We start from the raw sequence: 61,572 nt of genomic DNA, 5'->3' as shown, positions 1-61,572 counted from the left end.
AATAACATTAAATTGAATGGTGGAAGAAAGGGCACTCCCAAAAACTTACAAACCAGCTTGGAACAAATGGAAGACAATGACATGGTGTAACACGAACCTAATGGATCATAATAGTCCTCAACCAATGGAATTGGCCAGATACCTAGGCTACTTGCACAACACGGAGGGTTTGTCGTACAACACCATCCTCGTGCATAAGTCAGCCATAGCCACATTTTGCATACCGATGATCATTGGAGATATCAGCATCAACGTGGTAGTACAACACAATAATATGTTAAAGGCAATTTCGGTACACAAAACCAAGCCCGTCAAACCACCGATTTGGGATCCAGGACGAGTGATACCTAGATCTTCTTAGGAAAACAACACCGGTGGAATACAACCTATACGAAACGTCTCGCAGGACAGCCACTCGCCTGCTTCTCGCATAGAGACGAAAGGTTCACGACCTCACACTACTCAGTAATAGTAGACAATGGATTAGTGGATACAGGTGACCACATAATTGTATGGCCAATGTTTTGGCGCAAAGACAGATACCGCCAAGCATCGTCAATCGGAATGGAAGCTAAGCGCTTCCACGTATCAGAACATCAACCCAGTATTCAAGTTACGGAAACTCGTCTACATGTCAAACCCAAGGAGAGAGGAAGGTGGGGATATTTCGGAATTATTTATATCTTCAAGAGGACCACCAAAACCAGCCAGCAGGACAGTTATAGGGAATTGGATAAGGTCAGTACTGTTGGAAGAAGGGGTACAAGAATCACCAGGCAGTGGCTGCTCAGTGGTGGCTTCCTTAAACTGTAAATATATCCAATAGATGATATCTTAAAGACAGGTAACTGGCGTAGTGAGTCGACATTTCTCGACAACTACCAGAGAACGATGGACACACCACTATCAGAAGGGGAAAATAACCAATTAACTTCTCTATTTAACCCTATACATTGAACGTCACGATGGTCTATACCTCGTCAATGAATCATTGTCATATACAGGAATTTGGCATAGGTACCCAACACCAGGTGATAACAAACAGATATCTCAAGGACTTCAAAGTCAAATTCGAATAATGAAAGGAGTATTACCTACCAATAAAACTCTTATTATTCATGTTGACTTTGAAGTCCAGGTAACTTCTACCTGGTTCCTTGAGCCATATCATAATGCAGACAAAGGAGTCCCAAACTCCCTACATAAAAAGGGACCCGCGGGTATGACCAGTAATTAAAAAGGAAGGAATGACCAACGACAAGAAAAAGGAAATTAAAGTAGTAGAAGCCTACGCGAAGAAGAAAGAGCAAACCCTATCTCAAGGACTTCAAAGTCAATATGAATAATGAAAGGAGTTTTACCTACCAATAAAACTCTTATTATTCATGTTGACTTTGAAGTCCTTGAGATAGGGTTTGCTCTTTCTTCTTCGCGTGAGGATATATTCTACTAATTTATTTTCCCTTTTCTTGTCGTTGGTCGTTCCTGTTTTTATTTACTGGTCATACCCGCGCGTAAATTTTTTATGTATGTAATTTGGGATTCTTTTGTCTTCATTATGATATGACTCAAGGAACCAGGTAGAAGTTACCTGGACTTCAAAGTCAACATGAATAATAAGAGTTTTATTGGTAGGTAAAACTCCTTTCATTATTCGAATTTGACTTTGAAGTCCTTGAGATATCTGTTTGTTATCACCTGGTGTTGGGTATGCCAAATTCCTGTATGTGACAATGATTCATTGACGAGGTAAAAGACCATCGTGACTTTCCATGTATATGGTTGAATAGAGAAGTTAATGGGTTCTTTTCCCCTTCTGATGGTGGTGTATCCATCGTTCTCTGGTAGTTGTCGTGAAATGTTGACTCACTACGCCAGATACCTCTCTTTAAGATTATCATTGGGTATATGTACAGTTTAAGGAAGTCACCACTGAGCGGACACTGCCTGGTGGTTCTTGTACCCCTGCTTCCAACAGTACTGACCTTATCCAATTCCCTATAACTGTCCTGGTGGCTGGTTTTGGTGATCCTCTTGAAGATATAAATAATTCCAAAATATCCCTACCTTCCCCTCTCCTAGGGTTTGACATGCAGACGAGTTTCCGTAACCAGAATAATACTGGGTCGATGTTTTGACACGTGGAAGCGCTTAGCTTCCATTCCGATTGACGATGCTTGGCGGTATTTGTATTTGCGCCAAACATTGGCCATACAATTATGTAGTCACGTTTTTCCACCAATCCATTGTCTACTATTAGTAGTGTGAGGCCATGAACCCTTCGTCCCGATGCGAGAAGCAGCCGAGTAGGTAGCTGTCCTGCGAGAGGTTTCGAATAGGTTGTACTCCACCGGTGTTGTTTTCCTAAGATGATCTACCACTCGTCCTGGATCCCAAACCGGTGGTTTGACGGGTTTCGTTTTATGTACCGAAATTGCCTGTAACATATTGTGTTGTACTACCACGTTGATGCTGATATCTACAATGATAATCGGTTTGCAAAAAGTGGTTATGGCTGACTTATGCACCAGGATGGTGTTGTACGACAAACCCTCTTTGTTGTGCATGTTGCCTAGGTATCTGGCCAATTCCATTCGTTGAGAGCTATTATGATCCATTAGGTTCTTGTTACTCATGTCATTGTCTTCCATTTGTTCCAAGCTGGTTTGTAAGTTTTTAGAGTCGAAGGCCGCCATCTGAAAGTAAGGAGTGCCCTTTCTTCCACCATTCAATTTGATGTTATTTCCACCCCACCCGAAATTAGCCATAGTTGAAGGAACAGGTCCTGGGTCCTTGGAGGTGGACGGTTGGTCTCCATACCTACTAGTGTCGTATGTAGGTGCGGCATTGTATAAGGAGGTACTATCGCCCTTTTTCGTAAGTCCACTCCCCAAAAGCATTATTTCCAGCTCGGTGCCACTAGTAAGTACTTCCCTTTTTCTGAGTTCAGGTGCGCTAGGACTCGTGAAATTAAGTTTGGTGGGGGAAATATTCACGCCAATCTGAAGTCATACACTCGGCTGAAGGCGTCGTGAAACAGCGCGCCACTGTCTGTAACGTCTCGTGACACATACGTTGCAATGACATGTGCTGTTTCGCTTGCGAATAAATCCACCTCGGGAACAGAAACAGGGGGGTGGTTGCGGTGTTGATGAGGTGCCATTCGGGAATGAGTTGTCTGCGGGAGAGATGATCTGCCACGCAGTTGTGTATAATGTAGTAAACATGATGTTGGCTAGACTGGTAAATACTAGTGTCTGTCGGCATAGGTTTAGGAGGGTGACAGATTTTGTGCCGCCCTCGTTGTTGATGTATGGCACCACTGTTTTGTTGTCTGTCTGCAGAAGCAGATCTGATCCTATGATTGATTGTACCTGAGATTGAATTGCAAACATTTCCTTCCTGTTGGAATGCCATGCCATGGTAACTGGTCTTGTTCCCACGTACCTGATAGGTGGTGTTCATTCAGTTGGGCTCCCTAGCCTGTGTCAGCTGCGTCTGTCATCAGGAAGTGATTGATGTGTGTCAACTCTGAGGAGCCTATCACCTAGAGCCACCACATGATGTCCTGTTAGGCCTGTGGTGGGATTGTTGTCTATTGGCGAGAATGGGACCTCGACAATATTAATGACTGGAGCTTTGTAGCCGTCGGCAATGCAACCTTCCTCGTAGAGGTAGGATGCGAAGTTAAGTCGCCCCAGAAGGGATTGAACATGTGTCTGCCTGAGGGACCAACTGCCTTTTTGTACCCGCGTTGTGTCAAATCTGAGGATCCTTTCGCTTAGGGCCACCACATGATGTCCTGTTGGGCCTGTGGTGGGATTGTCATCAATTAGCGAGGATGGGACCTCGGCCATATTGATGACTGGAGCGTTGTAGCCGTCGGCAATACAACCTTCCTCGTGGAGGTAGGATGTGAAGTTGAGTCGCCCCAGAAGGGATTGGATATGTGCCTGTCTGAGGGACCAACTGCCTTTTTGTACCTGCGTTATGTCAACTCTGAGGAACCTATCGCCTAGAGCCACCACGTGATGTCCCGTTGGGCCTGTGGTGGGATTGTCATCAATTGGCGAGGATGGGACCTCGGCCATATTGATGACTGGAGCGTTGTAGCCGTCGGCAATGCAACCTTCCTCGTGGAGGTAGGATGTGAAGTTGAGTCGCCCCAGAAGGGATTGGATATGTGCCTGTCTGAGGGACCAACTGCCTTTTTGTACCTGCATTAGCAGATGGTGACGGAGTGCTACACAATTCTCCGGCGACAGGAACCTCCGCTTGGTGTGTGTGTCCTACGTGATGTCCAGGGACCCTCATTGTTGGCTTGGGTTCAGACAGGATCTTTTAATATTTATTAACCACCCTAAAGACTGTAGGAAGGTTATCCTGTATTCCACCTGAACCGAGACTGTTTCTCGTATTGGTTGGCTACTAAGAAGTCGTCTAGGTTAGTGAATATTCTCAGCCATTCTTTCGTAGGCGTTCGGCGACACAATTGGTCAGGGATGCCAACATAATCGGAGCGGTTGGCAGCACGAACGGGAGTCACGTGAATTGTAGGAGCTCCCCTTGATAGGCTAGTCGAACAAATCGACGATGTTGAGAAGCCATTGGTACCTGGAGGGACGCCTGGCTTAGATCTATTATTACTAGCCAGTCTTCTGTTTGTAAGACGGCTGCAACCTCGTAATGGTGAATTAGTTTGAATGGTTTTGGCTGTAGGAACGCATTCAAACGCTTTCGGTTGAAAACAGGGCATAGAGCCCCGTCTTTTTTCTTGATCAGAAACAGGGTTGAGAGAAAAACTGGGGGTTTGACCCGCTTCTTCTAGAACCCCTGAGTTCTTTAAGTCCTCGATCTCGAGAGTGACCTCTGCTGATTGTTGCGTTTTAAAATCTTTCCGTAAAAGTAAAGAAGGACTTACCAATAGTGGTATCCGCACAAAAGGTATGCGGGCTACGGCTATTATTTTTTACCAATGTTGGGGGGGGGGGGTACACTACGCCATCCAGACTCCACGAAAGTCTCTTAGGCGGTCCCCAATGTTATTGGTCGTCCAGATGCGGTCACCTTCGCTTAGAGTACGGATCCCTGGTGGAGCCCGTACCTCCGATGGAGAACTCCCTTCCCACAGGACGTCGCCCCTTGGGAGTACCCCGGCCATAATTTGAGTTCGAGGGCCTTCCGGGCTTTAAGCTCGGAGGAATCCTTGATAGTGCCTCCCGAGTGAAGGTATCCTTCCGGTAAAGATCTGAGTCATGTTCTCGCAAATTTTATTATGTGTTGTCCCCAAAACCCCCTTCGATTTTTTGGTACAGGCTCATCGCTGTTATGATTTTTTGAGGATTGGTTGCCCAATCCACTAACCCTTGCATACGCTTTCAGAAGCTGTCCCGATGGGAAAACATCGCATTCTGGAGGGCCGCGATGGTCCTCTTCGTCAGATGGTTAGCTGATGACGAGTGGTCGCACCGACGCAACTTGTCATTTAGATCTAACTCTACGACCATAGGGGTAAGAATTGTTTTTTGGGCGTTGTGGCACTCCTTGCTGGTCCCCCTGCTGAAATAAGGTACGTAACGAGGATACCTCAAACATTAGCATCTTAATCGACGCTCGTACCTACGTTGAACTTTTCCTCCTGTAGCAGTTCTGCTTCGCCGTCTGTTGTCCATTGCTTTTAGAATATCCTCCTCACGGTAATTCAGATGTTGCGCCATAATCACTGATCACTTAACGTTCACTTAACTATCACTTAACGTTCGTCCAAGATAATTTTTTTGATAATTAGAAACGTCAAATCATAGGCTACATCTGAAACTGTCAAAAGGCAAATCCATAATGAAGACAAAAGAATCCCAAATTACATACATAAAAAATTTACGCGCGGGTATGACCAGTAAATAAAAACAGGAACGACCAACGACAAGAAAAGGGAAAATAAATTAGTAGAATATATCCTCACGCGAAGAAGAAAGAGCAAACCCTATCTCAAGGACTTCAAAGTCAAATTCGAATAATAAGAGTTTTATTGGTAGGTAAAACTCCTTTCATTATTTTATTTTTATTCCACGATACGTACGAGATTTCTTTATGTCTGATGAAGTTTTTAATTTTGTAAATGGATGGATATTATTATGCTGCGAAAATTATAACAACATTTTTTGCGTCCGTGGTATAATTGACGTACTCCAATGTTGGGTATTACAATGCTTTTATTTTGTCACGGAAAACAATTATTACAAGTGTTTGAATATTGTTTCACGCATAAATATGTGATTATTAATATACTTAGGTACTTATATGTATATATCAGTGTCACTTGAAGTCGTTTTATTATAAATAAATATTTTTACACGAAATAATAAATTTCCGAATTGGCTGCATGGTAATGTGTTAGTGTTACCAGCACTCATCTAAACATTATATTATTTTTGATCTGGCAACATTGATTCGCATCCATCTTTTCCGGTCTGACATTCTGCCACACGGTACGATCATTTATTTTTCGTTGTGAATCGTTTGAAATCATTGTTTATATAGTACTTTTTTGGTGTTTTATTAGAAAGAAAGACCTATAAAGTGTTGCGTATTTAATATATATTTATATTTTACAGGTCAGGATGGGACGTCGACCCGCGAGATGGTAAGATCAAGTTGTCAAAAATATTTACTTGAAGTTTGTTCTATAAAATTTCATCGGTATTTAATTAATTATTTCTATTTTATTTTTAGCTATCGCTATTGCAAAAATAAGCCGTATCCAAAATCACGGTTCTGTCGTGGTGTCCCCGACGCCAAGATCCGTATTTTCGACTTGGGAAAGAAGAAGGCCTCCGTCGAAGACTTCCCGCTATGTGTACACCTGGTCTCCGATGAATACGAGCAGCTCAGCTCCGAAGCCCTGGAGGCTGGACGTATTTGCTGCAATAAATATTTGGTGAAGAATTGTGGTAAAGATCAGTTCCACATTCGCATGAGACTTCACCCCTTCCATGTCATCCGGATAAACAAAATGTTATCGTGCGCTGGAGCTGATAGGTAAGCCTGAATATTATTTGTATTGATTGATAAGTGTTTACCCGTACTGGTCGAATAATAATTCTTTATTGTATGACAACTAAGCAGGTGTCAAATCTAGGTTAGGTGAAACATTCAGGGCCAAGATGAGGGCATGAAATACGCTTGGTACATCCCTTATTTAGTTGTCATACATAAGTGTTGTGTTTGATAGACTTAATTTCGAGAAGGTGATAGAACAGTGATTGTTTTTAAATTTCGAGAAGGTGATGGAACAGTGGTTGTTTTTAAATTAATGTAATCCAGTGAATATGTAGTGAAATTTATCTTAGTTGTCTGTATCATTAACTCACCGCTTTGCAGCTATTACTATAGATGAACATCTATTACAAATTTATTTTGTGATGTCTGAAATCTGAATCAACCAATGACAATATTGTGAGTCACTCAATGATATGATTAAAGACAAAATATAATAAGAATGATTGCAATGAAAGACATTTCATGGAATACATACTCTTATTTTTAATAAAAGACTTGGAACACAATTTATGAACAGGTAACTCAAGTTATCCTGCCTAGGGCCTTGGGAGTAAATATTAGAAACTTACACTGCTGCTGTTTGAACCATCGTTTAAGTTTAATCCAATTCTGGAAGAAAGTGTCTCGATAGCCTCTTTCCATTTTTTCCAGTCCCAAGCTCTTCACTGCCACATACAGTAGACGCTCGGTTATCCGGCACCCATATTTTTTTTACCTGTGTCGGAAATGCCGGATTATTAGATTTCTGTAGGAAATAATTCTATCACAGATTTGCACAGTAAAAATCGGGTACCGAACTGATGAGCGAATGGCTCTCCGCTCTGTAATCCGGCAGTTTAATGTGAAACCTGCCGGATTATAGAGGAGAGCTTAGTTTCAAAATGCCAGACTATTGGACGTGATTGGTAACGCCAGATTACTGAGCGCCTACTGTATATGTCAAACTTGATTAGTTCGTCCAGCTTTCTTTAGGGTGGCTCTGCGTTCGCTTCACCATTACACTGCCTGTCAATTATTAAGAAGTGATTATTTTGTGACGGCTCTGCGTTCGCTTCATCATTGCACTGCCTGTCATAATTATTAAGAAGTGTTTATTTTTGTATGGGTCTTTTATATATATTTTTTAAAATTAATATTTCAGGCTCCAGACTGGAATGAGAGGTGCCTTTGGCAAACCTCAGGGTACTGTGGCCCGAGTCCACATTGGGCAGCCAATTATGTCGGTGCGATCCAGCGACAGGTACAAGCCCGCCGTCATCGAAGCTCTCAGGCGTGCGAAGTTCAAGTTCCCTGGACGCCAAAAGGTACTTAATTTCATTTACTTATTTCTATAACAATGGGCATTTATTGGTGGATTCTCATAAAATCTACTTAACGCAGGCCATTTTATTTACTGATCTGGTTATTCAATGACATTTGCTATCAATTTATTATCAATAAATATGGTTTAATAAGTGGTAAAATTAATTTTGAAACATCACAGTTAATGCATTACATCACTATGTCCGATCCAAATGCAGGCGCTCCATTGGTGAGCCAAAAGTCAGAGGACAATAAATCGTCCGATTCGTCTATGCTCTGCTATCAATCAACGAACGAATAAAAAGTTGAGCTGTCAAAAGTAATGGGTTGCGATTATTGCAATGTCTTCCGATAATCCTAAAACTTTGTTATTTATATGTAGCCTTGCATAAAATAATATAACAAATTTTACATTTTCTTTTATGGATAAGTACAAATAAAAAAATGATTCTCTCATTTTCTAATGTGTAAATTAACAAATTAATCAATATAAAACAATTACAGATTTATTTCGGTCCTAATAATTACGTATTAATTTCAAATCGAATTTACGTAGTGATTGACAGATGAATTCTTGCAACTCGGGGAGTAAATTATTAAACATGTTTGAAATCCAACGAGCCTGGTCTGCGGATTTAAAAGTCTGCAGATCCGGAGTGCTTCATGCGAAAAAAAAGTCTGAAGACTAAATCGTCCGACTTACGTGCCAATGGAGCACAGGCATGAGGATCATATTGTTATGAGCCTCCCTAGATTAGGAGGTATTAACAGTTTTTTGTTTTTACGAAAAATGGATGTTAGCCACTTCGTTGACCTATTAGGTCAATACATACATTGAAAAACAACATTGTGAATTTGGGATCTATAACATTATTAGTTGACATGTTACTGGTCAGCCATCCTGTGCAGTCAATCTCCGGGCATTGAAATGTAATTTGCCAAAGTTTTAATAACCTGTCACTGACTTCTAGTTGAACCGTAGTAAATTGAAGGTGTGCAAATACCGTATCTTCCCGTGTCCAAGAAATAGGCGAGGTTAACTAACCCGTACATTATGTACATATCAATTTTTATTTTCAATGTGCAGTAGTGTAGTGGAAACAGTGATCTCTAATGCAATGAAAACATTTAATTTCAGATCTACATCTCGAAGAAGTGGGGATTCACAAAATATGAGCGTGAAGTGTATGAACAGCTGCGTGATGACAATCGTTTGGCGCAAGATGGATGCAACGTCAAGTACCGTCCTGAACATGGCCCGTTGACCAATTGGAAGAAGTGGCAACACGAACTTCTTGATGTCGTGTAAAAATGATTTTTATTGAATAAAATTGGTATATTTCAGACCTGAAATGTTTTTTTTTTAATCTTCATCCAACTACCAACACCAACCTATGGGCTTGAAAATTGAAGAGGCAAGTTACAATGTATTTTTTTTTTTATTCAGTGAGGACCAAATATTTGTTCAACACTTGCGTGTTACCTGTGGTCGTGTATGGCTGTGGGATGTGGCATCTTAGCAAGCTTCAAAGGTCTTGGCTTTTGAGCTTTGAGAATCGATGTCTCAACCGAATCTTAGGTGTACATTGGTATAAACCGTATCACAAACACTCAATTTCGTGAGGGACATGGCAACTTTGGTGATTGAAGTAATCATGAAGACGCGATGCGCTTCACGTGGCTGGGACATCTGTTTCTGACGCCGCCGGAGAGTGTTACACTCTATACTCTTCAAGGGTTCTGTTGGCCGGTAGTTCCAAGTGCCGGCCCTCCCCCTCTGTAACGACACTACAAAAATGATCTATGCAATATAGGTCTGGCATGGTGGGAGGCGCGAGAGCCGGTGATGGACCGAAAGAAGTGGCACGAACTTGTGCTTGACCTATGCCCCAATGCTGGGGTGTGAGAGTGAAATAGTATGCAATGCAGAGGGGTTGAGGTGAAGATATATATGCACCTGAAAGTGCAGGGACGGAGAGACCTGTAAATTCCACAGGTTATTACTGTTTAAATGTTTGCAGCCATCATAAAGTAATACCACATTGACGTGTGGTTCGATAGTGTTGGGAGAAAACAAGGCATGCAGAGGGACACTGAGTGAGAGAGGAAGCGATATAATATTGTTAATAAAAGTGCAGTCAACGGTAGCAACAGTAAATCACATTGGGCCTACCTAATAGAAGAAATCTCATCTGCATATTTATGTTTACAGTTTAACTGTTTCATTAAAATAAATGGTGTATCTGGCTGCTTAGAATATTTTATTTTTATTCATTACTCAGTTTAAGTCCAATAAATCTTCTAATGACAAAAAATTATAGTAGTTTTCTACTTGGTGTAAGATTATAATAGATATCTAATTATTGGCATCAGAAAAAAAATTCCGCATGACTGGCTATCTATCTATCTACCTTTCAAAATCGACCTTGTTGCTGTCACTTTTGAAGGTTTAGTGTTAATCAAGGTCGTCGCGGCACCAAATTGCAAGTTCTGTTGGCAGTACTAGTGCAACCTCGAATACAATGGGTTAGATTATTTTAAGCATTTTCTTTTATCTTTTTTTTTTTGATATGAAACTTCCAAGTGAAAAGTTCAATCAATTTTTATTTGAAAGACCAATACAATGTGGCATTTGAAAATGATTTTGGGCCACCTTTTCAAGCACTGTTGGCCGCATATGTGTCGCTGAGTTTCAAAACCCACTATAACACTTGAAATAATTAAGATATATATATCGTTGTATTCGTTATTAAAATTTTATCGTCTCTTTCAAAATCCGCTACGATTAACTGTCATTTATGAAACAAAATCAATGTGTCTATCAAATCCCACTATAACACTACTGAAACATTCAAAAACCTTTTTAGTTCAAAACGTTTTTATTAATTTTCTCAACATAATGAAAAAGTGTTATAGCGGGTTTTGAAACTCAGCGACACATATGAACAATGTTGGCATCAAGCTGTCAATTGTTACTCGTTTGTCAGCATAAACCAGTGACTTAACTTAACCCACAGAAATAAATAAAATAAAACCCAGAGATTTGGCCTATCGTCTGGTTTTCTGCCATGGCCATTTCTCGAAATTAATAATCAAATTTTGAATTCAATAAGTTCACGGTTGCGGTCACCGTATGGCGTGTAGCGCCATCTTGTTGAAACCACACCTCATCCATATTTTCAATAAAATAAATCATTGATCATGGTCCGGTAACGATTTCCACTGACTAACATGAGCTACGGCCTCAGTTTTGAAGAAATGAGGTCCGATGATGCCAGCAGCCTGTAAACCGCATCAACCGTTGCATTTGCATTGCACACTATATGTGGCAATTTTGCTTATTACCAAACCCGTTAAGCCAAAAATGAGCCTTATCGCTGAACGTAATTTTGCAGTAAAACAACCTCTAAGTTGGGTGAATTGATGACTGATTTCCAAAGTAAATTTGGTATCATAAATCTCAAAAAGTGAGCCCAGCGCTGTAGCAAGGGGTAGATTTTGCTCCACAACTCAACCAAAACAATAAAAACGTAATTATTCTTGAAAAGAACAATTAACCAAAAGACTTAAGACAGGAGTGATGAACCTGCGGCCTTTTGACTGAATCCAAATTTTACAAAATAAATAAGAGAATTTGTTTCATATTGGAAGCTCGCTATTTCTCTTGCAAATTCAGTTTTATCTGAATCATGTTGGTATACGTTGATGCTCCACGGTGAAAAGGTTAATACAGACTTCATTCAGCTTTCGAATCTAGATTTCATTTGTGATAAAATGCTGTCAGAACAACAATCTTTACTGAAGCTGTTTTCTGGTGTTATGAATGGTCTATGGATAGGAAATTCTACCTGAATACCAATACTGCGTTGCAACTTTCTTGGCATATTCAATATTGTCTGACACACCTTTATCTCTCAAATTTTGAATGGATTTACTCGATCAATCAATTGCAATATTTGATTCCACATATCAAGTAAGCACAACAAATTGAAAATCAATTATTTTTATGAAACTTTGTGCTCCAGAAATGTCAAAGTTTCGTTTTTATAAGTTAAGTAACGTTAATATTTTTAATTCATCATTTATAACAATTTAGTGACCGAGTTTTCTTAAAATTCCTAGCATCATTTAGCTATCATCATCAAGATCATTTATCGTTCCTGCAGCGCCTTGGCGCCCAGGGCAATCGGCCTATTCGCCGGCCCTGAGTGAGCGCGCATATCACAGCTCGGTTTGACAGTAAGTGCCGTTTTTTGTATGCTGGCTAACCGCATATCGCACTTTGCATACAAAAAACGATAGGCGGCAGGCCGCCGTGGCTAGCCGCGAGGCGGCCTGCCCCAAGTGCGTATGGGCACTAAACCCTTTCATAGGTTTTATTTAGACAAAAAAACCTTGTTATAACCATAACCAATAACTAGCAATACGATCATATTTCACAATTTCGTGCTGCAGCTCGACTCTGGAGGGCCTTGGATGTTTATATTATGTTGAATAGTGTTCTGCCATTTTTCTTCTACAATAAGTTTGTGAGAGGATATATAAATAATAATATAAAAATTGACATGATTGAAATGCATTTAAAATATATTTATAAAAAAAAATATTTCATACACTTTTTATGAGTGAATCTTCACAGATAAACAATCATAATTTACTTCAGAATTGACATACGTGTCTGCTATATTTATCTTTTTTTTTTAAAACGGAATATACAATATATAACATCTCTTAATAAAATAAATAATTGTCTTATACAGTTTAGTACATATTATGCACATATGTGGACAATTTATTGTTCTATATGAACATAAAAAAAATTAGTAAATTTATAAATAGGTGCCTTTTATTATGGATATTATAACTCGAGTGCGAGACCATGTCTTTTGAATCCAGCAAACTATCATGGAATAGTGATAGAAAAATAATGTTACTATACTACTGAAAAAAAGATGTAATTGATTGAATACGTTCATCTTTTTTCTTGAAACTTTTCGTAGATTCTTTAATGTCTTTTTTTCTCTTCCCATTAGTGAGTGTACCGGCCTGTACTGGTGAAGGTTTGTTAATTTCCATATGCAATTTTTTGGCTTCATGGAAGTTGAGATGCTCAGCAAAAGCAGATTCTTTAATATTCTTCCCGCATTCGTTACAGTGTCTGAAAGGGTTTGCCTCATTTGACTCAATTTCAGAATTGACTTTATCGTTCATTTTGTTGAATATTGAAGTTATGGAATTTTTTGGTGTAGGTTTTGAAGATGAATTTTTAGTTTTCGAGGTAGACGCTTGCTTTCTACTTTGGGTACTGTGATTTGCCATTCTTTCTTCTTCTCTCAAAGATAAGGCGAAATGATAGTCTATGTGCGTAGGTAGCTCTCTTTCTGAAACAGCCTTGTTGCATTTAGTACACACGACAACCTTCTCGATTTCAAAACTTTTATTTTCTTTATCAGATAGAATACCTTGCGACTCTTCAGGTGATAATCTATGTTGTGAAAATAACTGGTTTTTTGATGTCGTCCGAGGCACATGACAAGTAGATTCTTGAATAGATAATTGGCGACTTCGATTTATTTCGTTTTCAATAGTACATTCAGAGTCATCGGAACTACATGGGTCATCAAGATTGACATTGCCTAATAATTGATTTGTATCTTCTTGTATAACGGTGGTATTAGAAATAACTTCCGATGTGATATGATCTGTCGTCGTCGAATTCTTCGATTGCTCAATTTTTTTGAAATACTTATGGAAGAATGATTCTGGTTGTACTGACTCCTTATTGTCAGATATGGTCATTTTTTCCTTATTACTCGACAAAGTTTTAGGACTACATTTATTAGTTTCATTACAAAGATTCCTTTCTGAAGATTCCTTTAATTTCTCTACATTTTTAAAATACCTTACAAATGAAGATTCTTTTTGAGCCAAAGGTTTATTAACAGCTACCTTGATTTTAGTTTTATCAACTGCAGAATAAGTTTGAAGCCTGCTTTGACTAATGGATGAATTACTCTCCTCATTTGATTCGTCACCTATGCTTTCAAGTATTATGTCTTCTATGTTGTTTGCACGTGGTGGAGATTCTGATTCATTTATTTTCACCGGGCAATCATTCTGAATAGGGATTTGCTTTTTCGAAATTCCTTGACCGAAAAAGTTATGAATATTGATCTTTTGATTGTCGTTGATGTCTTCGAATTTTCCAACACTTATGCCGAGATATTTAATGGGGTGAGCCAAGAGAATCAATTCTTGTGTTCCTATAAAAAAATATTAGTTTAGTCGACATAAAACCATAAGAGAGATTATTGTTGAAAAATATAATTGTTTAGTATCAAGAAGCTTCAAACTACACTCGAACATACTAGAAAAAAATGGCCGCTATTAAAATCCAATTTAATAACTTATGAGCGTACTAAGTGTCTGTTTAGTACACTGCCTCATTGTTACTTAGGACCTTATAGTACAACATTCCCGATTATTGTTAATAAGGATTTTCCCATTAACAGTTCGTAAATGTTAACAAGTGTTGAATTTTGCTAAATCTTATGCAAGGTATACACGCACGTTCTTGCTCGATGGTTTTACGCTCATTCGAACATTTCTCAACGTGTGTACCATCTCGCTCGATGCTTTTTTGTTCGGTATCGAGCACACGGCTCGATGCGAAAAAGATTCAAGGTCTGTAATTCTTGCTCGATGCTTGACAGAAATTCGTTTGAGCATAACTCGACGTGTGCGTTTTGACAGGGCATCTTGTGATGAGCTGCTCGAGTGTGTGGATGCAATGACGAGCATGCTTCCAAGTCAACATGTTCGATCGAGTGAAACCGTCGAGCAAGAACGTACGTGGGTACTAGGCTTTATAATACTAAATTCGCGAACCATGTAACATAGATCACATTTTTTTACTTCTTTGTTTACCTTGGGCATGCTGACCTTTGCCTGCAGCGTAAAATGGTTTAGAATCCCTTTTTATTAGCTGTAAAGAATTCTCAGCTAATATTTTTCCACAGTATCCTTCGTCTGTTTGAACGTTTAGTGACCGAGAGCATGAAACATCTTTTCCATTCTGAAGCTGCTTTGTGAAGCTGACAACCATTTGAGTCGGATGTCTGTTGTTCTCTAGAGAATCTGTTTTCAATCGATCTTCGATTTCCTCGCCGAGCTGATTGAGCCAGTGCAGTAGTGTGGCATAATCGAGGATTGCACCTTTGCCAGGAAATTTTTTGCAACACCCGATGCTTTTTGAACTGAAGCGAGGAGTCACCGGATCTGAGTCGATCCCGCGGGCTATATAAAATAGCCACGACCTAAAAGATTGTACCAATCATACTTTGAATTTCTTATAAGCAAAGGGATAAAGAATTTAATGATAAATATCTTATACATAAACATACATAAATGGTTCTTTCTTCTTCTTCTTTCGACCATGTCCGATCCTAATAGGATCATATGGGCGGGCCTCCACAGAGTGGAGGTTTGTATTGACAGCTTAGTACTGACAGTATTGACAGATAATAAATAGTTCAGGCAACACTCGAAATAACCAAATGAAATCGGTCTTAAACATTATTAAGTATATGGGTGTAGTTTTAAAAAAATAGTGCTGGGTCACTATTTCTAAGAATAAGAATTACCATTTTTTTAAAATTTCGACAGATGTACCTATGTAAAAAAAAATGTGGCGGCTGGCTACCCACTAGAGATCGAATTTCACAAGACATGCGATATATTTTTTGATAATAACTTCGGAATTGGGCTGACTAATCGCTTCTATCGCATTTTGGTAACCATGTTACTGGTTATGAATATACCTATATATATTCTCAATTTGTTTTCTACGTTAAAAATAACAATGACATAATGTGTGTCAACATGTGTAACATGAATATTGAAAATTATTTTCTATGTTCACGTGATTCAATATTATGTATTGCGTGTAACATAATATAGATAGATGATAAGATTATCGTCTGCAGAAGTGCTGGAGCATGCTCCATCCAGCAAAAAAGTCTCAGGTGCCGACCCAGTGCGCTCCACCCACTACATAACTAATTAACTACTAACTGTAAATACTGTGTATAATTGTAATTAAATTATGTCTTTCCATCCAAAAATTTACCGTTAACACCATAAAAATGAAATAAGTTGCCAAATTATAAACTTATGTTTACTTACCCATTTTTGTCATCGAAATGTTTCTGTAAATCTTTTTCAGAGAATCGGGATAGTTCACTCATTTTTGTAATGCTGAGTTGCTCGCATACAGAAATTCCGAATTTGCCTCCCAGACCTTTGACTTTTGTAACAGGAAGTGACCTGAAACAAATAGACATGCAGATGCTGACATCAAATGAATGTTAATCACAAATTAATTAAAGAACCGTCCTAAATTATTTAGCAAATACCAACTACTAAAAACAGTACAGAATGGCATTAGGTATATAGTTTTAGTTTAGCATGGATTTCATTAAAACTATTATATTATGTATCCTGACGGGAGTGTAAAATTCATATATATTTTTTAAGTGATAATAATATAAAATGTAATTTATCGAATAATTGACGACCAACAGTTGTAAAATACTTACTTACCACTTGAATGGTCAAAGACATAGCTTATAATGAGTATCTTTAGAATCATCTTCAAATGTGTTAATCTTGCCGATTTTTTGAATAATAAAATGCCTAATTCTTGTCAAATTTGGGATCACAGAGATTTTCAATATAATTTTTTATCGTAAATATTTTACTAAAATTATCTCGTCATAAATTATACTAATGATTTTATAAATGCGATTGACAATTAATAAATGTAAAAAATCTTAACACCACTGCACATTCATGTACCGAAATATGACTATATTCTAAAACATTAGAGCGAGAGGTTTACAAGAATACTATTTTATGTAACAAAAATACTTTATGCAGTCATCAAATGTTTAAAATAAATATAAAGGATAATAATGCTTCAAAATTATATAAATAGATTATCTACAACGTTTAAGGAGTGTCCAGGATCATGGTTTGAAAATACAATAAGAACTCAATTTTGACCTACGACGAGCATGTGGGCCGTTAAGAGACTTACATGCTCTAAAGGCTTGATGTTTCATCTTAGATCGGAAATAATGATTTTTTTTACTTTACAAAAAGTTCTTTGTTTTATATACTTACTCGAACATTGATGATACTGAACTCTTCGGAAGAATAGTTTGTTTATTTGGTTTATTCATGCCACAGACTAATTTCGCCATGATTTTATTGCTTGCTATACCAGCAGAACATGTATATCCTGAAAAATATTAAAAAAAAAAATGGTTGAATAAGAATATCTCATGCCTTATTCAGAGCAATTAGTCATTGAATTATTTGTATCCAGTTGAGGCCACACAGCACCATATTATTTTACTTTGATATCAGGACCCTGGTCTTAAAGCAAAACAGAAAAAAGTGATTGAAATGTGGTACTAAAGATGAATGTCAACTTTCGTGGACGGCCAAAATTACTAACAAGTACATGGTCAGCGAGTTAGACTTTCTTCATTTTGCCTGTCGCAAGTAAGAGGACAACTGACACAGTGCTGTTGAATATTAAGAGGGACGGAGTCAAATGTGGACTGACCAATATCCAAAATCAACTGGTTTACAATCCTCAGTTATTAGATCCCAACAAAGAATAATAATAACTACAATTGAAAAAGTGACAGTAAGCGATTGTAAACAAAATATGAGTGTTACCTGTTGATTTAAAAACAGCAGAACGTATTTCTGAAACGATGACACCACCAACTAAAAGTCGTAAAGAGTGCTCTTGGTCAAATCCAGATAATTCATTATCAATGTCCTCATTTGAATAACAATCGGCAATAAATTCTGAAATTTCAGTATATCCAAGTACAAAATTGTTCGGCAAATCTGATGGGATCAGTTTTGATCTGCGGTATTCATTTATTCTTAAATTTACCTGCGGAATAAACAAAGACATTAAGTGAGTTGCCTGGAGTCATAACTCACATTTTGCAATCTTGTCATTTTGGAGTTAATAACGGCTAAGTGATTTATTTTCACCTTATGCCTAGTTTTGGGTATTTATAACACTACTTAAATAAAACATTATATTAATATTTGTCGTAAGATGCAGCCATTGCTATAGTATGACATCAGAAATCTGCTGTCGGAACCCGGTCAGAAGCTGGTCTAATCCCCAAAGGGGGTCAATTTAGTTAATAAGTACTTAGTAAAAATTCCATAGCTCAGAACAATAATATTAAAGAGACAGGGTTGAGACATTGACCAACTATATGAAGACGTTTTCGTTGCATATGAGGCACAGAAGAACCTCAATTTTATTATTAACTTACCTATGAAACGTTATACCATCATCTTGCTTCTTAGTACGGCTACCAAATTTAAAAATATAAAATATTGACAGTCACTTTATATTTAGTATTTATATATAGTCAAACGAATATTTACCAGCCACACTTTTTCTTTTTTTCTTTTTTTGACCATGTCCGATCCTAATAGGATCATATGGGCCTCCACAGAGTAGAGGTTTGTATTAACAGATTTTGTTTTTTTACGAGAAATGGATGTCAGCCACTTGCTCAACCTATTAGGTCCGTACCCTGACTCACACACAAATTGAAAAACAATATGTGTACTTGCCAGACCCAGGATTCGAACCTGAGACCCACAGCGTGATAGTCCAACGCTTATGCCGCGCGGCCACCGTGGGGGATATAAAAATAATGGATGATGAGAAGATTGTATATTTTACAATGTTTTTCTTAGCTCGTATTCTTATTTGTCTGGTAAAAATCTTGCAATCGATTTTTAGCTAACTTCCCGACTAGTTAGACATTTGAAACTTTTAGAATATATCAGAACACGATGCCAATGCATTTTTTAATACTTTTAGCCATCTTTAAGTAGAATTGAATTCATTTTCAGTTAATTCTGTTTTGTATGAAAAGTTATTTCGACACCATTATTGGTTGCTAGGGGTCTGGGGTCCTAGCAACTAAATTATTAATATATACGTGCGATACTATGGAAATCAATATGATATGTCAAGTACAATTTTTTTTGATCGTTTAAGCTAGTCAAGTCAAGTTTATATGATTCAATAGAAAATTTAAAAACATTGTATATAAAAAGTTTTTTTTATCTTGTAATTATTTGTAGCTACATCCACGTTATAGGTGCCAGACCATAAATATTTTATTTATTCAATCAATATATCTTTGGATCCAGGGCATAGGTTTGGCGAATGACAAACAATTGGTGGTCGATTTTGGAGTGAAATTATTGATTTACCTAGACGTTAATATTAGTTACAAATCTCACTTCACAGGAAATACTAACATTTTCAGTGATATCAAGATATGCCTCGTCAATTGATGCCCTTTCGAGTAACGTTGTGAAGCTTTGTAAAACATGCGCCACATCCTTCCCAGCATCACGGTATCTGAGGAAAGAATTTGCATGATAATAGAACAGATTTGTATTATTAAATATAATTTTCCAACTATAATTTGCGGTGCAGTGATTTGGAGAACTAATAGCTCACAATACACTGTCGTCACCAGTAGCGGTCACTATGCGTAGTTTTGTTATCAACTAGCTTTAGACTTAAGATCATCGATGCGTTTGTGCATTTTTCAGTTGCACTATAACCTTTTTAACCCATGGGCTGCTACGAGATGTAAAGGAGGTACATTTTGTTGCTAAATGATCTGCCAATGTCAATGTATGACTATAAATGATTTTTAAATCTTCATATTTCGGCTACTAAATTGAAACTTATTGTATTTTTCTATTACCTACGTATTATTTTTGTGCTGGGACAAATATTCTTTGGAATGTTTTCTTTTACAGGTACGAGCATAGGCTTCTAAGTCATATTTTAGTCATTTCGTGATTAAAAATTACAGGTAAATGTGCCGCAGAGATGGACATGAGATTTTACAACTTTCTTTTTAGACCAAACCAAACCTAACCTAATCTAACCTACCCCAACGTAATAATATTACCTCATATAATCTTAGTTTGTGATAATGGTATATCAAAATGTATGAAAATTTCAAATTTTCAATCAACGATTATTGGATCGAAAAGCCGATGCGCCGACAGAAATAGGTATTTATTATAATTGTCTACATGGAATAAACTGTTTTCGTAAAAAAAAAATTATAAAAGCTCGTGCCCACCTCTGCGGCACAATTACCAAATTACAATCTAACATTCCTGAGTGGCATTTTAGTTATTGTTTCTTGATAAAGACATGATAGTTTGGAACTGGATGTTAGATCCAACGTACTATTTCCAAATTAGCTGAGAGTTGTGATGACCTGATCAGCCGAAGGAGTTTGATAGGTGAGGATGGGAGGCAATAATCATCATTAATACATTATCAACATTTATGTTCAGTTGTCATATTCTTACCCTATGTACAACCAAACGATGGAAGTAAAAAATGTAACAATCACATACTTAGATATGTCCGCTTTTCCTCTCACGCATGGGACTCGTGCTAGTTGAATGTCAGGACACTTTTCTTTAGCTTCATCCCCTCTCATTTGACGGGTGACACCTTTGGCTCTAGCCAAATAATTAACGGCAATAATTCTGAAAAAAGTAACAGTTACAATTGAGACGCAGTGGAGAAGTTGCAAAAGCCCTAAAATATCAAACCGAGATACTATTTTGAATCGGATATACATAAAAAACAGTCAACATTATTGACTAAACCTATACGTGTCATCTACCGCTTCATAGTAATATTAATCGTTCATATTTTTCCGCATACATTAGTAGAATGTAGCAATTTTGGAAAACACTAACCCTCCACCTTTCCATTCATTGTATTGAACTACTGCAATTGGTTTTCCTTTCAAGTCAGGATCAAATTTTTCTTCAACTTGGCAATAAAAACAATCCATGTCAATTAATGTCACTATTCGATTCTGGTCGCTCATGATGATGCAATTAGCAATAATGCAGACGTGACTTTCATCCGAAAATTAAACTTGATCTTTGAATATTTTATTTTCCTGTTCACTACCAAACGTCAAACTTTACGCGCCACCAATCATAAATTTTCATAGACAATAAAATAATATGCACTTCTGCAAGCAAAATGTCAAAGGTATTTATTTTTAAGGCAACATTGCTATCTCAACCGAACACGGCGTCCACCAGTATTGCCAACCGTACTATAATTATAGTATTTGTACTATAATTTTCGTCCGCGTACTATGTACGATATAAAACAGGTATAGTACGCCAAACATACTATAATTTTTAAAAATTGGCAAAACATGAAAAATACCGGTAAAGTAACTCGGGAGAACCAAAAAAGACCTTTTGTTTAAAAAAAAAAAGGAGACGTAATTACTTTACATTTGAATTTTGTCTATAAAAACGAGACGTTAATTACTTAATTGTTGAATTTTGTCTAAAAAAACGAGGTGTTAATTGAAGATCTTGGCATAAAAACATCAAATGTTCACTTTTTTCCATTTTCATTTTATTGCATTTCTAAATTCCCTGTGTATGATTACATACAACTGTGCAAAGATATATTTAAAAAAAAAATCATAAGTCCCTCAAATCTGCTCTCAAAAATATGCCACTTTTCTAAAAACCGCAACAGTCCAGGCATTTTTGTGTAAAAACAGCAAAGGTCCAGTAGTTCTACACTTTTATCACCAGGCGGCGTTAGTAATGTTAGTATACATTCCATACAATTTAGTGTCTGAGCTGTCAAATTATCCTTGATTCGTTTAATTATTGCTTTTTATAACGTTTTCTTATGATTGTTTTTATACTTTATCATGGATACTACTAGCATAGACATCTGAAACGTCTCGAAAGAGAAAAAAATAACAAAACCATGCAACGTTTTTACCAAATAACGGTGACTTTCATTATTGTTCAGTTGGATGCAATAAGGAAAATGCTGGGCCCTACATTATAAAATCTAAAAGATTTTTTTAATATGAAATATAGGTTAAAACTTTGGCATTTTTCGGTAAAAATTTGTAGGCTAGTTATAATGTACAAACTAGACCAGGCTAGTAAGGGAGAAATGCTTTGAGAACATTTCAGTTTCTCTCTAGGCTGTGGGATAGATACAACGTAGTGAATAAAAATCCAATGCAAGTCACGATTGCATTTAAAACAACATTAGGATTAGTTCCATTGAAAGGAGCTAAATAAAAAAATATTTTTAAATTAGCTAAATATTTACAAAACCCAATAAATGTATCGTTTAATTTGCTGATAGTGATGGTGTCAGTCGAGGCTAATCGGTTTTCTTTTTTCGTGTTAACTATCAATTCATGGTGAAAATCCATTGTGTTCATGATTTAATTTAATAAAACACATTTTTTTAGTACTTATTCTACTTTTGATAAATAAATCTGAATAGGTTTCGTCCGCCTTAAAGGGACATTTTCAACTGTTGAAAACAGTTGGCAGAAAAACAGAGGCGGACGAAACCAGTCCAGATTTATTTAATAAAAGTGGAATAAGTAGATACTAAAAAATGTGTTTTATTAAATTAAATCAATAATAATAATATGAAGCTAATCAGTATAAACCCACACATGATTAAAACATTTTTTCAAATATTTAATTCTTGATTTTTTAGAAACATTGAAGTCGTTTGGTATGTAATATATAAATCGTAAATAATATGTCCAAACCTTATTAAAAGTTGAATTATGTTTAAAAAATAACAGAAATAAATATTCTTTATTTTATTTAATAAAATTATAGTTTTAGTCATATTATTTACATTTCGATCTTTTCAATTTTGCAATAAAAAAAACAAATGTCCAAAAATTGTGTAAAAACAGCAAATGTCACACTCATTCTTTTTTAAATATCTATTTAACCGAAATAAATTTAATATTTTTTTTACATTCATATAGTGCATATACGGTTTCTCTATAATTTCTGATTGTCAGATTAATAATTTTTTTTTTGACAACCAAGATATTATGTTTTTACCCTCTCCTGAAAAAAAAGGGTACTGTTCGGTTAAAGCGGATACAGCGGAAAACGCATTTTGAAAATAGCCGATAAACTCAATTATTTGTTAGTTTGGGTTAGGTTAGGTTAGGTTTGGTTAGGTTAACCTAACAAATAATCCAGTTTATCGGCTATTTTCAAAATGCGTTTTCCGCTGTATCCGCTTTTACCGAACAGTACCAAAAAAAGTGTTTTGTGACATTGCCTGTTTTTATGCCAAGATCTTCAATTACCTTACACGGAATTGGTTGAAAATGCAGAAAAGTAATGGTCATTCAACGCGTACTATATTTTTGGACGAAATACTATAATTTTGGAGGCTCTGTACTATAACTCCGCTTTGAAAATATGGCAACACTGGCGTCCACACACATCACACACACATTCACATTCCGAGGTGCTGTCAAAGTAACGTCAAAACAAAACTTTCTTCATTATTTGTCATAACTCATAATATTCATGTATTTATTATCAGTATTAATCCGTTAAGTATATCTGCCTGCTATTAGATTATCCTAATTGCTTATCGTCGTTGAGTACATATCGTCAAGTGACACAGTTTTATCAGGAGATTAAAACAGTCAGTACACAATACGTATATCACACGCCGGCTGCAGAAATGGAGAAGATATTTGGCAAATACCAGCACGTTAAAAATGAAAATACCGACGAATATTTTGCCGCCGTTGGTAAGATATTAATTATATTTTTGTTGACATAAACCCAAGTCCTGGCTTACAAGTCCAATACCTACATCTGCCTGCAAACACATAAACGTTATACAAATATTCATGTTTCTTTGCATTCCGTTACGAATGAAAAACTTGTGCAATTGCAGTGAAAAATAAGCAAATGTGGGTTTGTTTGCTGGATTTTTTTTTTACTGTTTCATAGGAAATAGTGATGGTTGGTCTCAAAGAATGTAGCTTTGATTAAAACAAGCAAATTTGTACGATGTGGGCTGTCTAAACTACATTATTTAATTCAATATCAATGTTTGCAGGTGTGGAGATATGTTGGGTTTCAGATAAATGTCTGCTCATGCATTTATGTAATTGAAAAAGTTTACCAACAATTACGGTAGCACCTCAGTTATTTGGATTTATATTTTATAATTTTAAGAAAAAGACAACATTTTAAATATATGCACTGAAACCATGGTTCTTTGAAGGGACTGGCATAAAATAAACAAAAAAAACAGCTTTAGTAACTTATTTAACAAACAAAATGTGAAAATGATGTACAGACCTAGAAACTTATCTGAAGAATGGGATGGGGGAGCTACTGTCGAAAACTACGAGAATGACAAAAATTTCCGTGCGCTCCACACTTGTGAAAGTAAACAAAGTAAAAGATTGCCCACAAACTACATTGTATAAACTTGGCCTCAGGGCTTGAAATGGACCGGAGTGCACCGGAGCGCCGTTCCTGTTCGTGAAATCTTGATAACTATGTAAATATCTTTAAACTGTCGAGCGCTCCAGTTCGTAAACATCTCCATTTCGAGCGCTGCTTGGCCTTATACACTGCCAGTCGTGTCTGCCGTATAAAAAGGAATGTGTAAATGCGTCACTGCTTACATGGCATGCGCAGTTATAAAAATAACTGAGGTTTTGCATCTGCAACTTTAAATTTAAATGATTGCTGTGCATTTTTGTATAATATACATACTTAATTGAATGTGTTCATTTTTTTTTTTTTTAATATCATCTTAAACGTATAACGTTTAATATAGGTACCTATATTATACCTATAATACAAAAATATATGTTAAAATAAATTGTAAATTTTATGAATTTTGAATATTTATTTCAGACGTAAAATGTGGAAAATAAAAACATAAAACCAGGAATTAAATGTACTAAAAAATATGGGGGACTGCAGAAACTAGACACAAATAGTGGGATAACGTGAATTCCGGCCATATAAAATCGAGGTTCCACCAAAGTGAATTTTTCAAAAGTTCCTATTAAAAAGATTTATTCTAGAAGTAAAATAGATGTTTTATTATTTTTTCGATTATTCATCCCCAATTAGTCTGAATAATCTAGGTTCTACTGTACCTATATAATTTGTTTGCAGTAGATGTATATTGGTTTGGGTTAGACTTAAAATACTAAGATCCTAAAAAGTAATTTTAACACAATATTCAATAACCTTTTCTTTGTGTTCAGGTGTACCGTATATGGCACGCAAAATGATGGCACTATCATCACCAACAATGGAAATATCAAAGGATGGTGAACATTGGATTATTAAAAATTCATCTCTTATGAGGACCACGGAGCAAAAGTTTCTCTTGGCTGAAGAATATGAAGAGCATATGCCCAATGGCGAAACTTTGAAGGTAATTATTAATTGCTTAAAATGTATTATTATATATAAATTATTGAAAGTCCCATGATGGCCGAGCGGTTTGAGCATCAGCTTATATTGTTGTGGATGTCAGGTTCGAATCCTGAGTCTGACAAATACACATATTGTTTTTGAATTTGTGTTTGGGGTCAGATTATGGACCTAATAGGTTGAGCAAGTGGCTAACATCCGTTTCTCATAAAAAAATCTGTTCATAAAACTTCCATCCTCTCAGGATCGAACATGGTGAAGTAAGTAATTTAAATTGATTTAAATTCAAACTCCATCAAGTACACTCAGACGATAGTATAAAGCCTTGGCTCCATTGGCACGCAAGTTAGACGATTTACAGTCTTTTTTTTCGCATGGAGCACCCCAGATCTGCAGACTTTTAAATCCGCAGACCAGGCTCGTTGGATTTCAAACATGTTTGATATTTTACTCTCCGAGTTACCAGAATTCGTCCGTCGATCACTACGTAAATTCGATTCGACATTAATACGCAATCATTCGGACCGAAATAATCTGTAATTGTTTTAAACATTTTATTGATTAATTTGTTAATTTACACATTAGAAAATTAGAGATTTATCAATTATTTTTTATTTATATTTATGAAATTCATAAAAGAAAACGCAAAACTTGTGTTGTCGGGTGACATTACGATAATCGCAACTTTTAACTTTTGATAGCTCAACTTTTTTATTCGTTCGTTGATCAGGAGCAGAGCATAGACAAATCGGACGATTTATTGTCCTCGGACTTTTGGCTCGCCAATAGAGCACCGGCATTATACTTAATACACTTATAGCTTAATTTATGTCTTTTTGACATAATAGTATTTTTTTACAACCATCTTTATGTTTGAGAAACTACTTTCAAACATGCATTGTGTATTTTTTCCTTTAATGATTTTGCATAAATGTCTTTCTTGTTCAATAATAATGCAAATATTTTATCAATCTAAACTATCAAAATTGTACATTCTTTTATTTATAGGCCTAGTAAAACCTTAAATACCTACTTAAATATTTTACTAATATTATTACATACCATTCTTCAGAGATTGTTTTATAGGTCACTGCAAAAAAAATATCAAAAGTTTGTATTGAAATATCAAATACATAATAGCGAGGATCGTATGTTTTTTATATTAGATTGTAATAATATTTAACTATTGGTATAGTTATTTTGACTCATTTCGAAATTATATTATATTATTACAATATTTTGGAACTATTTATTCTTATTTTCGGCGGTGACGTTTGGCGGATCAGAGACACTGGACGTCAATACGCATCAAATTTTTTCATCTGTTTAATTGTAATAACAAAGTTACAATAACATGACTTAAATTGGACTCGAAAAAGATATTATTTCAATGAATGTTAATAATTATCGTTGCATGAAAATTATGATGAAAATCAATGATAATTGATGAATTATATTTTGTATGCAAAAATCAAGACTTGAGAATCCACAATGTTATATTGTGCATTTGATGGCTGTATAAATTTTGCTTGTTTTAATACAATAATTCACTTCTATTTTTCCAGAGCACAACGACACTTGAAACTGATAATAATTTGGTTACAAACTCAGTTATTGCCCAAAGTGGAATTAAAACTTCACGTCATTATGCTTTTGATGAAAAATCCTGTGTGATTGTAAGTAATTTTGTTACCCTGTGTGATCAATTATTTTTCTGTCAATATTTATCTTTTGTGCAGTAGTTTATGAAAAAACTTTTATATTAAGATGCACTTCACAAATTTATTCATTTATTTTTGATGTACAAGATTCTTTATTGAAAACAACAGCTTTTAAAACAATTTTGAATGCCCTTTATAAAATAGCTTACCTTGCTGATAACTTTTTCTGCAGATTTGCATGTGACTGTACCAGTGCAATCTCTGCATATTCATATGCCATGTGTTCGATTTATCTCCATAAAGTGTGTACAGCTTGTCATTGTACTTTCGAATGCTATTTTCTATAACACCCAAAGTTTTTGTTTTTCAAAAAAATTAGATTTTCTGTCTTCTTGTTTGTTGAGTATCCAGCATTCTGACCCATATGTCCAGCGTTTTCACCAGCTGATTTTATGTAAATAATTTATTATAAAGCTGACATTTCCTAATGATATTAATTGATTGTTAATTTTTAGACTCTGGAACATGAAAAGAGCAAGGTTATTGCGAAGCGATATTTTACGAAAGTTGATTAAGGAGATACTAGTATTTATATGAAAAATACTTTTTAATTTCTATCAATAATATTTACGGGACCATATTAGAAAAATGTTTATAGTGTCGAAAGAATACACAAAACTGAGATTGTCACGCAGCAACACCAACATGAAGTCATTCCATTTTTATTTTCAGTTACAAATATATTTATTAGTTAATTTATATTCACCAGTAAATAATTTACTGGTTAATTAACTGTTATTATGAAATAAAATATAAGTACTTATTATTTTTGATACATATTTACATACACATTTTATTGTGATTTTATATTTGTATTCATAATTACTGTTTAATAAATTTTATATTTTATAATTTAAAACTAATCTTTTATCTGCTCCATTTTTCATCATTCTGTTTTTCTATTTACTGAATATTATTTTAGTAAGAATTGGACCTGAGCATTCCAACAATATATGCATAACATAACTAAAATAAAAATATAATATATTGAATTATTCTATAATATATTATATTATTGATTATGGAATACAGGCAGCCCTCGACTTTTGAACGTTCTACTTTTGCATGATTCCCTATTTCGTACATTTCTTACAATTTAGATTTTTATTGATAATGCAAAAACTGTGCGCTTCTATACAGTCGCTACTCTCTTCTCTGCTCCCCGTCACCTTCTCAAATACGTAAAAGGGTGCTATGTATTCAACTATTTCTCGACAAGTTTATAAAGAAAATACCTGATTGATAAAACGTCTTGTTAACTTTATTATACCCATTGATAAATAAATATTTTAAAGTACACTTTGTTGTTTTTTTTACATCCCTCTACTTTTGAACATTCAAACACATTTTCAGGAACCAATTACGTGCGAAAGTCGAGGGCCACTTGTACTGTTTTGTAGCCCAAGTGTCTATAAAGCCTCCAAAGCCAGTGGATCTTTGACACCACTACCTGCATAATAACGAGTATTATTATATCTTTCATTTAAATTAATACAGTCCAAGATTTCGCTAGATTTTTATATTTCACAACAATAATTTATTGTGCCAGCTAAAATGAAAAATTTTATGTAAGTACCAGCATGTACTATATAATTATTGCGGAATGTAGGAATGCTTTCTGATTAAAAGAAATGATGGTGAATTGGGGTAAGTGTGGCTACTAAGATTTATCAGTATCTACTACAAATTGGATGATGCCATCTATGGAAAGGTGATAGCAGGGCCCCACTGATTTATAAAAATAATCAGAAATGGTGTCGATACTGCAAATCTAAAATATGCACATTGTGGTTGTAAAAAATGGTGAGTATATGTGTTTTGATACCCTGCTTCACGTTTTGTTATCGTTTTACTTATTGATAAGTATTTAAACCTTTAATCGAGTACCCCAAGAACGACGCACTTACCCCAAGAACGTAAATGCGTGGGGTAAGTGCACCCATGGGTGCATCTTTGTGTTGTGTCACACTTCCACCGTATATTTTCCATGAATTCGCATAGTAATTATTTTAACTCGTGATGGGACACGACGCTTTATTTATATCGATCGAAAAAAATGTTTGTAATTGAATTAAATGTTTATAATTTTATTATTATATGTAGTTTTATGTTAGCTAAGTAGGTACTCGGAAGAGGAGATAGGAATGCATGTGTATCAATTTAATACATAAGTTTTTAAAATGAGTGCTTATCTAACATGTGGTAATTAATATGCAATTTTTCCACATGTAAATATGCCGCGGAAATATAAACCAAAGCCAGATAAAGGAGCTTACGACAAAGGAAAATTACAAGAAACAGTTGAATGTGTAAAAAACAATCTGTTGACAGGATATGAAGCTGCGAGAAAATACGGGATCCACAATCTACAATTATTGCTCATGTTTACGAAAGAAAAGAAGACAGTTTTAGCAGAAGTACAATATTACCCAAAGAGATTGAAACTTCTTTGGCAGAAAATTTGCAGGAAAAGCACGGTTTCTGTTTCGCAAAAAAAGTAGTCCTTGAATTAATTGGACGATATAATACAGAAAATAATATTAACACACCGTTTAAAAACGAAGTACCCTGACACGATTGGTTTATAGGTTTCGAAGAAATGAGTTATTATTTTAAAAAACTGCAAGCTGTAGAATGTGCTCGCAAAAAAGTTTGCGATTCTTTTGTAATCAATTGGTAGATACTATAACCTGTTTTATTAAACAGTACAAATCTTAAACCTGAATTTAAAAGATTGTCCACAAAATTATAATATAATGTTGACAAAACAAGTTTATCCCATGATCCTTCAAAAAGTAAACTCATTAGTCGCATCAGATTTCCGTCAACTACGATACACTAACTAATAAAAAATACGGCATTTTTGTTTCGGGACACCACTAGCTCTTCATGCATTAGTATGACACACTTACCCCAAAAAAATGTTTTAGTCCATTTTTGTTGAAATTCTATACTAAATATAGTTTTAACCAGTGGCGGCTCGTCCATATGCACTGCGGAACTGCAGCACCCCCAACCAAATTGAAGAAAATGTAATATTATAATATACATAAATTTATGTATATTATAATATGAAAATATCAATATTATTTAAGCGTGTATTAAGCTTGCCCGTGCACCGATACATCCAATAATTATCATACACTTCAGTATTAATATCAGAAAGTGACCATCTTTATGACTTTATGCAGTTCCATTTTTCAATGGAATATGCTTGAGTGGGTGAAGGAGGGACGCGGGGAGCGGGGCTCGCAGCTGGAAGCTTGATCGGTACTGCCGGTCCGACAGTTTTTCGCCGTTTCTGCGTTCGCACGTGAGCACGCGCACGAGGAAAGAAATATAGCTTTAATGATTTACTTATTAACATTGTTAAAACTTATTTCTGCAAGCAATTTATGCAAAGTTCATTATTTTAATTATTAATGTAGGTACCTACCTAATTAATAATTTATATTTAATTTTGATGTTAATAGTAAAATATAGGTAATCCAAATAAACATTTTTTTTTATTTTTAATCAATCGCAGCACCTCCACATATCTTATCTATGAGCCGCCACTGGTTTTAACTGAAGACTCATCCATGTAATACATTATAGTTTTGAAGTGCTTTTGGAATAAAGATGGATTTAGTTACACTTACCCCAATATTGGAGTAAGTGTAAAAACTGACTAGTAATCAAAAAATATTAAAATGTTGTAGAGGATAAAAGATATAGGTACAGTGGGTTCCTTCTGTACAAATTAATTGTAATGCTTTTGTTGATTCTACGGTAAAGTTTTCAATTACTGTTTAAAACACATCTATTCATCATGAACCAAGTTGAAATTCATCTCATTGGTTTCGATGTCACACCACCCCGACTCATCTTACTTATTTTATTTATTTTTAACATTCCAAATGGCACCCCTCCAGTTATTTTTGGCACTCGACCTAAAACATTCCAATTTGGTTCCTCTAACTAGTGAGTCTTACCATACATTTTTATTTTCTCGTATTAAAGTTTTCTTAACTTTGTCAAATAAATTGCAAATAGAGGCTGATAATTAAAATTTTTAAAATTTACCATATTTTTACGAATAGTGACTTTCAAAGAATGAATTTGAAATACGTTTGAAAGAATGTTTCAATACAACCACCATCAAAATTATATACAACATGAATGCGTTATATGAGTAAATAGAGCTTTTAGAAACGTCAGTAATAATATTATTCGCGTTTTGTAGGAACAAAGTTCCCTATTGATTATTGTATAACAAAAGTTTTGCAAAATATTTTAAAAGGACTAAAATATTCTTTGGAAGTCTACTAACATTTAAAATAATTATGATCTAGCGCTTTTAGAAGCACTGTATAATAGAGATTTAGCGAGGCGATAGTGCTGCCGTTTCAATAAAAATGTGTGTGTGTTATAAAAAATATTTCCTTAACTCAAAAGTGTATATTTTTTAACATTGGAAATTAAATTATGCTTAAGGCAACATTTATATGTCAAATACAAATTAAATTGTAAAAATGGCTGACAGTGAGAAGGAGGAGGCTATGAATTTGGTAAAAACATATTTTTAATTTATGCAGTTTACTTAAATTAATTTTGACAGACTTCAGAAAGCATTACTGATTGTTTGCGCGTGAAAACAAAAGTGGTTTCATTCATAAGTTTACTTCCCAAATACCATTACCTTCAAAACAAATACATTATCGAATAATAAATCATATGACTTGAAAACATCGAGTACACATTAAAATGATCTTGACATTAATTTACGAATATTTAATCATATTGTTATTGCAATTGCAATGGATGGATAGTCATTTTAAAATGATATTCTAATGACCTCGAGAGAGTGTATTGATTGATATCGGTGACAGAAAAACAAAGTGAAATACGCTTGCACAATAATTCATTGATGTTAATTATTAGTCTCGTACCATCCGCCAGTCTCGTGCATTATAACAACTAATTAATATTCATGAACTATGCAGATCTATTTCAAAACTCCTCTGACAAAATATTGTTTCTTTTTTCCATTCCCAGACGATACCTACATATTTTTATTTTAACTTACACAAACACAATTTGATGACTGATTACAATCAAATTATTTATTCCTTTTTATCTATCAGAAATCTAATCTGATTGTAAAATATTAATCCTCAGAATTTAATCATTTAATGGTAAGTAGATTTACTATTATTATTGAACGTACTGGAAAGGTCTACGAACTATGTAATTTTGTTTGGATACCTAAGTAGGTATACTTTGGTTTTTGGTTTACAAAATTCATTTTTTAGTAAAAGAAAGCATAATGTTAGGTAATAGATATTGTCAGAATCAAATAAAAACTGTGCTTATAATATATTTTATTATATGGTATGGAACTCCATGGGTCGGCTAAAAATGTCAAAATATTCAAAAAATAAAATATGTTAATCAATGGTATTGTATACACAGTGATTATTTGTATGTATTATCTTTTGCGGTAATAGTGCCGCAGATGCCCGCATGAGCTTTTATAGCTTTCTTTTTAGACCAAACCAACCTAACCTAACCTACCCTAACCTACCCCAATCTAACATAATCTTAGTGTGTGATAATGATGCATCAACATGTATGAAAATATCTAATTTTAAATTAACAATCATCGGATCGAAAAGCATCTGCGCCGACAGAAAAAGGAATATGCATGGAATAAAGTGTTTTCCGTTAAAAAAAAATTATAAAAGCTCATGCTGGCATCTGCGGCACTTTAACCTCTTTTGCCGCTACAGCTCAATTGTAACTTTAGATCCATGGTTTCCAAACTTTATGTTACTACGCCTCCCTTTTAAAAAAATCTAATCTTGGCGCTTCCCCCCATTATTTCATTTATAGGTAATAATAAACGCCTTTATAAATAGTTAAAAATGCACAAATACAAAACTGAAAAAAAAAATATAAAAATAAATAAGGTTGTTATACTTTAAATTTATTTGTTTTTCATGCGATGAATGTGCTTGTTAGAACAAAGTGCTCTTTTTCTACTAAACGGGATCGATATTTGGATTTCATTGCAGCTAATGAAGAAAATCCCGTTTCGCACAAATATGATGTTACGAATGTTAGCAGTACTTTACAACTCGCATTGCTTTTCTTGACAAAGTATTATATTATTCTTCACTTAGATTCAACCAAAATTGAACTAGGGTTTTTGTTTCAATGAATTATCGCATGATAATTCTACCAATTTTTCCTTTTCAATCCAAATTCATCATCGTTCATTGACAAATGGATTGTATCATGGGCCCCGCATCCTGAAGCGGGCCCCCAGGTCAGGATCTTTGGCACGCAAACCTACTTTTCGCTGAGGTTAAGGGCAGTGTGGTCCTCTAAAGTAGTGTTTCTTAAATTATGCACGGGAGTTATCATTTATGTATATCAATCATCATATAGATAGATAATACATCAAATTACAACACACAACCACATATTTAAACTATTTAATAGCCCTGAAATAAAGTAGCGCCGCAGGCGACTTTTTTTACTATTATAAAATTAATCTCCATATCTTCAGATAGGTTTGCAAACAACCTTTTATAGGATTGTTTTTTTTATGTGGTTTATAACTAGCAGCCATTTTATAAACTATGCATTTGCAAACTACAAACCTATGGCTACATTAATTGTGTTAAACTTTTCGCGCCTCCCAGTTCTTTAAATCGCTGCGTTAGATGGTCTTCTGCACCTCAGTTTTTAAGGCTGTACATTAGTCACAAAGTGATCCGGCGATGCATACGTATAGCTGTAAAAATACATGATACCTATATGATTTCTTAAATCTTGATTTTTCATTGCCCGAAACAAACGTATTGTTATCTAATTATTTTCGAGCTGGGATAAACATTTATTGTAATAATTTATTTTCCAAGGGCAAGAATAGAGTTTTTAAGACATGTTTAATTAATTTTTCGTTCAAAATTAATATCTGGCGCTCGAAAATGCATGTCACCATGCATCAACACCATGCTACTTACTTAGTGAGGTGTCACATGACCGATGAATCTGACCTAATAGTGAACGGACTTTTCATGGTGTAATGTTTTTTATTGATTTTGTTTCTGTAAGTATTTTTCCATCATACATGTGTTCCAGTGGTGAATGTAGGCTGTTAAGATCCAACATAAGTAGTGCACACTAAACTTTGTCGGTGAAACGTATTTGTTTTTTAATTGAACAAAGACTACAATGTGTAGATAGTATTTGTTAGTTTATAAAATTCAATTAAACCATGCCTAATCCAAGCCATATACATAGATAATACACAAAGAAATAATTATAAATATTTTATAGATAGAAGAATATTTTTTATTGATTATGGTATGATTTAGGCAGGGCTTAATGAATTTAAAAAAAACTAACCAATACCATCTGTAATATTTATTCTTAATTAAACGAAAACAAATAAGTATGACTGAAAAAGTCTGCACTATTTTTGTCAGATCGCCCATAGCATACCAAAACTATTAGGTTTGCTTTAGGCAGGGTTTAATTGAATTTTAAAAACTAATCAGCACCATCTGCAAATTGTATTCTTAGTTCAATGAAAACAAATATGTATGGCTGACAAAGTTTAATGTGCACTATTTATGTTGAATCTTAACAGGCTACCTCCCTCCGCCCCTCATCACAGATGTGTTCATAAAATATCAAGTACAACTTCGTTTGTTAGTGAAATAGAAGTAAACCGGAGTTATTTCGCTATTTGCTTTTTATAATTGTTTACTAATATTATGTTTGCAAAAGAGAATATTGTATTAAATTTGCAGTTTTAAAGATTTTGCAATTATATCAAAATGGCAGAATATGGAGGTTACTGACATTGAAAATGACTAGTAGTGTAATTTTTCTTCCTCCACGAATATCCATGACCATCTCCTGTCTCACGCTATTGTGATATTTTCCTCATTTTTCTCTAATATTTTTCTCTAATATTCTTATAAAATTTTTGCAATTAGATCCAATGTTTTAAAAACAAAAAACCCTACCTACATAATAATATAAAATATTTGTATTTTTTTAATTTCCAGCAAATGGAGTTTGAATGGGTACTACATGAAGAAGTACATGCAATATTACATCAGCTTCATTCTGTACTTGTTGTAAGTGTAAAATCATAATATCTAACTTTTGTACATGGCATTAAGCATAGGTATGCCTTGATAGGTATCTATCATCGAAGTTGAATGGGATTACTGAAGTATTTAATGCGTGAAGCCTACACCCCTCCATGGAATAAGCCAAACCGAATCGTTTATTACCCTCAAAACTTACGCTGTTTCCGTTTACAACCATGTACTAACTAGTTGAGTGTTCATGGAGGTGCTTGCGAAACTGTATACAGAAATCGCTTCGTGTTCCATAATGCTCCATTCAAATAACGGTGTTTGTACATGCACGTCTATTTGAAACAAGTATTCCTTAAACATAAACAGAAAAATATTTTCCTCTATGGCCACTTTTTGATGTCTATGGGCACTTAACTGTCAAATAAACGATAAATTTTCGCATTTTGCCGCTAGATATCCCTGGTAGTCTCTATATGTTGAACTCGCTATTACATACTTTCATATTTCTTTTATTTTTAGATTTAATACTACATTATGTTACGTTATTTAATAAATATATAATCATTACAATATTTATTTATAGGAAATCTCTTAACGTGGAGGGTAAACAAATAAAAGTAAATAGTTATCGTGATAGTATAGGTACCTACCATATAATTATTATGCATAAATCGAATCCAGCACAATCATGTGAATTGAGTTGTTAAAAATATAATATTATATTTATTAGATTTTCATGAATCTGCATCTGATGTGTATTTACTAACGAAACTCTTGAATTCGAAAGCGTCGTCGCTTTTACGAAATTTGCAGCATTGTAGATTAGCTTCATCTACGAAAGCAAAGTTTTGTATAAATAAAGCAGTCATGATTGAATAAAATGAAGCACCAATTATAGGATCAATTGTAAAATAGATAATACCATTAGACAATAATCAAAATAATTCACAGAATCATAATGAAATACGGAAGACAACAAGTACCTATGACAAATATCAACAAACACGGGCTGTCAGTTGCAGCAATCTGTCAAACATTGACTCTGGCAAATTTTGCAATCGGTTCGCTAAATTATGGTAGAGGGGCATTCTTTGTACGGATTCGGCGAGATGCTTATATACTAAATCTGGATGAACGCAATTATACGTTTTGCATGCCATCTCGAGTAAAATCGCATTCGAAAATATTGGATGAACAGGGTACTAGTCTAGATCAGCATACATTTGTCCGTAAACCCATGGTCTTGTTGGATGCTGTTTTGATTGAAGCATGCAAATATTTACTATGTGGACTGTTCAAACTACATTTAATTTTATAGCAATGTTTAACCCAGAGAATATTGCATAACATAAAATGTTCATATTACTATATGATAGGTGTTCATTCATTCTCTTTGGTATTAACAATAATGTTGAAGACACCCTTCTGCCAGATAGAACCTTCTGTTCCTATCAATGCGAGTTCCAGTTTGTCGATAAGTGCTATAATATTTTATATAACAGACAATGCGTAGCCTCACCAATCTTCAAGATTTGTATGGAAATTAGTAGATTAAAAAATTCTTCTGTCACCAATTTCTTATGTTTAGGCTCCTTCTCTAGAAGAAAATTTTCTTCAACATCTTTCATAATTATTGAAAGAGTTACATATTTTCTTATATTAATAGCGTCTGTACACATGCATGGATTTAGTTGCATCAATAGTGTGTATTTTAAACTATCGCGATAATAACTGTTTACACATAAAAGTGCTGACTGTCTCGCCAATCTCATTCTTCAAGAATAAGCGAGACGCAATGTTGTCATTTTATGATACTATTTGACAGTAGTGAAAATCGGTTAACGAGTCTCTGCGCAGTGTTGTTCATTTTTATTTCCGGAGGGTTTCACCACTACGTTCTACTGCACTGGTTCAGATACTGTCCAGTGTTCTGTTCAGGTACTGTTTCAACTGTCGCGTGAAAATTCAGAAGCTTCCGAACTTTTTTGATTCATGCATGCAATCTTGCAGGATAATACATGTTTACACATGCATTTTATTGTTATGGCCGTGATAATACGTACCGTCAGGGATAAGTAACGGGGATAAGTACGTTTGCATCAATAGTTTTACATACATTCTTTCTTCTTTCGACTATGTACATATGAAAAAGGTTGCCAACCCATGAATTCACTGGATAACATATTTTGCTTAATTATAATTAAGTTCATTAATTTTTTTTATCAACTGTAATTTGAACTAAGTGAATTTAAGTATGAAAAATGGTGACATGTTTGTAATTAGAGTTTTTTTATCATCCATTGTGCAAGTAACCACTGTAAGCACAGAAACTATTTATATTGAGTTTGTTTGTTTTCTTATTTCATATTGCCCATGATTTAAAACATGGTGAATTTAATTGATCAATCAAATAAAATACCCATAATACGCCAATATGCTTTCTTTTATAAATTTGGTTTTAAAATTACCGCAATATGATAAGAGTTAAAAAAACATGCATGTGTCTATTTCATATTTCCCACTCTGAGTGATTAAATAGGTATTGACCACAGAGCAGTTAACTAATGTCAATTATCTATGTTCTCACATGCAAACAAATTTGTCATTGCCATTTCAACATTTGTTTATGTATATAAAAACAAATATAGTTTTTAACAACCACTAGACCGTCCATCAAATTATTTTAAAGAAAATACGTAGCGTGGAAAAGCCACAAAAAAAATTGGACCGGGTGGTGTTTAAACATACGTATTTTTCTTGACAGGCGCTTCTTCGCTCTTACGTCTAATCTACCGACTCAAATAGATACCATCTTTGTAATTTAAATCAAGGTTATAACACTACTAACTTGATTCATTGATGCCGTCAGGAATACTTCCACTTAAGTTTTGCTGTATTTTACTGAAGGTTTTTTCAAGTAATGTATTTTTAATAAAGAATATTACATTTTGAAATCTTGTGTCTTCAGTTTTAATAATAATTAAACTAATGATTCCATAAAAAATTATGCACCTTTTAATAATCAACAATTATTTTGGTTTTCAGGAATGTGCTCATCGGTTCCCGGTGCCGTTATATGGCAACGAGGGACAGAAGCAAGATAAATTCATTTTGTCTTCACCACCAGAACAACTTAAGTGTGTTGTGACTCTCACTGGAGACAGTATTACTCATGCGGTACTTATGAAATTTTACCAGCTAGCATTTAAATACCATACTTTCTATATTCATACTTTATTTTATCTATGACTATTCCATTACCCACAATGGCTGTGCGGCTTAAGCATTGATCGGCCTATAGCGTTGTGGATCCCAGGTTCGAATCCCGGGTCTGGCAAGTGCACATATTGTTTTTCAATTTGTCTATGAGTCATAGCATGGACCTAATAGTTTGAGCAAGTGGCTGACATCCATTTATCGTAAAAACAAAATCTGTTAATACAAATCTCCACTCTGTGGTGGCCCATTATGATCCTATTAGGATCGAACATGGTCGGGAAAAAAAATCCAGTACCGTTCAATTATACCAAAATTGTAAGACTGCTGGTTATGCCATATGTGAAAAATATCAGTCTCTTGTGTTTGGAAATATGTTAACAGACACCAACGAAAATTGGTTGCGAGCCATTCACTCGACCCATTGCGTCTATGCTCTGATCTAAACATACATTGATTGAAAAATGGCATGTAAATTTGTACCAGGGGTCAACCCTTGGAAATTTCGTTTTCAGTCGCGATATAGAAGTCGAAGTCTAGTTTGTGGCAAAGACATACCTGAGACAACAAAAGCTGAAGACATAATCAACATTTTCAACGAATGCATAAGGATATGAACCGCACGCCGTAGCACCTTCTGACCTGTTTCGATTAATTAATTTGAGTACTTGGTCAAGAGATCATGGTCATGTCTAGTTAGTATTATTATGTTGACGGTTATGTGGTGTGAACTGGCAACTTGGCTGAGGGTCGAGTGTGCCGCTTAGTGAAGAGGTTGAAAAACACTGATTTAGCGAATTATACTTTGTAACTAATGTGGTTTGTTTTTGATTGATTTATAGGAGATCGGTTTTAAAGTATTACGACAAATTCATTCAGTCTGTCGGACCACTATACAACCGGATAACCCATGGAAATTACAACAGATACAAGACGCCGCAAATCATTTACAGCAAGCTATCGGTCACATTGATAATGTAGATAAACATTATATATTTAGGTAACTATGCAGCTTTATTCATGTCACATTATTTATGTACATAGTTTAAGTAGGTATCTAGCGTGTGGAGAGATGTCATTGTTATCTATACCTAACTAGTACTATGGGAGCTATTTAAAACCTAATTCTGATGCACAAACGTAGGTTATGTTAGGCATAACGCCAATGATGTCACATTTCCGAATAAGAAATGCTGCCAGCTTCAAAATTTCTAAATTTGCTCACTTTATTAATTATTCTTAAATTGATATAAAATTGCAAAAGTATGAAAACTGCACGGTATGAATTAGATTATAATAAATACGACATTAATATTATATTAAACTATAAAAGAATAAATGTTTGTTCAGTGGTGCATATTGATATATTTTTTTTCTACTGTATATTATTGTATATTTCTTTCAATATCATCATCATCAGCCGGGGTCAATCCACTGCTGGATGAAGGCCTCCCCAATTTTCTTCCAACTCTCTCGGTCCTGTGTCGTTTGCTGCCACGTATTTCCGCCGAACTTTACCAGTTCGTCAATTCAGCGACTTTTAGAGCGACCCTGTGGCTGTTTCGTGCCCCTTGGGTGCCATTGGATGACGGCATTTGTCCAGCGGCCGTCCTTTCGGCGAGTAATGTGCCCCGCCCATCTCCATTTCAGCTGTTTGGCAACGTCTAATACATCGCGTACTCCTGTCTGCTTCCTAACCCATTCGTTTCTCTTACGGTCCTTTCGCGTGATGCCCAACATACACGTCTCCATGCTTCGCTGTGCGACTCTTAGTCTTTGGACATCTCTCGTGTTGAGGGTCCACGTCTCGCAGCCATACGTGAGCACGGGTAGCACACATTGGTCAAACACCCTACGCTTAAGACACAATGGTAGGTCACTCTTGAAGATACTATTCAGACGTCCGAAAGCACTCCATCCCAGCTTTGTTCTTCGAGCAATTTCATCGTGCATGCTTCCGTCTATGGATATCTGCTGTCCGAGATAGACGTAGCTGCTGACTTGCTCGAGATGGGTGCCATTATTACAGATAATCACAGGGTCCGAAAAACAGTTTTTTCAATATGATGAATAGCAAACATAATGAATGTCAACAGGTGCTTTGTTTTTCTATATGGATAATATTATTGAATCGCTACATAGTATTATCGAATATATATTTCTATATAAGATTCTTGCAGCCATAACCTGTCATCAATCAATTAAAAAGTCAATCAACAAAAACCTTCTACATACTATGTGTCCATGCAATGGAAAAATTTCAAACTTCGTAAATTGTTGTTTGGAGAGGTTGCTTTTTTTGAATTTTTAAAATTTAAAATTATATAGTTGTATATAATGTATATAGTTTTTACCAAAAAATTTTAACTATATAGAAGGAGTCTTATACAGAATTTCTATTATGACATTTGAATGCATTTACTGAGCGAATGAAGCATGGTTAAGTTGGTAAACTGCACAGTTATAAATACTGCTAAGTTGGCATTTCTGATTTCCTAATTCAAGCAATAGCTGCCAATTTTTGATATTCATCGTGTTTACGCTGTTTAATTAATTATACGTGCAGTTTGTAGACGATTTTGGAGGATTTTTAAAAACTTACAATGCCAAAGTGTTGTATTATTGGCTACTTATTTACTCATTATAACGGATATACACCCAGCAAATTGGAAAATAAATGTGATAGCAGAAGTGTGAAGTTCTTTTCAAATAAAAATGCAGTGTAACTTGTACCTAACCTAATCAGTGGAACAGGGGACTTTTTTGATTCACTTTTAGGCTCCATCTATGTGAAGGAGGTTTTCTTGAATGTCTATGGTTTTTACTGTCTCTTGAAATGAAGTTGTTTTGGATTTACAAGATATACCGATGATATGTGTGGTGTCTCTGCATTTGAATGAAAATCACCAAAGTTAACGTCTTTCAAAGGGTCAACTTGGATGTCTGATTTTGAGCTTAGAGAGATCAAGTGATATTATTTTATTTCCAGGTCTGCTGATGAAGTGATGCACATCGTGTCATGTCTCTTAGGCGCTCTGCAGAGAGCTCGTTCAGCTCTAGTGTTGCCAAAGAAAAAGACGATTGACAAACTAATGGAAAGCCGCAATATGGTAAATTTATTTTAAGTATGCTTTCTAAAAGGCATTCTTATTATGTTCCCACTGCCACTATACAACTCCAAGTTAATTCATCAATGTATGCTTGAGTCAGAGAATCAAAACCTATCTAAATGCCATTTTTAACTTTTCAAAATCTACATTACACTAGAATATCAGATTTCATTAAAAAACTCATTAAATTCGAAGATATAGCTTACTCATGCTCGGTGCCTCTACAGCTATTTCTTATTTCCTCTAAAAACTATCGAACCTCACGGTAATGTGTATGTTTATAGTAAATATGTATGCAATAAAAATATAATTACATTTTGGACTTCATTCATGTCACCGTAAGGTGCTTCTGAATCACCCACATTTCTTAACAAATAAAATGTCATTTCAGAAATCATTATCACCGAACTTGTCTGAGGATTTGGCAATATCTTTCTACATTCAGTCCCACAAATTGGTATTTGCTGCGTACCAGCTGAGTTCTGTGCACGGCACCATGCAGTTTGATTCATGCCAGGCAGATTGCGCAGTGCCCTGGTTAAATGAAGTACTTTGGCTCCTAACTGCAGCTCTTCAGATGTGTCAACAGCTCAAAGATAAGGTAAATGGGACTCATGTAATTTCCATTTTCTTTTATTAGTCATAATCTCATTCAAGACAAGTCACATGATTTATGTTTCGGGTAGCTTTCTTCGCAGACTTAGTACCGGATCTCTGCAAGGATCCCCTGTGGCACTCTCAATTTGATTTGTTCATCCGGCCATCTTACCAGAGCTTTTCTATGCTGCCGTCCGCTTGGCAAATGATAGGGTAGAAAAAATGGGACACAAACATGGCAAAGATTCTGTGTTTGTCTACGGACTCTTAATACAGTAAAACCCCGTTAGTAAGAACACTGATAATTCGAAATTCGCCGTAATTCGAAATTTTCCCGAAAAAAAAGTCCCTTGAACATTATTTTCATTTAAAACCATACCTTTAATTCGAATTTCGTAATTCAAAATGATTTCAGAGCCCCTGGCATATAAAAATATTCAATAAATCATAATAAAGTACACTATTTCATGGGCCAGTCATTGAAAATTGTGACAGACTTTCCTTAAAACATCAAAAATTACTTATTTTATGATGGTAATAAAAATAATCCTGACATTTTATGACCCAATTCGGTAGGCACATCTATAATCAGAAACAAAATTAATGAAAATCAAAAAATATTTTGATTATTTTCAAAAATTTTCTATTTTTCCCCCATACATTTCGTAATTCGTAATTCGAATTTTTTTTCGATTTTGAGTCCATGGAATTCGTATTAACGAGGTTTTACTGTATACACACCTTCGCTGACATGATCCTCTTATTAAGTAGATAAATCTGACGACTATATTAAGCTCATACCTATGTCCAGGTTTTTTTTGTAATCTACCGCGGTGGAACGGCGTTCCGGCCCCTTTTTCCGCAGTATTTTTAATGTTTCAAAAGCAATTAGACGAAACAATGTTTGCGCTTACATAGTACAAGTTAATTTTCCTGAATCTCTTTTGATATATGCATTGAATTCCATTACCATTTCTTCAAGTGAACGTGAATGCGAATTTTCGCAAATGAATCTAATTATTACCCCATTAAGAAGCTTCATTGAAGACCAAAACAGTTTCGGTACTTTTGTTCATCAAACTTGTCGGACCACCTTTGACACTTTTCGATCCTATCAAAATACGTTGATCGGTGGTTACTCAGTGGAAAACATTTGGCCATAGACTCACTAATAAAAGGAATCGAGACAATTTGCCAGACAAGAATTGGACTGAACTTTGGAAATCACCATTGCCACCACAAAGGGGGGGCTGACAGGGCTCTTGCCTGGGGGATCGACTAGATAAGTGAGATAAACGCACATCAAAAATTTTCTCTAATCGTAAAAAAAATCGCCTGCGGCGCTAATTTCCTTCAGGTATATTAACATTTTAAAATATGTGGTTGTGTAATTGCATTTTTTGGTAAATGATTGTTAATACACTGAATACCCTTAATTTTACCTCGAGCACCATTTGAAAAATGCTACTATGTAGCGTCACACTGCCTTTAACCTTAGTGATAGTTTCGTTTCAGGATTTGGGGTTGGGGGCCATGGAAATCACTATATACCAGTGGCGAAGGGTGGAGGTAGGCTGTTAAGATTCGCTATAAATAGTGCACACTAAACTTTTTTAGTCATATGTATTTGTTTTTATTGAACTAAGACTACAATTTACAGATGGTGTTAGTTAGTTTTTAAAAATCAACTAAACCCTGCCTAAACGAAACCATAATAGTTTTAGTCTAATTTGGGCAATACGACAAAATTGTGCACACTTTTTCATTCATAGTTATTTGTTTTCGTTGGATTAAAAATACATATTGCACATATTCTTGGTTATTTTTTTTAAATTCATTAAGCCCTGCCTAAACCAAACTATAATATATATAAAATATTATTCTATTTATAAAATATTCAAAGTTATGTATGATTTAATTGCATAATTTTAGATATTTTATAGATATACATGTATTTTTTGACTATTATCTATTATGGCTTGGTTTCTTAGGGTTTAATTGAATTTTAAAAACTAACCAACATTATCTGTAAATTGTAGTCTTATTTCAACGAAAACAAATATCCATGTCTGAAAAAGTTTAATGTGCACTGTTTATGGCGGATCTTAACAGCCTACCTCCACCCTTCGCCACTGCTATATACTTTTATTCAAATATATGATGTTTTTACAACTTTAGTTGTTTATTTGTATTAATGTTTGTTTTTTAATTTTTCGTGCGCTTCGTGGCATAGGAAAAGTTACTTTAAATGATATTTGAACATAATTTTCTTTAGTAGGTAAGAAGTTTGGCAACAAGTGAGTTCCGGCACCTTTATTTTTCAAAAAAAAGCTCTGCCTATGTCCAATTTAGGTGTTATCTCATGGTGTGGACAAAGACATGCATATATTTTGTTTACGGCCATTTTCTTGGCTAATGATTCTAATGCTGTGAAACCCTTTTCAGTGCTGATTTTGACATGGCGATTATGTCAAAATCGTACACATATACCAGCAGCTGTGTAGGTTTAGCGATTATTATTCCAGTGTGCCTGAATCGGAGCATGTAATCGGGTGGGTTGAGCGAATGGCTAACAATATTATTCCTCATAAAAACATTTAGAAAAACCTGTCAATGCTAAAAAGACCTCGGATCATCATAAATGGTTTCCTAAACTTTTCAATGTTCTCCAGGCTGAGGCGCCACATATATTGCATTATTCTTTTATTAAATCAGTACAGGCCTATTATATAATATATCTTTCTAATCTTGTCTCTCGGTTTATTTGTTACAGATTTGTGTTTTTTCTCAGTATAAGGACTTCACCGTTGGATCGCGTTCCGCTTCTGCAATTTTCTATTGATTCTTTCAATGTTGAATGTATTGTGTCATGATTTTAAATGGTGTTAAAACATTACAAACCTGTAATGCCTTATGACTTTGAGTCGATTGTTAATTAAGTAAGCATTGTTAAAAAAAAAGAGAAATTGTTATTGGATTATGTAGATATGGTAATAAATAATATTCGGGTTTGTTGTGATGTAACAAATACCAAATTCCACTTGATATTAATTATTTATTTATGAATACTGTAATTAATGTTTTGTCCGTAATTGCTTAACCCTACATAAAGACATGCTGTTTTAATTTATCAAAATATTTATTATATGAGAAACTGCATAATAAGTAAAATATTTGAATATATTTATTTATTAGTGATAATCTATTAGTTAGTTCATATTGAAAACATGGCAACACATTTTTGTTATAGATACTCAATTCAATTATTTGATAATATGCAATTTTTTTAAAAATAGAAAATATTGTCTACTGATGTGATTGTAATTCAAAATTCATTAAAATCTGTTGAGATCGGAAGCTCAGCATGTCATTAATTATTCTGTGTGAAATAACAGCCCTGTTTTTTGTTTTTATCGAGAATGTAATATTCGCTTTGATTGAAAATGTTGACATTATTATATTTTGTAAATTTCAAGACATTTATCTTTATTCTCGTGTGTCATAGATCGCAATTGATCCGAATGCCATAAGAAATTTAAAACAGCACAATATACTGTTAATACACAAAACGATGATTATTTAGCAAATGTTTCGCTAACTTTCTCTGAATTTAATGTTGTATTACATGTTATAATGTAAAAAAATTAGTATTAAATGAATAAACTTAATAGTTTATAATAATGTCCACAAAAATCTCTACCTGACAGAGTAATAATTGGTCAACTTTGCGGACTGATGTACTATGCATGTAACCGTTTTCTGTCATTCATATTTTCTCAAGACGTTGAATTATTATATTATTTATAAATGTTGCCCTCTCAGATACAGAAATTAACATTGGTGTAATTAAGGCCACGTTCAGTTTAACAGCGCCATAATGATGTTTGGCTGCCATAGATTCTGAACGAAATGTACAATTTTATCATTCATACTGAAATAGGATCTAGGTAAAAATAAATAATATACATATTGATTTCTCATATAAGTAATCTAAAATACGTGTCTTCACAATATACCAAAAATTCAGATGACAGAAGAGTACTTATTTATTGCTCACTGGGATAAACGATTTTTTTGGTATGTTTACGACATATAATTTGGATACTTCTATGATAATATAAGAATTTGTATTGTTATTTTATTATCGATTGCAGTATCAATACGGGTTATTCTATTTTTCTTTATCTCTCATATTTATATAGTTTTATAAACATTTTTATTCAATAACATCAGAGTTTAGTTCAGTTATTTACTCTTATGCATAATACCAAACTGTTTTCAATCAACTTAGTTTTCATAAATGTTACCTATGTATGTCAGAAATAATATCACTGCCTACAACTGATAATTTTTTGATTGATAGTATGTTTCTCTAGTATGACAACTTTATTAGTTTTGATGTTCAAGGAATTGATGGTGTTAATTATGTAAATATTTAGTGTTACACAAAATAATGTATTGTTAAATTTTGTAATATAGGTACTGTCTAGTTTAATATCTTGAGATTCAATTTCAACATTTAAAATTACTGCATTCATTTTGAATGAGTTTTATTTTTATTGTTTACAATTTTAATATAATGTATGTATATATAGTTTATTTAAGGCTTGTTGTGCTTTATGTAAGGCGGATTATTTTAGATTGTTTTCTTGTTAAGCTATGAATTAATTGTTACAAGATATTTAGTTTTTTTTTAGAACTAAGTTTAACCTGCCGGATCTTTCGATCCTGATATGAATTTCATAATTATTTGCTTTAATGGTGAGGAACAAACTTCTTGTTAATTTAACAGATTCAAGTTGAGGATATTAAAAGTTGTTTTGGGCTTGAACCCATAAACAGACTATATATTTTCAAAATTAGTTTGCAGAGTACACAATATATTATTAGGCTGCGTCCAGACGCATGTAATGTAACGCGAATTTGTCGAATGGACGTAGTTACGATCCTTACATGTAATGCTCTTAGCGACATTCACGCTGATCCATTGGCTGTCGGTTTTTATCACGAACACAAAGGCGCTCGCAGTAATCGAGAACTCGAACAACTACAGGATTCGTGTGGAGATCGTGTACCGTCCATATAAATTTGTGTTACATTACACGCGTCTGGACCCGGCATTAGACATATAATAATATTTATTATATTAAATACTGAAGAGAATAGTATTCCAGTGCAATTTTTAATGTCGGCTGCTGTTAAATATGTGACAAAGCAGCCGCCTAGTGATCGAACAGTCTCGGTTGATTCCTGGCTGATTTCAACTTAATAATATGTTAAACCGTGTCTGTGATGTTGTCCTTTTCTCCGTGACACAATATTAAATTGGTCCTCATAAGAATCATCACAGCAGAAAACACACTCTGGACAAAAAATATATATGCCGTAAATGGAAATGGCCAGGACCCTACATAGGGATTAGGCCAATTAAAAAGTTGTATACTAATAACTACAGATTATTTATGTATGTAAAAATAGTTCTAGCAGTAAATATTATTTATCTCAATCCAATTATTTTGTTTTATTTATTATTTTCCTCGTGGTTTAGCAAAGTATGTACAATTATGATGGTTGACAATAATGTGTTATTGCTTCGTTACCCTAAGATTATACATAAATACCTATATGAAAATAATCTTTATCTTCTTACAATAAGAATAACAATATAAGCAAACAACTATACACTCTTGTATTAAAGACTACTGCATTAATAATAGCAGATAATATTATTGATAAGTGATTATCGACAAAATTATGATTCGTTAAAATGCGAACAAATAATTCGTAATATATACATCTTAATTGTTCATATTCTTTTGTAATCGGCACGATAATGTGCATGGGATATTTTGACAACTGTAAAAATTTATATGACTAACTATGCTTTTACTCTGACACAAGATTATGCTTTTGATGTCATGTTAAAGTCTCAATATTAAGAAGTAGGTATAAACTGACGTTTAATTTTTAATCATTATTTTCTTGACTATATCCTATGGTAAATGGTAAGAAACAATTAATTTCTATTAATCGTGTGTTACTCCACTACGCTTAAATGCAGGAAATCCATAATAATTATCAACCGTGTATTTTTGTAATTTTTTTCGATGTACGATATTATTTAAATTTCTAAAAACAAACATTCGTTCTTCCACGTATTTACACGATAACATATTTCAATTTGCAGTAAAATTGGTTTAAGAACAATTATTTTGCTTCCTGAGTAAGTGAATCTTTTATGATAACTGTTCCGCCTAGAATTGCATTTTCTTAACAAAATTCAGGGACACTTATTATATCTGAATTTTGTTATATGGAGATAATATGCATTCAATTTAAGTCAGCCAGTGTTAGGGTAGTATTATAGCATTTGGAGATGTTAACTTAGAGATAGGTACTGTTTCGGATTCCAAATTGAAAATCACATTTAATAAAGTTGTTTGAAAAAATGATAATATATTAAATTTAGTTTACACATTAAATTTGTTATTGCCTTCTTAATATGTGACAAATAATTACCCATTTATTATTTACTTCTTTCTATTCTTCATAAACTCTTCATAATGTCATTTATTTTTGCTATTGCAGATAGTACTTCTTTCAAGACAAGCTTTTTTTAAACCACAATCTAATAGGTTTATTGTTACTTAGATTCTTCTAAAGTGTTCCTATAAAATTTAAAGTAATTAATTTATAGTATTAATTATGAAAAGAATGTTATATTGACGTTTTATTAACATTTTGGTATTGTGCTCAAAGTGAGATTAACGTACCCGTAAAACGATTCAATGTCTGCATACTATGGATCGGTTTTGCCTATGCGGATTGCGCATATACGAAATCCAATACAAAGTACGACTGCATTTAAATATATAATAGCTATCTCTTTTAAGGTAGAACTCATTTACAAGTTATTCTATTAATACTATCGACCGAAGGTACTTGATGGAATTTGAATTTAAATTCTTAAACTGACATTCTTGACAATTCTTGACAAAACTTAAATCCATTAGATTATAAGTTATTCGTCTGGGAGGATTAGTTAGCTCAATAATTATTGAAGTTACAACGTTGATATGATTTATTTCAGAATCTTGATTGATTTAAAACTGTCAATTATTGTATCACTAAACACTGATTTATTATTGTTTGCGATTATAACCAAAAAAGAATTCGGACTTGGTATATGAAAAAAGAACGTCAGTAAGAGAGAGAGAGAGAGAGAGAGATAATATTATAGGAATATTTCTTTTTCTGGTTTAGCCAGACTCATGATGGGGAGGGATGCATAATTAAAAAACATAGATATGCTATATGAACTATTAATTTTTATTTAGATACTATTACATATTTCGACTGCAGACTATTATTTTACATGTTTAATATGTATTATTTATTTAAAAAAATCTGATTTTGCTTTATTTTAAGAATTTTTAAATGATTTTCTAATATCAGCCAGAATTTTTCTAAGAGCTATTACATATACATATTGTTATATTAGAGTACTCATTGTTCAAAGTACTATAAAGTATAAACAGAAATCAATGCCATATTGTGACTAATGTGATTGATAATTTCTTATTTATCACTTGTATCCTCACTCTTTCTTCTTCTGGTTGACTGAAAGTGGAGACGATGTCTGCATCACATGTTGAAACCCCAGGTCACATGAATCGCGTTCTAACCACTCCTCATTTTATACAAAGATAATACGCAAACAGGATAATCAATTGTGTATTATATTATTACAAATTTCTTTTGCATGGTAAAATAGCAACATCTGTTCACCATTATGTGAAGGACGTCATTATAAACAAAACAGGTTAAGGGGGTACATGCTCGTCGAAGGTCAAAATTGAGTTTTTATTGTATATTCAAACCATGATCCTGGAAACTCCTTAAACGTTGTAGATGATCTATTTATATAATTTTGAAGCCTTATTATCCTTTATAGTTATTTTAAACATTTGATGACTGCATGAAGTATTTTTGTTACATAAAATAGTATTCTTTTAAACCTCTCGCTCTAATGTTTTAGAATATAGTCATATTTCGGTACATAACTGTGCAGTGGTGTTAAGATTTTTTACATGTATTAATTTTTAAACGTATTTATAAAACCATTAGCATAATTTATTACGAGATAATTTTTGTAAAATATTCACGATAAAAAATTATATTGATAATCTCTGTGATCCCAAATTTGACAAGAATTAGGCATTTTATTATTCAAAAAATCGGCAAGATTAACACATTTCAAGATGATTCTAAAGATATTTATTATAAGCTATGTCTTTGACCATTCAAGTGTGATAAACATTTTATGAATAATGATTGCTTTATAATAATTATTGACCTAAGAATAAGGTAGTGTTTTTTTGAAATACGCCATTTCTTTTGTCAATCCCCAGTGGTTAAGCTACAACATACGGCCGTAGCCATAAATTAACAAACTATAATTGAAGTAGGGAGTAAAATGATATTAACGCGCGTGTTTGAACATGTACCGTTTAAAAAAAAAATTAAAAAAATTCAGTTAGGTACATGTTCAAACACGCGCGTTAACATAATTTTACTCCCTACTTTAATTATAGTTTGTCATTTTATGGCTACGGCCGTATGTTGTAGCTTAACCACTAGGGAATGACAAAAGAAATGGCGTATTTCAAAAAAACACTACCTTATTCTTAGGTCAATAATTATTATAAAGCAATCATTATTCATAAGATTTTTATCACACTTGAATGATCAAAGACATAGCTTATAATAAATATCTTTAGAATCATCTCCAAATTTGTTAATCTTGCCGATTTTTTGAATAATAAAATGCCTAATTCTTGTCAAATTTGGGATCACAGAGATTATCAAAATAATTTTTTATCGTGAATATTTTACTAAAATTATCTCGTAATAAATTATACTAATGGTTTTATAAATGCGTTTAAAAATTAATAAATGTAAAAAAATTTAACACCATTGCACAGTTCTGTACCGAAATATGACTATATTCTAAAACATTAGAGCGAGAGGTTTAAAAGAATACTATTTTATGTAACAAAAATACTTCATGCAGTCATCAAATGTTTAAAATAACTATAAAGGATAATAAGGCTTCAAAATTATATAAATAGATTATCTACAACGTTTAAGGAGTGTCCAGGATCATGGTTTGAAAATACAATAAAAACTCAATTTTGACCTTCGACGAGCATGTCCCCCCTTAAGTGAGACTTAAAACTGTAGACTGATATTTTTGTGATTCTTTTCAACATCAACATTGAACTATACTGCCATGTGGAATAATTATTTCATTAAATCACTACAACAGTATTAGGAAGAGAAGGTACAGAAAACAAAACCAACTTATATGTAGTCGTTTCAAAATGAGAATTAGAGAAAAAATATTGTATTTCAAGAACACTCAATCTACAGTTTTTTAATATAATATAATTTTCAAAAATACCCTACTACAAGCCAACTACTTCAAGTACTTCACATACAACATTTAAAGATTAACACATAAACAAGAGAGTAAGTAATTTTTTTTAAAAATTGGTACCTACTTTAAAACATTTTACTACCTACTTAAGGGGGGATGTGCGCCGCGTAGGTCAAAATAGAGGTTTTATGGTATTTTCAAAGTGTGATCCTGTGAACGTTGTAGGTAATCTATTTATATAATTTTGAAGCCTTATTATCCTTTATATTTATTTTAAACATTTGATGACTGCATAAAGTATTTTTATTACATAAAATAGTATTCTTTTAAACCTAGGTTAGGTAACCTAACCGAAAAAAAACACTTTTTTTTAAACGGTACATGTTCAAACACGCGCGTTAACATGATCTTACTCCCTAGTTCAGTTATAGTTTGTCAATTCATGGCTACGGCCGTATGTTGTAGTTTAACCACTGGAAAATGCCAATAAAAATGGCGTATTTCAAAAAAATACTACCTTTTTCTTAGTTCAATAATTATTATAAAACAATCATTATTCGTAGGATGTTTATCACACTTGAATGATCAAAGACATAGCTTATAATCAGTATCTTTAGAATTATCTTCAAATGTGTTAAATCTTGCCCATTTATTGAATAATAAAATGCCTAATTCTTGTCAAATTTGGGATCACAGAGATTATCAATATAATTTTTTATCGTAAATATTTCACTATAATAAGGTCCACATAAATTTTACTAATGGTTTTATAAATGCGTTTAAAAATTAATAAATGTAAAAAATCTTAACACCACTACACATGGATGTACTGAAATATGCTATATTCTAAAATCGAGAGGTTTAAAAGAATACTATCTTATGTAATAAAAATACTTTATGCAGTCATTAAATGTTTAAAATAAATATAAAGGATAATAAGGCTTCAAAATTATATAAATAGATTATCTACAACGTTTAAGGAATGTCCAGGATCACGCTTTGAAGACACCATAAAAGCTCCATTTTGACCTACGCCGAGCACTTGGGCCGTTAATATAATTATATTATCAAAAGTGCAAAGTGAAAACAAAATGTTTTGAATTGCACAGATGTTCGCTTCCTTTCCATAAATTACAATATTATGAGAGGTTGCCTATTGACAGGTAATGATTAAATTGAAAGTAATCTATTATGCTTGTACCTACGTAAAATTGTCTTGAAGGCAAGAATTTTAATAAGAATAGAATTCAAAAATAATAACTACAAAATAATGAATCTGCTGTATAAAGGTTACTTATTTTCTGCCTAACCTATACACAGGCAATACGAAAAGAAATCGTAGGTAAATCTATATTTATTAAATATATTGTATAAATGTGACTTTTTAATCTATAATTTATATAAAAGAATGTATCTATACTTAGTCAAATTTCTGTTGATACTTTGAAATAATAATAAAGCTTGTTTCAACACTATTCTTCTTTATTTTATTTTCGAACATTACTCTATATTTTAGTTCTTTTCTCTGTCAATAAAAAAATATTTTCTAGTGTCGCATTGTAGGTAGGTATCTATCTTGTTCTGCAGATTAATTACACATCAATAATATTATAAGTCAAAGCCCCAAGAAATTTAATTATTTATGCATGAATGCTCCAAGAAAGAATCCCTACAGAGTAAAAATAATAATATTAGAACAGTTGAAGAAGCTCTGCATAATCAGGCAATCGAGTACAAAATGTTTGAGAATAACTGCTGTGAAGACTCAGGAAAATTTTGTATATCGCACATCTTTAAAATAGGCAAGCTTAGAATCGCAGAGGTATTTCATAACTTGATGCATACAGCAAGAGCTCACTTGTAACTGTGCTTCTTTTTTAGACATACGCAGGACCGCATTTATCATATGGATAATATCCATATGATACATGTAAATGATAGTTCAGGGCCCCTAATTGGTGAGGGCCACGGAGCCCGAAAAAAACAATTTAACACAGTTATGTTAAAAACCACGGAGCAGATGAAGTAGCTGCCTTTAAGCGAATGTATTCACCGGGTCCAACAACTCGGCAAAAGTAGGTAGTTACTCTAAATAAAATATACCTACCTACTATTATTGAAATCACTTGCAAGTTGCAAATTTGTGTATCAGAAGCAATGTCATTGATCAGAAGTCACACAAAAATCGTTAATTTTGTACACGTCAGCCAAAACATTCGTGATTGAAAGACGGACAATATCACAAAGATTCACAAAGTAAAAAAATAAGTAAATGTTATTTTATAAATGGTTTGTTTGGGGCCCCATTATATATTAACACGGGCTGATCAAGTGATAACTCGGCCATAAATATACGTTTCTGTCATATGAAAATATGTTATTATTTTCCATAATATGATGGCGTATGAAAGAATTATTATTTGCATAACTACATGTGAAAAGATACCTTTTACAAAATTATTAAAAAGTTGGTTCTCAAGGCTATAATATAAATTTCGTAACCAATATTCATGTAATTTGATACCTATTCGTTTAATTTGAGGGCCTACATGCTTTCCATGTCTGCGGTTTAAAAAACGAATCTCCTCGGTGTTTATAATATATTATTACCTACCAAAGCCACTGATGAGAAATGAGATAATTCCTCTTCGTAAATAATGTATCAGCAAAAATATTTAATTAGGTACAGAAAGAGCTTGGAGAAACCTTTATTGTTGTTAGAAACGGGTGTTGGATATTTATACCTAATATTGAATTTTTTTTAAAAGTAATAAATGTGGTTGAATTACACGTAAGTATTTTAAGAGGTGTGATAATTAATTTAATTATAATCTACAAAATTAAATATTAGACATGCTGCGAGCCTTCAGTACCTACATATTATTTAAATATTAATTTATCAAATATCTTGAAGAATGTCTTCTCTGGCGACTGAGCTTTGAGTTATCAAAATGAATCTGAAAAATTGGTACTACATAAGGTTAATGATTAAATAGTTGCAAGTAATTTCATTTTGCAGATTTATTGTAGCAAGCATCACGCGTCTCCATTCTGATTTATTTTCGGGCGCACTGCGATAAAAAAATCTAGCTTTATAATCCCCATAGCCTAGTTAGTCACTTCGTAAACACGAATATCATTGTCGCTTTCCCTGCACGGATTGTTTAATATAATATTTAATGAACAAAAAACATAGGTTCGATATTATTTAAAAGCATCAATTACCGTATTTTTATTATTTATAGATGCTCTCACCATATAGCCATAGAGCCAGAGGATATAACATTCATTTCGACAAGTGACATGCTATACAAATTTGTCTATAGTATTGCAAACTTAGATGAAGCGATTTTATTAAGATGAAATGTCACATAAAAAGGTAAACGTAAGTAGGTACCTACCTACTAACAAATAGTGCAATGCGGCCAACGCACAGAGCTTTCATAGTAACCAATCACCACTATAATATAGTAAACACAGTTATCAACTATAGCTAATTTTATATTCTGGAATTTCATAATTTCCATGGACTGAAAATTAACAACATTATAACAGCAAAAGATCGCAGACAGTGAAAATCCCCTTATTTTCCCTTCAAAGTTAATAATATATATTATAATATGGTCAACTTAACAATAATGTAATAATTTACAAAATTAGAGGGTGTGCCACATTTTTAAATACATTACAAAGAAAGCTAGATGCTAGGAAAAACGTCGCACATAATAGAAAATTCTAATAATGTAATATTATTATATACAATAAATAATGCACCCATTTTGGATCGATGTTATAATGATTGCTCCTTGCTCTATTTTATGGAATCTTGATCTAAAAATCCGATCTGATTCAGACTACGATTTAAACAATTCGAAAAAATGTTGGACATGTTTATTAAAAGATTTCGATTAAAAGTACCTACATATTATTATAGGTATACTAATAAAAAAAATCTAATAATATAACCACCTAAAATGAATTTTCCCTGGAAGCATATGAATGAGGACACTGATGCATCGCAGGCAAATCTCTCAGACATCACGCGAAAAATAAATAAATCCGTTTTTTTTAGATGTTGAGTATAGATTTAGATTATGGGCGAAACTAGATCCATACACTATCATGATGCACGTCCGTCATCCTCCTGGTATGTCTCCCCAGTAACGTGGGTAAGCACGTCATGCGTTGTATCGGGGCGGCACATAATAAAGGGCGGCGAATGAATAAACCAATATAAATATTACAACTTTTGATAGGATTGGGGATTTTACATAACACATTTATTGTTGTATTATATACCCATTGCAATACGTATCATAATGGCAGTTTATCGCACATTTTCACACGGGTGCCTCCAAACTTGTCAACGTCACAGACATCTATGTACACCACCACTGTTTGAGAGTAAGTTTCGTGGAAATGCTGTAATTTCCAGTAGATGGTTGGCGTGTCAGTTTAAAGATTTTTGGCGTAATCTCTGTGATCCCAAATTTGACAAGAATTAGGCATATAAAGGATAATAAGGCTTCAAAATTTTATAAATAGATTATCTAAGACGTTTAAGGAATGTCCAGACGTACGTTCTGAAAATACCATAAAATCTCCATTTTGACCTACGTGGCGCATGTGGGCCCTTAAGAATTCTACGACACGCAAGGCTTGTTGGCCACTTGAAGACCCGTGACAAACATACATTGGTGCAACCATCTGGGGGATCATGTTTGCTTTAATATTCATATTTGCTAAAAGACAAGACAGCATGGATTATACTAGTGGACACTAACGATTCTAATAATTACGACTGTTAAGCCATGCGACAGCTCGCAATAATTCGTAGATTAATAATTTTAATTGTTATATTTATTTTTATCTCGTCATGGTAAGTTGTATCTTCGGTAAATAATCATGGTTTCAATCAAATAATAGTGGTACAATAATTTATCACTCTCATACAACAAAGTAATATATAAGTTCAAGTTGGTAGCTAAACACTGTTCCTTATGGCCCCCACAAGGAGGGGGCTGGCAGGGCTCTAGCCTAGGGGCCCGGCGTGACGAGTCGACCGATACGTGAGATAAACACAGACCACAAATTTGCTCTAACAGTAAAAAAAACTCGCCTGCGTGCTATTTTAGTTCAATGATTATTAATAATTGAACTATTTGATTGTACGATGCAATTTTTAACTGTGTACCGATACTCGATAACTTCGTAATTTAAATGAATGTACATATTTAAAATACAAAAAATCGCTAAAAATACATCTTAATTTTACCGCGCACACCATGGAAAACGCTACTGTAGCGCGTCACATTGCCTTTACCCGTAGCGATAGGTAGGGGGCCCCGTAAAACATCCTAGCCTGGGGGCCCGCTTCAGGATGTGGGGCTATGCGGTACTTTTGCATTTATTTAACACAAAATAATCCTGCAGGCCAGGTGTTTATCGCTAATAGTGTGAAGTGTATGGATATGAAGAATTTACCTTAAAAAGCGGTATTCGCTTTAGTGGGTGGGGTAAATGTGGGAGTCAGTGGTACCTGCTAGATTTGATTAACTCTGCCCCCTCCCGCCGCATTAAAGTCAATAAAATAATATTATTAATATTTTTTTTTAAATAATTGATCCCCCAAAACAATTTTTCTGCATGCCTATTCGAAGATAGTGTTTTTTTTTTGTTTTGTTTGATATGAACGTCTGCGATGATGTTGTCTCTATAAACTTTTAAAAACGTCTATTATAAAATGCAGCGACCTGCTTACTCTCTTATCAATGTTGTTATGGTAGCGGAACTAGCATAACGTATTTCGTAAGCGGTGAATTTGGATCTACCTAGGTTTAATATCGGAATTGCGAAAAAGTGAAAGTAACTGGGTATTTCGGGCCCATAATTTTATTACCGGCGCGTTGATATACGCTTTATCTATCGACACTAACACGGTGATCCTTCAGTTTTAACGGTTCCTTCGTCAAAGAAGTTTCAAATTGTTGATTTCTCAGTGGGCAGGAGTGCGCGGTGCTAGCACGGCTAGACTCTATAATATAAAGTTTTCCTCAATAGTCGACAAACGACATAGTATCCAAATAACATATTCGGAATACGTGATATATTACAGTTCAGTGTTGAGTGTTACTAATAAATACATTAAATATGGACAAGGATCTTGTTGTTTTAATAACTGGTAAGATTATATTATATAAGTTATATTATATCATATAAAAGCTTACAATATTTGATATTCGGTAATAAACAATCACATAATAGATAATACATAGAATTCCGATAGGCTATAATTCAATACGCTACATTTTGATGCAGGGTTTTGAATGTGTTTTTACGAAAATGAAAAACACATTATGCACGTCCAAGAGTGTGTGCAATACACCAATATTAAATGAGCATCAATGCATAAACCGAGAGCTGTTGTCAGTATTCGACGTATGACGTACCTATTCTTGACACGTGTTTAAGTTTATCCCGGTTTCTTCCTTACGCGAGATCGGTTACCTGCTACTCCTTACCCGTTAGGTATTTCAGTTCCCATTATTTCTGAGTTCCCTGTTCAGTTTAGTACATCCAGCGCTGGTTTTCTTTGACGCAAATGACGCAACCAAGTCGTCAAGATGTTTAAAAAGGGGCCTTGAAACAGTTCACATCAGTCATACAATTAGTAATTTATATCTAAATCTTAAAAAGATGCGTATATCTCACATTAATAGTATAACATTATCTCCCAAAGCATAACAAAATCTCTGCAACTATTAAAGGGGCCTATAATATATCCAATCATTCAAAAAGACAAAAAATAAGCCACCATTATTATTACTATTTATCATCAGCCATCACTGTCAGCTTCAATAACAATTTTATAAGGAAGAAATAAATTGTTAGAAAGGTGAAGAAATAAGGTGTGTTTGTAGTTGGAAGTCGGAATAAGTTTAAAAAAGCATAAAAAGAATGCATTGCCTATTCATAATTTTTCCATTACGAAATTTGCCAAATTAAAATGCGAGAAACCAAAAAATATAACATGATATAAACAGATTATATTATAATAATTATGTATTTGGGTAATTGACGTGCCGATGGGTATTTTATACGAACTTTGTTAGTATAATAGAATTTTAATTAGGGTCATAGGAAAATATAATAATATATTGGAAATAACTGTATAATCTTTTAAAGAAACAAATATGCCTAGGATGTATTCAATGGTGGTAGTATGTATATATTATTATGTGAAAATCATTGTACCTACATATTAATATATATAATTAAATGTAACCCCCGTTTCAGACGGGACACCGGTGTCGCGCTCGTATAAAATAAGGGGGCCTTTGTATTCGAATAAAAGGGCCTTTGTATTATGTTTATGAACTCCCCGAGCTAATGAGTCAAAGCGTGTGCGATACACTTTTCCGTTGGCCGCTACATTCTCAAGCCGCCGATACACATGTTTTTATGACCGCAGCCAGTTTTATGTTCTAATTTATATCGCGAAATTATGCATTGACTCATTAGCTCTGGGCGTTCATAAACATAATACAAAGGCCCTCCTTATTATATACGAGCGCGACACCAGTGTCCCGTCTGAAACGGGGGTAAGGCTGGACGGATACTATCGACGCCAAAATAGTCTAAAGACTTACCAATGAACTCTATCATAATATTGTTACAAACATTCTTTATTTTCAGATGATAAACTATAGGGAAAACTTAATGTTTTAGTTTCTTAAAAATGCTAAATTATTGTCGATAATAATATAATAATTAAGATTGCGTGGAATAAATATTTTATTGGAAGCTATGGAAAAAAACAAAGTTACAAATTGACACGGAAATAAATTCCGATGTTTTTTCCTTAATCTGTCGTTAGTGACATCAGCGCGATGTGAACAAAAACAATGAAAAAATATTAGGTTGGAGTTCTTATTCTCACCTCAAGATTTATAAATTTATTAAAATGATAGATAGATACCCACTTAAATGATATTACATTAAAATATATTACATTGATATAATAATTAAACAGGTAGGTAAGGTACCAAACATCAGAATAAACTTAACACCTATTGGAATTTATATTTTTAATTAACCGTTGGAAATGGATTTGATGTATTGTACAAATTATTAATAATATTTCTTTGTCCATTTTCCTACAAGGTGACTGAAAATATTGTATACAAAGTTAGTTGTAATTCACTCAACCCCTGTTTAGTAGTTGAGAATATGTTATCTGATGACATGGCATACCCATGGCATATAATTTTGACATGGACGCTGTGTAAGGGATGGCTTTTCCCACACTGATTTTTCAAGGCATCGACCGAGGACCTATTAGTAAACAATAGTATAAATTCAAAATATTTTATTTCTATTTTGTATACACTTACAAAATTGATTTATTGAAATTAATTAATAATATGTGTTGTTTGTTCCAATTTCATGACATGCTTGGAGGCCTCTTTGTGAAATACAGCCTGTGTGATAAGTTGCTTCTGAGATTGATTGCTAAAAATACAGTAGTATAGTTATTTTTTTTTTTTACCAAAAATTCTCATATTGTGAAAAACACGCGTATGGTTAAAAGTTTGGAACTTTGGAACTTATCTACATACATAATGAATACATACCAGTGTGAAGCGATCACGTATGGTATAATTTCTCCACTCACAATGAACATCATAGTAATTATTAATATCTTCTTCGTCTTCTTCGAGTTATCACGTTGGCTAATAGGCGTCGACAATTTTCAAGTGATGAGTGTTTTGTTTCTCACTAGTATGGATATAATATAGGTATATAATCATACCACGATAGTAGGAAAACATTTGGCTAAAAAAGAAAAATACATTGGAAAACAAAGTCACAAAACTAGTTATATAACAAGTCACTGTGTTTGACTTGGTGTATGGTTGAAATTCCTTTCGGGAAGACATACACACTGCCATAAATAAAGATACAGTACGGCTATCGTGGTGGAGTGCGTAAAGCACTGGCCTTTTATCCGGGAGCTCCGGGTTAGATCCGGTGAGGAAACAATATAATTTAAGTGATTTTCTCAAAGCCTGTGTGTTTGTGATCGTTTCACTTATATTTCTAAATTTACTACTGTCTTACTGTCAGTAGGGATCTAGGTCTGTTGTAGCGTTAAAAAATAAAATAATATCTGCAATAGGTACTATCATTGGCCAAATCACTGTCGCAGACTTTCAGCCAAGATATTCTTCCTCATAAGCATCGTGTACCAAAAATCTTTCATTGTATTTACATAAAAGCCATATTGAAAAAGTGGTTAGAACGTATACAACTTTGAATCTTCCACACAACAAACTACTTTATATTATAGTTTTATTATTTTGTTTTTATTCCACTCTGCGAAAATTAATCGTCACATATTTTATAGATGTGAATTTTGTGACCATAATTCTCCCAACTAATTTATGTGGAATGCTTGTTTTTAGTTGGGAAAAATAATCGATTTCGGTTTTAAGGATTTATTATTTTTTTAAGGTGGTGCTGGGTTCCTGGGACAGCATATCATCAGAGAATTGCAGCTGAGACATCCTAAAATCCAAGAAATTCGAGTCCTTGATCTGAAGCCGTACCATAATTTTCTCAGTAAGAAA

The 61,572-nt window shown here is 33.9% G+C and overlaps 5 protein-coding genes across 5 annotated transcripts in view; 4 read left to right on the top strand and 1 right to left on the bottom strand.

The window, feature by feature from the left end:
• The first annotated feature begins 6,460 nt into the window (after window positions 1-6,460).
• Window positions 6,461-9,714, top strand: RpL10 (ribosomal protein L10). The gene is made up of 5 exons (XM_085958304.1): window positions 6,461-6,488; window positions 6,615-6,643; window positions 6,733-7,038; window positions 8,201-8,363; window positions 9,500-9,714. Exons 2-5 carry the CDS (start codon window positions 6,621-6,623, stop codon window positions 9,668-9,670), a joined length of 663 nt encoding a protein of 220 aa, XP_085814430.1. The 5' UTR covers window positions 6,461-6,488; window positions 6,615-6,620; the 3' UTR covers window positions 9,671-9,714.
• A 3,208-nt stretch (window positions 9,715-12,922) lies between these two features.
• Window positions 12,923-21,467, bottom strand: PolH (DNA polymerase eta). The gene is made up of 8 exons (XM_085957434.1): window positions 21,217-21,467; window positions 20,866-21,000; window positions 19,738-19,840; window positions 18,109-18,334; window positions 17,545-17,662; window positions 16,546-16,686; window positions 15,289-15,677; window positions 12,923-14,624 (listed from the first exon to the last, which is right to left on the bottom strand). Exons 1-8 carry the CDS (start codon window positions 21,348-21,350, stop codon window positions 13,300-13,302), a joined length of 2,571 nt encoding a protein of 856 aa, XP_085813560.1. The 5' UTR covers window positions 21,351-21,467; the 3' UTR covers window positions 12,923-13,299.
• A 2,328-nt stretch (window positions 21,468-23,795) lies between these two features.
• Window positions 23,796-28,775, top strand: LOC147064787 (fatty acid-binding protein-like). The gene is made up of 4 exons (XM_085957552.1): window positions 23,796-24,098; window positions 25,584-25,756; window positions 27,321-27,431; window positions 27,932-28,775. Exons 1-4 carry the CDS (start codon window positions 24,029-24,031, stop codon window positions 27,989-27,991), a joined length of 414 nt encoding a protein of 137 aa, XP_085813678.1. The 5' UTR covers window positions 23,796-24,028; the 3' UTR covers window positions 27,992-28,775.
• A 3,209-nt stretch (window positions 28,776-31,984) lies between these two features.
• On the top strand, window positions 31,985-45,543 carry rogdi (rogdi atypical leucine zipper). The gene is made up of 7 exons (XM_085957588.1): window positions 31,985-32,026; window positions 35,543-35,614; window positions 38,627-38,758; window positions 39,640-39,797; window positions 41,787-41,907; window positions 42,299-42,508; window positions 45,278-45,543. Exons 1-7 carry the CDS (start codon window positions 31,991-31,993, stop codon window positions 45,344-45,346), a joined length of 798 nt encoding a protein of 265 aa, XP_085813714.1. The 5' UTR covers window positions 31,985-31,990; the 3' UTR covers window positions 45,347-45,543.
• A 12,117-nt stretch (window positions 45,544-57,660) lies between these two features.
• Window positions 57,661-61,572, top strand: part of LOC147064785 (3 beta-hydroxysteroid dehydrogenase/Delta 5-->4-isomerase type 2) — a 15,644-nt gene continuing 11,732 nt past the window's right edge. The window contains exons 1-2 of the mRNA XM_085957763.1: window positions 57,661-58,124; window positions 61,457-61,564. Coding sequence (XP_085813889.1) covers window positions 58,094-58,124; window positions 61,457-61,564 — 139 coding nt within the window. The 5' untranslated portion in view covers window positions 57,661-58,093. The remainder of the gene's footprint in view (window positions 58,125-61,456; window positions 61,565-61,572) is intronic.

The sequence above is a fragment of the Rhyacophila brunnea genome, unplaced genomic scaffold, assembly GCF_057557595.1.
Source record: "Rhyacophila brunnea isolate RB1 unplaced genomic scaffold, BYU_Rbru_1.0 scaffold_7, whole genome shotgun sequence".
NCBI lineage: Eukaryota > Metazoa > Arthropoda > Insecta > Trichoptera > Rhyacophilidae > Rhyacophila > Rhyacophila brunnea.
This window is presented reverse-complemented; position numbering and strand designations above follow the sequence as displayed.

Coding starts and splice junctions, on each gene's coding strand:
- RpL10 (XM_085958304.1), top strand. CDS start 6,621: ATGGGACGTCGACCCGCGAGATG. Junction 6,644..6,732: donor GGACGTCGACCCGCGAGATG/GTAAGATCAAGT, acceptor TTTTATTTTTAG/CTATCGCTATTGCAAAAATA. Junction 7,039..8,200: donor TCGTGCGCTGGAGCTGATAG/GTAAGCCTGAAT, acceptor TTAATATTTCAG/GCTCCAGACTGGAATGAGAG.
- PolH (XM_085957434.1), bottom strand. CDS start 21,350: ATGAGCGACCAGAATCGAATAGTGACATTAATTGACATGGATTGTTTT. Junction 16,687..17,544: donor TCAGTATCATCAATGTTCGA/GTAAGTATATAA, acceptor TATTTGTTTCAG/GTCACTTCCTGTTACAAAAG. Junction 15,678..16,545: donor CATTTCGATGACAAAAATGG/GTAAGTAAACAT, acceptor ACAATCTTTTAG/GTCGTGGCTATTTTATATAG.
- LOC147064787 (XM_085957552.1), top strand. CDS start 24,029: ATGGAGAAGATATTTGGCAAATACCAGCACGTTAAAAATGAAAATACC. Junction 24,099..25,583: donor CGAATATTTTGCCGCCGTTG/GTAAGATATTAA, acceptor CTTTGTGTTCAG/GTGTACCGTATATGGCACGC. Junction 25,757..27,320: donor CCAATGGCGAAACTTTGAAG/GTAATTATTAAT, acceptor CTATTTTTCCAG/AGCACAACGACACTTGAAAC.
- rogdi (XM_085957588.1), top strand. CDS start 31,991: ATGGCTGACAGTGAGAAGGAGGAGGCTATGAATTTG. Junction 35,615..38,626: donor AGCTTCATTCTGTACTTGTT/GTAAGTGTAAAA, acceptor TTTGGTTTTCAG/GAATGTGCTCATCGGTTCCC. Junction 41,908..42,298: donor TAATGGAAAGCCGCAATATG/GTAAATTTATTT, acceptor ATGTCATTTCAG/AAATCATTATCACCGAACTT.